We start from the raw sequence: 72,089 nt of genomic DNA, 5'->3' as shown, positions 1-72,089 counted from the left end.
GAAGTTGTTTCCATGTGTCAGGTGATGGAATGTAATTCCAAATTATGTAAACTGAAGGTTAAGTCATGGCAACAGAGGTAGAAGCATTGCTTTTAGAACTAAGCAACTCAATACTCTAAACTCTTCATAGAAAGGAAATAATTACATGACTTGGCTCCTGTCCTATACCAGCAATCCAAAGAGATTTCAATGGCATCTAAATTATGGTTCATCAATACAAGATTAAGACAATTTTTTATCACTACTACAGGTTACTACTTCTAGAGCAGCTATGTGTGATTTTAATTTCCCAATAGTATGGATTTGTTTACTTGGAAAGGGTTAAAATTCCAACAAAATGGAGAGAATTTGAACATCATTTTCTTACGACTTCCTTCATCGTCAAGGATGATTTGCCTTTACTCTTGTTCTGTGGTTTGTGAGGTGAAGAGGCCAAAGTGAGGACAACAGATTCTAGCACAAGTGGGGTAGAATTAGCTTGACTGGGTTGTATATCGTGGAGATGCTCTGTGATTAGTCCACCATTTGTGCTTGGTCTCCCCTTGCTCCCATATTAGAGATTTGAGATGCTCACTGTTTTTTCTGGTGTTCCTTCTGTATTTCAATTATTCAAAGGCCAGGGATTCTCAAAAGTCAGAGAGAGTGTTAACTTTATTTTCTTGAAACATTTTCTCTTTTCCCATTAAAATCTCTTGCCAGAGTGTAACTTGGAGTAAAGTGCCTATATCATCATGGTGGTGTGCAGCATGGAGATGATATGGGCTACCTGTCAGCGGTAGATGAACATTATTACTGCCTGTTGAGTTCCTCCAACATTTTGTGTGTGCTGCTCAAGATTTTCAGCATCTGCAGAATCTCTTGTGTCTATAAATTGAGTGGCAGGTTTGAGATACAACGCTTGGAACAATCTTTTCATGAAAAGTTCAAAGACTCTGCTGACGCAGTAGAAATCACATTGAATCTCATTACTCTGTCTTTGCTGTAGGATGGCTCCCACAATGTATCCCACAATAATCAATGTTTCCCAGGGTCTTGTCATAGATTTTTATCACTGGGGGACAGTGTGATGCATTCGGACAAGTTGGTAAGAGAACATTTTGTTATGTTTTGTAACTCTAAATGATAAAACTAATCAAAAGAAAAACATGGAGCCAGGAAGTACGTGTTTATTTTGTTCTTTGCTTTAGTGAAGCACACACAAGTAATGCTTTGGCATAATACCATATGCCATTCAAGTACTTTGTACATATAACATAATGAATTATATAAACAACAAAGAAAGCTTAATCACACAACATTTTTACAATATTACTCAAATATTACTGAAATATTAAATACACAACACTCCTCCCTACTTAGTTATGAACGCCAATTCATTATAGAATATATTTCAACTATATACACAGTATACTATATAATACAACTACTATATAGACATCCAGAGCATAGTAAATTTTAAATTGTTCCATTCAGGCCTAAAGATTTAATCACTGTATAGTATTTCTTACTTTTGTGGGATAGTGTCTTTCCTGACAAGGAGGATCAGTCTGTTTGGCAGGTGAAACTTGTGGCTGTGAAACAATCTCAGATTCTGGGGCCTTCTCTGTGGTGGTTGTAAGAGTTGACTTGGACTGAAGTAAGTGGTTCCTGTTATTTTATTTCTTAATAAAGACAAACAGCGTGGGTAAAAATGAACACACACTTATTTACAGTCATGGCTTCAGCTTGACCACAGCACATGCGACAATCAGCTCACCAACATCACTGCCAGATCTGGATGAACTGCCCACATTGCACACTGGGAGTGCAGAGGAGATTTACAAGGATGTTGCCTGGATTAGAGTACTAGGTTGGGTGAACTTGGCCTTTTCTCCTTGGAGCGACAGAGGATGAGAAATGACTTGATAAAGGTGTACAAGATGATAAGAGGCATTGATCGTGTGGATAGCCAGAGACTTTTTCCCAGTGCTGAAATGGCTAACACGACGGGACATAGTTTTAGGGTGCTTGGAAGTAGGTACAGAGAGGATGTCAGGGGTAAGTGCTTCAAACAGAGAGTGGTGGATGCAGATACAATAGGGTCTTTTAAGAGACTCTTAGATTAGGTACATGGAGCTCAGAAAAATAGAGAGCTATGCGGTAGGGAAGTTCTAGGTAGTTTCTAGAGTAGGTTACATGGTCGGAACAAAATTGTGGACCAAAGGGCCTGTAATCTGCTATATATTTCTATGTTCTATGTATATTTGATTACTTCTGTAGACTTTTGCCAGGAGTGACCCAACTCGTTTGAGGAGCACTTAATTTGTCTCAGCAGTATGACTTTTATATTCCTTCTGAGATTGGGCTTGGGAAATTTAAGCATGACTGCAAGTAATTACCCAGAAACAGCATAGCTGGTGAATTGTTGGTTGTGAAGTGTGCTGCATTGCGATGTGGAAGGAGGAAATTGGCAAGCTTCTTAATCAGTGTAAGTGTAGTGTGTTCTGCTGACATTGATTGCAGGGTATTCTTTAGACTCAAGACAAAACTTCCCATCAAGCCGTTTGTAACTGGGTGGTATGGTAAAGATGTAATATGCCTTATTCCATTCTTTCCAGGAATGACTGAAACTGTTCCACAACAAACTGTGGTCTATTGTTACTGACGAAGTGTTCTGTAACACCAGTCCTTGAGAAGAGGCTTCTCAACACCTCAGCAGTGTGGGAGGTTGTACTGGAGGCTATTGGGAACAATTCTGTCCACTTTGTAGCTGCATTCACTACTACCAAGAAATTTTTGCCCATGAATAATCTGGCAAAATATATAATCCTCTGCCAGGGCAATGCAGGCCTTTGCCAAGGATGGAGAGGCACTGCTTGGCATCTTTTGGATATGTAGGCATCTTAAACAATGAATGGCAAGATGGACAATCTACTGATCTGTCTCAGGCCACCAGACAAATCTTTGAGCCAACACTTTCATTTTGTCCAATCCAAGATGACTGACATGTAGCTCCTCCAATGTATTAGCTCTCAGCTTGGATAGTACAACAGATCTCAATCCCAACATAAGGCAATCCCCACTAAAGGCAGGTTCAGCCCAGTGCTGGTAAAAATGGGGGAACTGGAATTTCTTCTGCACATTTCAGCCATTTTGGGTGGCCATGTAGACCTGAGACAGTGTGGGTTCTTTTCTAGTTTCCCTTTGGATCATCTCTGCTGTAATAGGAAGACTTTGGATTTGCATTAGGGAAAATACGTCAAGAGGAGTGTCCTCTTCTGTAAATTTTTCAGGTACTTCCTTTTCCAAGGGCAAACAGGACAAACTATCAGCATTTCTATGATTAGTTGTCCACTTTAATTTAATTATGTCCTCCAGGAAACAGCGCCCACCTCTGTGTTTGTGCTGCTGGTGTTAGTGGATCACCCTCCCATGGATTGAAAAATGACTCTAGTGGTCGATGATCAGTAATGAGGGGAAACTCCTCTCATACAAGTACTGGTCGAAATGTTTTACATCCTAAACTAGACATAAGGCTTCTCTGTCAATCTGCAGATTTTTTCTCTACATGGTTAAGGGAATGTGATACAAATGCTATGGGATGTTCACTTCCATCAATCATAATGTGATATGACTGCACCTTTAACATAAGGCAAGACATCACAGACAAGCTTCTCTGGATGGTATGGATCAGAATGTGTGAGTTAAGTGTTGGGCATCACTATCTCCAATGTCTTTTGAAAAATATTTTTATTAATTATTATTGAAAATCAACAACAAAAAATACATTGAAGTAATCAAGTCAACATATCAGTATGTACAATAAGAGTTAAACTATCAACCAAGTTAAACAATATATCAATAATAAGAAGAAAAAATAAAATGTTAAAGCTTTTTTTGTCGTTTGGAGAGATACCTCAAACAGTTTTGTCCATTGCCACTTCTCCCCGATCAATGAATTCAAGGTGTGGACACAGTAGCCAGGTTTGGCAGGAACCTGTATAGTAGTTAACAAATCCTAATAAGGACGGCAACTGTGACGTGTCCTTTAGCCTTGGGGCATCCAACACTACTTGAAATTCTAACCACACTTGTATAATCTTTTGTGTCAATGGTGCGACCACTTTAAGTATTGCTTGGTTTAAAGAATTCACACTTGTTGCACCCTACTCTGAGCCCATAATATTCTGATTTTTTCATAATGTCTTCAAATTTTGAAAATGTTTCTTGTCATACTTACCGGTAATAATGATGTCTTCCAGGTAACACTGAGTGCCTGGGAAGTTCTGCAGCACCTGGTCTGAAGCTTTCTGCCAGAGTGCAGGTACAGATGGTACTCCAAAAATAAGGCTATTATACTGATAAAGGCCTTTCTAAGTGTTTATAGTGAGAAACACTTTGGGCTCTTCTTTCATCTTCATCTGTAGATAACCCTCTGCTAAGTCCATGTTGCTGAAATGTTTTCTTTCAGACAAGTTTGCAAAAATATCTGCTATTCTGGGCAGGGGAATTGCTCTGCCTTCAGTCCTGGGTTGACTTTGACCCTGAAATCACCACTGATTTTGATAGACCCATCCTTCTTGGCCACGAGGACCACATGGGCTCCATTCAACCTTGGAAAGAATTCATTCAGCCTCCATATGATCTAGCTCACTGACTACTTTCATTTCTGGTGTAAGCTATATAGCTTGTTTCTTGTTAGTTTTCACAATTATAAATTTCAATGCTACGCAGTCCCGTGTCACTCTTAACATTATCATATTTTTCATTAACAGCACGCAGATTAGTTGTCTTTCTGAAACTGTAATTTGACTTTTCATTTTTCTCTTCTCTGTGAAGTCCATTTATTTTTGTCTGCCCAGCACGTTCTTTGTATGAGTCCTACTTTGCTCCATTTTCTGTGTTTCACCTTTAAACCTGCATTGGTCTGGTGTATGTGAGCCCCTGCCTCAACAGTAACACAATTTGTTCAGCCAGGCAGGTTTCTATTTAGATGTTGCAATTTTGTTCACACTCACTTCCATTCCTGACTGCAACTCAATTGCGTCTCTGTCTGCTGTTTCCATTGATACAGCAATTTCAACTGCAAGGCTAGCTTTGGCTAGTTAGGCTGGAGCAGTCAAGCTTCAAAGCAAATCGTATGTCTTTCCACCCAATGCACTCAGCAAAACTGGAACACATTTTTCATTGGCTATTCCATTTACTTTAAAATACTGCTCAATTTGTTCAGTATACATCACCCAGTTATGCGTTGTGCAATCCAATGGGTCTGTCTTTCCAATGTTGCCAGCCATTTCTGTCTTTTTAAATTATTGATGATTATTGTCACCCAGTATTCACTGTTTATGAACCTGTGAACTTCATCCATTTTCTGCTTTTTTTTTCAACTTGACCGTTTTTTTCCTTTTCCAAAGAAGCCACGTGCTGTGCTTTTTTTAAACTCAAACAACTCACTGTGCTTCAACAGGTAGCTCATCATTTCAGCTTTATTTTAAAACCTACTTGTCACCACTCTTACGTTTTGTAACTGCAAAAGGTAAAAGTAATCAAATGGAAAATATGGAGCTGGGAATACATGTGTTTTGTGCTTTACTATGAGGTGCACACAAATGATGTGGTAGCATAATGAAATATGCCTCTCACCTACTTCGTACAAATAACCCGTAATGAATATTGTAATGAACAGTAAAGAGTGTTTTACTACTTTACTCAAATATTACTGAAATATTACATACACGGCATCTTTCTTCTGACTATTTAATGTAATATTTAATCCCATTCTCTTATTAAGCAAAGCAACAATAACCTGGATCTCAGCCTCTGAGGGTACACACATGCAAGTGGCTTCTGTATACTGAACTGGAGTGGACAACTTACTTTCCAGAATGGATAAAATGGAAGTTGAACATTTGGGAAATGTGCTGAAGGCAAAGTGCAATATAATGACCAAGACTGAGAAAAGGGTAAGAGAAATGACATTATTTTGCTTGGCCTCATTCTGTATTGGGTTGGGTCTGACCCAAAGTTATTAGTGAGAATCTCAGCTTTCAGGTCATGAAGTAAATTTAGCAGATATAGGAACGGAATGAATTTGAGATCAATTCTCCACAATCTTTTTTTTCCAGAGTTAAAGGCTTCCATGAGGTCAGGAAGGATCATTCACACAAGAATCCCTTGTGTTTATTATTCACACTGATGCTTGTTGAAATTTTTCTTTGCCCCTGTGAACAAATTGAAATCTGCAGTTAAATTGTTCCCAAATCATTAGCCCTAACCACTACAATGAAAAATTGATTTTTTGATTGTGCACCACTTTATTTGTATGTAATGGCCTGCTTGCCTGGGTCATTAACAATCTGTGTAATTGACAAGGATAAATCGCTGTAGAGGATCTCTTATTTGCCTGTATAATTTCAACAGAGAAGTAGCAGAGAGTCTGTAAAGCAATCGACTAAGAATGTCTTAACACTTTTCTAGGCTTTTCATGTCTCTTCCACCAATGGATAGGGCATGGTGGCAGCTAAACTTACTACTGAGCCAAGCATTTTAATTGAGTGAATTCTTCTTCTTTATTTTAAATTCACTTTGAGTATTGTATTGCATTGAGTTGCTGGCCAAATGAATATGATACTTTGCAATCTGATTATTTTTATATCGTACTTGTATTGCTCAATTCTGCTTCTTAATTTAAGAAAAATTAATGAATACCCTTGAATTTTTTGAGATAGTGGACAGATTTCACATGCAGAGTTAAAATTTTATTTAAAAGTCTAAATCTGTCACAAGCTCTTGCATCAAATTTCTTATATGAATGAATGAACCACCAAATGATGCCAACCTGCCAAAGGCACGTTGCATATGAACACCAGACTTCCAACGCAGTTTTAGAATCCCTACTGTAATAATACATATGTGAACCCTGCTTATTTGCATCAGATTTTCTGTGATGTTACAGAGATGACTAGAGCTCAATAAAGAAATGAACACAAAAGCCTAGATATTGCATTGCATTGTGTCATATGTTTGTTCTCTACACAACCTAATTTCAGTGAAAAACTCAATTAATATTAAATAGAATAATTAAAGTTTTATGGTCTATGATTTTCATTCTGTTTTCTCTATTATCTGACAGATTAGCATAGAAGATCCCAGGCATATTGAATGGCAAGATGGCGCTCACACAGAAGCATATACCTGTGAAGCATGGTTTACAATAGACCTGCCTGGAGAGATCCCAGTGCCCACAGTAACCAGGAACAGACCCAGATGAGTGTTCTTTGAAGTGAATACTTACCTGGCTTTCCACCAAGCGTTCCATTTCCCTTCTCCTTTATTTTTCCCCCACTGTCTACCTCAAACTCCCACTAGCCACCTCCTCCAAAATGCCTCCAGTCATCAACCACCTCCCCAAAACCAACAGCAAACCTTAACCAATTATACCTTGACCTCTTTAATCATATCCTGCAGATATCTCTCAATCTACCTATTCATAGTCCTTCAACCTTATTTTTCTAACTGTACTGTATTTATTAAGTAACTGTACACTATATTCTGCACTGTTATTGCTTTTCCATTTGTACTACCTCAATATACTTATGCAACACACACAGAATGCTGGAGGAACTCAAGCAGTACACTTGGAAGGAAATAAACAGTCAATATTTAAGACTGAGACCTTTCCTGAAATGCCAACTGTTTTAATCCCCTCAATAGATGTAGCCTGACTTGTTGAGTTAGACCACAGGATCATAAGACCATAAGACATTGGAGCAGGAGAGCAGAACACTGTTTCTTTTGGCTGTATTCATGGATGTTATTGTATAGTTTAATGACAATTAAACTTGAACTTGACCTTAAATAGTCAGCTCTGCCATTCAGAATTCCTGTTGTCAATCATACAGTAGCTGATTTATTTTCCGTCCCAACTACATTCCTCTGCCTTTCCTCTGTAACCTATGACGCCTTTACTAATCAAGAAATCACTCAAGTTCCTCCAGCATTTTGTCTATGTTGTGCAAGGTTTCCTGAATCACTTGTCTCTCAACATATTTATGTTTGTAATGATCTGTCTGAATGTCATTTGAAACAAAGTGGCTCACTTTTTCTTGGTATATGTGACAATAATAAAGAAATTACCAATTACCGAAACATCCTGTAATTATCAACATCAGTTTCTAACAATCATTTCTAACACCCATCGATCCCTAACTCAGGTACTAACCCCAATCCCTCTCTTTTCGTTCTGGCTCCACACGCCCATCTACTCATAATCACTGAGACTCCTCCGCAGGACTCTAAACCCTGGTTGTTCACTGGCACACAAAATACTGACCATCAAGTATCACTGAATCTTACAGTGTCAGTCCATCACCAAGACGATGCAAAAGTCTCTAGGTGGTTGCCACACACGAATGCTCCGGATGGCTCTTGACGTAAATTGGCAACAGCACATGACGAACGTCGAGCTCTATGACGACCTACCGATGCTCGCCACTAAAATCGAGGCAAGAAGACTGCAACTAGCGGGGCACTGTCTACGCCACCCCGAGCTACCTGCCAGCCTAGTCATCATATGGGAGACCAAGCATGAGAGAATGAACCCTGGGCGCCCTCCCAAGACTATGGTCAACACGCTCCTAGAAGACAGCGAGGCTGCTAATGTAGATGAACTAAACAGACTGATGAGGAAGAGGGAGAAGTGGAGAGTCTGTCATCGTGCCCGACGCCAGCCCCCTAGGCCTGAGTCGGCGTAGTAGTAGTAGTAGTAGCCCATCAGACAAAGTATCCATTGGTCCATCATAAATCACCTCCTTCATATGCCCGTATGGGCATTAACCAATTTCTAGCCAAAGTATTTCAAAATATAATTGCTGTGAAGGCAGGAGAAGCAAGTTTTGTTCCACACTCCAAAATAACTGTAGCCTGGAGTCACTTTGAGCTGTCTTCACTGCTTCACCTCTCCATCATCCTACCAACCCCCATCCCCACCCCATCACCCCATTTCTACTCGTGTTGGAGTCTAATCAGTTTCACCAGGACCCAGCCAGATAGCTGCTTCATGTTGGCTTATTACTGTCTGCAATCACTTATTTCATCAGAATCAGAATCAGGTTTCATATCACCGGCATGTGTTGTGATATAATTCCTGTGAAGGCAGGAGAATCAAGCGTTATATATAATCATATATGTAAGTAGTTTTATATATATTAAATAGTTAAATTAAATAGGTAGTGTTCATGGGTTCAATATCCATTCAGAAATCAGATGGCAGAGGGGAAGAAGCTGTTCCTGAATCGTTTACATGAGATTCAATACATAATTCAGAATTGCAAATAAAACAATCATCTCACTTACTTGCTACCTGTTTTCAGCATAACGTCTTCATTATCACATTGACAAGTTCCAAAAGCGTGCTAAAAGGTTTAAAGAGTGAGAAAAGGCATTGAGCAGGAGGGAATGAGAATAAGAAAAATGGATAAAATGTTTTTTTGGTTGAAAAATCAATGTCAGTTGTGAATTTTTGAGATCAAGCAGTAAGGTAGATTTGAAAGGTCAAGCTTAGTTTAAGTTCCCACAGCAGAAGCCGTGGGTTACAGGGAGAGGGACTGGGGTGAGGGCAAGGGTTGGTAGCCAGCAGTAATGCTAAGATTGCCTTAATGATTCAGGTTAAGATGGCGGTCAATAAGGATAAACTAATTAACAATATTAATAGCCATCAAAAAGGCAAGTAAGACATGGAAGAATAACAAATTCTTGTTATCAACATTGAAAAGATTATAATTATCGGTGATTATAAAAAGACGTCAAACAAGCTGTAAAAACGAGAGATTATTCATTTGGGTGGTAAAAGCAGATGAAATGAATAACTTTAAAACTAATAAATGACAATGGGAAGAATCTGAATGGCCTTAATAACACACCAAATCAACAGCCAATACAAAATGAATGAGATATTGAACTTTATCGCAAGAAACATGGAGTACAAGAATAAGCCATTCTTCAGATCTTTATTCAGGCCTCACCTGAAGCAGTCTGTGTGGTTTTGGCATTCTCATTGAATATTCTCTTTTTATGCAGTGCAGTATCATTTCTAAGAGGAGGCCTAGAGGGGAGAGTTTTCCCATTAGCAGAGGGATTAGGCAAAAATAATAGACATTGTGGATGATCTACTATTGAATATATGGTGGAACAAGCATGAATTTAGTTAGTGAGTTGAGTTACTTGCATCCAGAGGCATGGGCTATTGATATGAGTCTGAATCCCACCATGGTAGCTAAGGAAGCTATTTCAAATAATTAAATCAATCTGGCATAAAATACTATCAATAGTAGTAAGCATAAAACCACTAATATGTTGGAAATGCATTTCTGGTGTACTACCAGGGAAAAGAATCTGCCATCCTTTCTCAGTCTGTTCTACATGTGGTTCCTGACCTTCAGCAATGTGTCTGATACTCAACTTCCCTTTGAATGGCTTAGTAAACCATTCCATTTGAATCCAGTTAGGGATGAACAATAATTAGCCACGAAGCCACATCTCATGGCCAGATAAAAAGATACCACAATTTCTTAATTTCTTATTTTATTTTATTATATTTTGAGGAAATATTTCTGGTCTTTAGAGTTGGAATTGGAGTTGGAGTTGGAATTAGTATCGAGTTATTATTGTCACATGTACTGATACACAGTGAAAAGCTTGTCTTACACACTGTTCATACAGGTCAGATTATTACACAGTGCATTGAGGAAAAACAAAGTAAAGCAATAACAATGCAGGATATTGTGCAAAAGCTACAGAGAAAATGCAGTGCAGGTAAACAATAAGGTGAAAGATCATAATGAGATAGATTATGAGGTCAAAAGTCCAACCTATTGGCTAGGGAACTATTTAATAGGCTTATAACAGAAGCTGTCCTTCAGCCTAGTGTTACATGCCTTCAGTCATTTGTATCTCTGCCCAGTGGGAGAGGGAAGAAGAGAGAATGCCTGGGGTGGGTGGGTCCTTGTTTATGTTGGCTACTTTATTGAGGCAGCATTAAGATACAAAATCTGTGGAGGGAATGCTGGTTTCCATGATGTGCTGAGACAGAAGAAGAGTAGATCGAGTGTGCTTCTGTGACTGCAGATGTCATACCCTGTCAAACCTGAGGCCTGACTGCTGCTGCATTCATGGTAGAACCATTCATAGGTACACCCCCTTCTGTTCCCCCCCCCAATACAAGCCATTCAAGCCAATCACTATTTATTTTTGGAACAATTCAGGTTATCAGAGAAATTCAAAACAATTTAAATAAACCAAAATAAAAATTAATACAATTTTTAAAAGATGAAGAAAAGCATCATCTTTTTAAGGAAGGTTGATGTCAAAATTCAACTAATTGGCAGCCATGCTTAGTGTATAGCTGAAGGATCAGTTTTGAGGTGTGTTCAGCCCTCAGCTTGACATTTTTTTTCATCATTTGACTTCCAGCCCAGTTTTGATGTAAGCGTTTCAATACTCAGATATGGAATTCAGCAAGGGGCTGACCCATGTGGGGGTCTTCATTCGTGCTTCCTGTTTGAACTGTCAGCAAAGATAAGTGTCTTGTAGCTGACCGATGGTCAGTGGTAGAATTACTTATCAGTCTGGATCAATTATAATATCATTCATTTTCCTTCCACTGAACTAATTAATACCAGAAAAGGAATTTAACCTAGTTCTTCTCTTCACGCATTCTATACTTATGAACTATTTTCCAGTCCTACTTTATCAATATGCTTGAATCATTTGCTTCCTTTAGGCTGCTAATGTCCAAGAGAGATAATCATTAAACAGTGGTAGAGTTCCTGTCTCCATTATAGGTAAAATGATAATTTCCATGATGTTATTTCGTATAATGAGGTCAGGCTCATTAGAGTGATAAAGCAGGCTGGCTGGTAGTTCCTTCGCTGTAACTACAAATGTCAGTTAATTCAATGACAAACTCACTTTCTTCTATATTCATGCCAATATCAAAATTATAATTTGCTAATCTTCTTTTATACAGTAGTTCTCTTTTACAAGACAAGCAAAACAACTTATTGATTGATGGGTGGTTTTGTAATATGTACCTACTACCTTGTGTTCCTGTCAAAATTAATTCCAGTTTATGTGTGTAAAGGACACTTTGTACAGAGATACTCAGATAATAACATGATTTTCCTCAGCATTGTTTGGCTTATTGGTTAATGAGGAATTATTATTTTGGCACACTTGACAACTAGACACTTTTAGACATACTCAGCTTCGTGAACCTTAGGCTATCCTTCAGGGGATGCAAGGGAGATAGGTCATCAGATTTCTAGCTACGTACAAGGGTGCTGAACATTGTTAGTTGGAACACAAAGTTAAATAGCAAATGTTGGAAGCACTTGACATTTCAGACTAAACGTGAGGCGGTATAAATTGAATTAATGTTTAAGGTCAATGGTCGTTGGTCATTGGCCTGAAATATTATTTCTTTCCCTACCAAAGATGCTGCTTTACTTGCAGAGTATTTTCAGCACCTTTTGTTCCATTTCAGAGTCTCAGCATTTGTGTTCTTTTCTTTTTTTTTCCAATCACACTGTTAATTTTTTTTATTGATTTGTCTGTATTTCTTGATTTACTAGCATGTTTGTTGTTTTACTGGTTTCTGTGAAAAAAGCAAACTTTTTTTTTAATATCCTACTTTGGGGAATTGAGGATGTCTTTCTAAGGTTATGATCAAAGTTTTGTGAATATGTTCTTATTGAGGGGAAGGGGTGAACCAATATCTGTTTGCTGTCCTAAGGGAGTGAATTAATACAGGTTGTGGTCCTTGGATGTGTGTCAGTGGGCCATGGTGGCACACTAGATAGTGCAGCTGCCTTACAGTTCTAGAGATTTAGCTTTGATCCTGGTCTTGGGTGCAGATTATGTGGAGTTTGCATGTTCTTATCGTGACTCACTAGCTTTCCCCTGTGCACAAGATGCTTCCCATAGCCCACAGCTGTGATGGTTGGTAGGCTCATTGTAAGTTGTCCCTCGTGCATACAATATGGTGGAAAAAGCAGAAGTGATGCTGGAATTTGAATATCTGTGAAGGTCTCCAATGTTCGCTTACATTCATAAGTATTAGACACCAATAATTATTATTTCCTTTAATATATTTAAAAAATAATAATTACATTCAAATGCACCTAGAATAATAACCGAGAATTAATTTGTACAGTCGATGTTTCCGGCCAAGACCCTTCTGAAGGGTCTCAGCCTGAAACGTCGACTGTTTACTCTTTTCCATAGGTGCTGCCTGGCCTATTGAGTTCCTCCAGCACTTTGTGTGTGTTGATTGGATTTCCAGCAGCTGCAGGTTTTCTCTTGTTTGTTTGTGATAGAATTAATTTTTTACATTTTAGTAAACTGCAGGGAAGAGCGACTGGTTGATGTTCCACTATTCGGCCCCAGACAGATTTCGCTGCTGGAGCACAGTCATGCAGCTGCCAGTTGCGAGAAAGATTGAGACCTTTGCATTTACACACACATGCAAGGAGCTCTGGGAGCTTCCTAACTTTTATGGATATAAATCAATTTTAGGGAAATTCTAGTCATTATACTTGCAAATTAAATTGCTTTTTGCCATAGTAATCCTCCTTTTCCTCAGGAAACAAAAAATTTATCTCTAATTTTGTTGTTCACTGTATGTCTCATTTTAAACAACATTTCAACACCTAATTGTCATGTTCCTTCCTTCCATTTTGATATTCGCAGCTACGGTATCTTCAAGCAGGCACCATTACGAGAACCTTTACAAAATTGCATTAGTAGACAAAGAAAAAGGTGTCTGATTTAATTATTAGTGCAAAATGATCCATCTGGAATAATTCTCTAAGGGAAAGTTATGTATGTTGAGGTAAGATATGTGCTATTTTGTGCATATTGGCCCAGATTTTGCAATTGAAATCATTGCAAAGCTGTCAGCATTCACTGTCAACAACTTCTGGAGTCTGCACAGATGTAGTTTTGCAAATTGAGAAGTTACTGTCAGTAATACCCTGCTCCTCCACAGAGTGTGCCCTTGAAGTCTTTGCAGATGCAAATCTTCTTCAAATCACTTAATTAATAAGAGCTTTATTTTTATGTACCACTCTCATCTAAGTACATTTTTAAGAATTCAAAAGCACCAGCTCATATATAACTGAGTACTTAAAAGATCGCCAAGGCATTAGTACTGCTGGACAACTTCAAACTGTCATGTTTTTTAAAATAATTAAAATATATCTTTTATTTTAGCTTTGTGAATACTTGCTTATAAGGTCTCATCCTCTACTTTAATGCAAAGTTTGTGACCCATTCTTTATTTCATCGTCCCTGGCTTTCTGTCTGTGAAAATGTTTCACTGTGATTGCTCAACCTGCCTGATGACATTACTGATGCTGCCTGACAAAACTCCCCCATAAGTGATGCCCAAATGCGATTAACAATGGAGAAGGAAAATCCACATTGCAGGAATCAAGGGACCATTCTTCAAGGTCAGTGAGAACAGAAGCACTTTTCACTGCCAGGCCATTTTACCTTCCACAGCAGGTAACTGAAAGTAAAAATTAATCCACTTTAACATATGTTTAACTGATTTATGAAAGGAGAAAGAGAACACCAGCAAGCAATTGTAAAAGCATTGAGGCAAATATCAGATATACAGAATTATCAAAAAGCAAATATTTCCCTCTGAACACTGAAATATAAGCAGCTCCTTTTGGATCCACGAGCTTCACGAAAAATGCTCTGATTACAGAATCTTAAGTGGCTTTTTATACAGCATGCATAAATACAGTGGATTCTGGTTAATTGGGCCTTCAGTTAATCAGGTCATCTGCTTACTTGGGGCAGTACTTACAGAACAAAGTCAAATCAAGAAAAGAGCCAGGAATCCCTTTATTTATTTGGGACACCATGCTGCTTAATTGGGGCAGGAGACTGTTAGTGAACATTTTCCATCTAGTGTCAATGTGGCCATCAGACACTGCAACATACTTAGAGCAAACCATTTTTAAATAACATCACTTGTGTGCTTATGTCCAAGAAACGGTGATTTTTGTCACTGATAGTTGGCGAGTAATAAACAGTAAGACAGTTCAGAACTGTTTTGCTCACTGTGGCTTCAAGTATTCAGGCTTGGGGATGCCAGAACCAACTGGAAGTGATTTCACTATTTCAACAAGTTAGGAACTACAAAGAAATCAAAGGTATCGACAATCATCTTGAATATTGCAATGAAAATGGAGATTTGGAAAATGCAATCATTAAAAGCACTGTTTGAAGGCAGTCCATTATCTACACTAGGCGTTTGCACTAATTTTGTTCATTTACAATCAATTAAAAGAACATATCAGCATACACTGAATGAATTCCTTCATTGATAACTACTAGGAACTAATACACAGTTTTATAGTACAATAATAGTTTTAGTAGTGTTCTAATTTATTCTGTATTTTGTCTTTTTTATACCTCCTTATCTATTTCCATGAAACTTTGGTGATTTGAGGCAGCCTCTTAATTGGGCCAAAATGTACTGGTCCTGAAGTGTTCCAGTTCACCTGAATCTACTGCATACAGCATACCTTCATTCAAATAAAGGCAGCATACACATGATGCAACAATGCAAAGATATTACTATGTGACAAATGCTATGGTGATTAGTCATAATAATAAATATTGATTCATGTATGATGGACGATTTGAGGGATTTAGATTTGCAGATAATTAAATCAAGCATAGGTTGATAGGATATTAAATCATGCCATTTCAAAGAAAAATAGATGGTATCAAGATAAATTTAATAAAATTGTGAAATGCTACTAATATCTTTAGAAAACATTGAGACCGAAAAAAAAACCTAAATTCCATTTCAGCAACATTAACTTCTCTTTTTCCTTTTCAGGTTCCTGCTTCACATCACAAAAGCATTAATGGCTGAGTTATAAGTGCAGAGAATCCCAGACTATACTTTATCGATACATGCTGCTCACACACAAGGTCCCCATCTCCACAGCACACCTGAAAATGATCTGTCATCTCTAGGAACAGCAGCTAAGTCAACAATTCAAATGCAGACTATTCAATGGAGATTCCTTTCATTTAATCTGCTCCCCCAACCCCCATCACCCACTTTCACTCTCCTCTTGATTTACCTGTTCCTCCTACATACACCAAAACCACCTCACCCCATCCCCAACCCCTAGTCATCCTGTTTCTTTCTCCTCTTTCATCTTCTCCACCCAGAGCTATGATGGAGGATATCAGCCTACTCCAGTTGCTCTGGGCTCCAGGTCCAGGGACTCAGTTTGGTTCAGAATGCTCCTGCTTGCTTTTATTGTTTGCTGCTTTGTGTTTTTTGTCTCTCTTTCTCTGCACATTGGGTGTTGGTCTTTTTTTAATTGGGTTCTTTTGGGTTCCTTGCTTTGTGGCTGCCTGCAAGCAGACGAATCTCAGGGTTGTATAATTTATACGTACTGTGATAGTAAATGCACTTTGAATCCTTTGAATTTCCCTGTCAGTCACATACTTCTCCCATTTGCTCCCCTCTCCTATTGAAGCCATCTGCCAACCTCACCTCCCTTATTTTGTTCCATAGTCTTCCTTCCATAGTCTATCAGATTCCATCATCTTCAGCCTTTTGTTGACTCACCTATCACCTCCCTGCCTCTATTGTTACTTCTAATCTTCCTTTTTCAATTGGCCTATTATCCCTCCTTAACTGAATCTACCTATCATTTCCCAGCTCTTGCTCCACCACTTCCCCACACCTCCTCATAATACATATTTCCAGTCTACTCTATCAGTTTAGGAACTTAAACCGTAGACCTATCCCATGCTTTCCAATCACGTTCTTAAAACTAATACAATAATGGTCACTAGAGCCAAAGTGCACCCTGACTTCCATATCAGTTACTTGCCTTGCTTCATTCTCTACAAGTAGATTTAGTATTGCATCCTCCTGATTAGAGCACTCTATCAATCAACTCAGGAAACTTGCCAGGTCACATTTCACAAATTCTACCCTGCCCATTCCCTTAGCACTCTGGGTAGCCTAGTCAATACCAGGGAAATTAAAATCTCCCACTAATTCAGCACTGTTATTCTTGCAACTATGAATATTTCTCTACACACCACAATTTGGGGTTCTATAATACAGGCTCACTAAAGTTCTTGTTTTAAATTCTACCCATATGGCCTTGCTGGATGATCCTCCAAGAATGTCATCTCTAGGTTCTGCTGTTCCATTCTCTTTTATCAAAAAGGCAACATCCTCTCCTCACATACCTGCACCTCCATTGCACCTGAGGCATCTGTATCCAGGAATATTATTTTGCCAGTACTGTCCTTCTCTTGGCTATATTTCTGTTATGGCTATAACATCCCAGACTTTAGAGTCAATCCACACTCCGAATTTGTTTAGCTTACCTGTGAAACATTATACTTTGAAATAAATGCTGCTTAACTGAGTATTCAATTCCCTTCTTTCACTTTATCCTTGGCTGTCCTGATTATTAAACTTGCTCTAGCTAACTACTGATATATCCCCTGCCTTGCTCCTGCTCGAAGTTCCATCGCCCATCAAGCTAGTTTAACTCCTACCTTGTAGCACCAGGAAATTTCTTTGTAAGGATATTAGCCCTTCTCTGGTTCAAGTGTAATCTGCCCCTCTTTTAAGGTCCTGCTTCTGAACTTCTTACCTAACTCCCTGTGCTCATTCTACAGGATCTCACCCTTGGTCTGTCTATGTTATATAGTACCACACAAAAGACTTAGGCAAATAGCAAGCTGGAATGCCTGAGGCTGTGACACAGTACTGTATCTATTAAATGTTTACCAATATTAACAAAAACTTTAGACTCTACAGATATTGCTGTTTCAAGGGCAAATAAAGAGAGGATGGAGGTAGAGGTCTTTCCACCATGTACGTCAAACCAAATTAAAATTAATCCATGTGCAAAAGTCTTAGGTACTTTAGCTATATACAGTGCATGTCTCCTCACTGCTGCATCTTCTAAGACCAACAGTCTGTCTGACTGCACACTCTCCCTCTGCGCGTCAGAGACAGTGATAAAGCAAGAGACTTGACTACTGCTGCTAGCCTCTGAAAGGACTTCTCCTCCACAGTATTCAAATGGGTTAATGTGTAAGTGAGTGGAATGGCCACAAAAAGAACCTTGCAATGTCTGACTTCACTCTTTACCTTACCTGGAGCCTGGACATTGCTTATGAACATGCCAGTAAAAGTCATATCTATGATGCTTTCGGCAACCCTAATCATCCTGAGTATATCCAAGGCCATCTGCAGTTCCTTGAGCCGAATTACCAGAAGAGGCACTTCCCACCGATGTAGTAATCAGGGACAGCAGTGGTTCCCTGATTTCCCACATCTTACAAGAGGAGTATTCAACTGTCCAAACTGCCATCATGCCTACACTGAATCAAGTAGTAAGGATAAATAGGAAAATAAAGCCTATTTTCCTCACCTGTTCCTCCTCTTGTGCCAAAGCCTCAGCTCCCCACTCTTACACTAGCCCAGGCTGCTACTTTAAGTCTTAGGTTCTTCGCAGAAGGTGATGTCCATCAATAACATTGCAAAACTATAATATTTGTACAAGCATTATAAGAAATGTTGTATTCTGATTTTCCTGCTTAAGCTTCTGATGCTTTCTGCATCAGAAAGGAATTCACTGTTGATTTTAAGCCCATCTACAGTCAAGGTCTTAAGTCACATAGAAATGGTCTGTTTCCCTGGTCAGGTTATATGATTGGAATCAAAAGGAAGGCAAACAGTTGGAAAGTTTTAAAGGCAGCTTTTAAAAGCTCTTAAAGGCTTCTTTGGGAAGATATGGAAGAATTTCAAAATGTTATTGATCCCTTTGAGAATAACACATTTTCCTTTGAGAAGCTCTGGTTCTGCTTCAAAACCCAGTTTCAGCAAGATGAGAAAGGAATAGGCCAACATACAGTGTCTATAGAAATTATCCACCCCCCTTGGAGGTTTTCATGTTTTATTGTTTTACAACATTGAATCACAGTGGATGTAATTTGGCTTTTTTTTGACACTGATCAGCGGAAAAAGACTCTTTCATGTCCAAATGAAAACAGATTTCTACAAAGTGATCTAAGTTGATTACAAATATAAAACACAAAATAATTGATTGCATATGTATTCACCCCCTATAATATGACACACCAAATCATCACTGGTGCAGCCAATTTGTTTTAGAATTCACATAATTAGTTAAAAGAACTCACATAATTGTGTAGTCGAGGTGTTTCAATTGATTGTAGCAAAAATACCCTTTTATCTCAGAGGTCCAACTGTTGGTGAGTCAGTATGCTGGCAAAAACTACACCATGAAGACAAAAGAATACTCCAAGCAACTCCACAAAAAGGTTATTGAAAAGCACAAGTCAGGAGATGGATACAAGAAAATTTCCAAGTCACTTGGAGTACAGTTAAGTCAATAATCAAGAAATGGAAAGAATATGGCACAGAAGTAACTCTGCCTAGAGCAGACCCTCCTCAAAAACTGAGTGACCGTGCAAGAAGGGGACTAGTGAGGGAGTCCACCAAGGGGATTTACAAGCTTCAGTGGCTGAGATGGGAGAGACTGAGCATACAACAACTGTTACCTGGGTACTTCACAAGTTGCAGCTTTGTGGGAGAGTGGCAAAGAGAAAGCCACTGTTTTGAAAAAAAATCACATATGAAATCTCAGCTAGAGTTTGCCAGAAGTCAGCTGGAAGAAGGTTCTATGGTTTTACGGAACCAACGTTGAGCTTTATGGCTGTCAGACTAAACGTTACATTTGATATAAGCCAAAAACCTCTCATCATCAAAACCACACCATCCCTGCTGTGAAGCATGGTGGTGGCTGCATCAGACTGTGAGGATGCTTCATTGCAACACACCCTGAAAGGCTTGTGAAGGTAGTGGGCAAGAGAACAGTGACTTGGGAGAAGATTCGTTTTCTGGTAAGACAATAACTCCAGACATAAAGCCAAAGCTAAACAGGAATGGCTTAAAAACAAGAAAGTTAATGTCTTGGAGTGGCCAAATCAGAGTTGAGACCTCAATCTATTTAGAATTCATGGCTGGACTTGAAAAGGGCTGTTCATTCACAATCCCCATGCAACCTAACTGAGCGTGAGCAGTTCTGTAAAGAAGAATGGGATAAAATTGCAGTGTCCAGACGTGCAAAGCTGATAGAGACGTATCCACACAGACTCAAGGTTGTAATTGTTGCTAAAGGTGCATCTACTAAATACTGACTTGAAGGCAGTGAATCCTTATGTAATCAATTTTTTTTAATATTTTATATTTGTAATTAATTTAGATCACTTTGTAGAGCTTTGTTCTCACCTTAACACAATAGAGTCTTTTTCTGTCGATCAGTGTCCAAAAAAAGCCAAATTAAATCCACTGTGATTCAATGATGTAAAACAATAAAACATGAAGACTTCCATGTGGGTTGGGGGTGAATACTTTTTTATAGGCACTGTAAATGCAATAGAAATCTGGTGCAAAATAGATGACTGCCACAATGTTCATCCACTCTTGATAGAATCCACACAATTCAGGGATTTAACTTTTTTTTAAATTTTCATTGGCTCATCATTTTAATCATGTTTAAATGATGAGGGTTAATACCACCATCAGGGAATTGGCAGAGAGGAATTATTGAGCTAAACAGTATGATAGAGCTGAATTAATTACAGATAATGTGCTAATTAATTTTAGATGTCTTGGTGGTCCAGTGATATTTATTGTAATAGAAGAGTCTCAAGCACTTTCTGCTAATGTTATCAACACAAAATGTAAACTAAGATTTTCATGCAACTTAACAAGATGGTGAGATAAGGCTTTATATTTGTTATATTTTCAACTTTATTAGTTGGCTTGGAATTTTATCCAGCCCAATTGTACAAATCTTTTTTTTGTGTGTGGTTTATCAGTTCTGAATAAAGATAACCGTAGTCTGATAGTTTAACATTTCCCAGTGTTGAGAGGCCCACAACGTTACACTGTCAATTATGAGGATAGCAATGATGAAAACTAAACTGGTTCTAAAAAGGGTAAATGATTCACAGTGAATACCAAACTCAACAAAAATCAAAAGCTGCAGATGTTGAAAATCTGGAACAAAAAGAAAAAAATTTGGAAACTCATGTCTTCGGAAAGAGAGCGACTGACAGGGGGATTTCAACCTGAAGCATTGATTCAGTTCCTCTCTTCACAGCTGCATGTCCTGCTGAATGCTTCCAGCAATTTCTTTTATAGAACAAAAGTCACTCTTCTCTAATCTCTCCCTTCCTTTAACACCCATATAAGAATAGAACAAGCAGAAGCATCAGCAGCTATTTAGCCCTCATGGCTACCTTGAATTCCAATAAGACTGGAGTTGACTTATTTTCCTCCGGGGTTATTTTCCTGCACTGAGTTCATATCCAATCATACCTCTATATCTAATACTGTAATATATAAATTTCCTTTTTGAACATATTCAGCCAAGGAAAATAATCTTGAAAGACATTGCCTCTTTAAAAGGAAAAAAAAGCTCTGGACATATGTGCATTTTTATTGAATTATTTAAACTTCTTTCCACTGGAGCAGTCAGGGGAGAAGACAGTGGATTCAGATGCAAACTAAAAAAGCTTTAGGAGCTCCCCTGTGGTGTAAAAAAAAGTGATTATAGTCAAACTGTTAGCATCTGGATCTAAAGACAACTGAAGGTTTAAGGACAAGATTTTTTTTTCCAGACTATTTATCCACTGCTTCACTTAACAATTGTTTTAGATTTGTTAGGTCGAGTCCTCCATTATAAATTAATTATCTATCGCATACTTTGTGCTAGAAATTTGTCCTTAGACAGACACACTGGCAGCATGGGCACATTATATTTATTATCCAAAATTCACTTCTGTTATCTCAATCAAAATTAACGCAGACAGGCTTATACATAAGAGCTATGGGATTACCACGTAATGAAAAATACCAAAAACCTGAGTTTCTTACTACTGCAAGGAAAGCAAATACAAATTGTTATTCTGAACAGGAACTCCATAAGAAATTCCACCACATTTTCAGCAGGAAAAGCAGTATTATCATTTACTTTAATCCGGCATTTAAACATTTTTGTTTTAAATTGCAGATGCTGAAAATCTGAAACAAAATTAAAAAGTGCTGGAAAACCTCAGCAGGTGAGGAGTATCTGTAGAAAGAAAAAATAAGTTAATATTTCAGATTGAAGATCTTTTAAGAGAACTACTGTCAGTAATTTCTGATGAAGACTCTGATACTTGAATCATTAATTTTGTTTCTCTTTCCACAAATGCTATCTGACCTACTAGGACTTTCCAACATCTTGTGTTTCATTTCAAATCTGCCCAAATGCTTAACTTTGTGAGAAACACATTAGCACAACATCCACTTCCAACATCTGCAACAGTAACATGGCTATTGATTGTTTTTAGTGCAATTTTATTTTAATAATATTACTGATCCTGGTAATGTTCAGTGGAAAAAATGAGTTTTCATTCAACAAGCTTCAAGATTTGAGGGGAGTATATACAGATTAGGAATTTTTTTTCATTTTTTTCTTTGCAGATCTATTGACATTTTTCTTCATAGTTAAATCATTAAAATAATAATTTACAGTTGTAATAACAACTCTAGTCCAGGAATTTGATTAATTTGAATTTTGAGACCACTTTATAGCATTTTCTGTCTCATTTACTATAAGAGATGGTTAACTTTGACCTTCTATATTGCGAAATAAACCTGTGCAGATCAGAGGAAGCAAAGTAATACAGAGCCAATCTAAAATCCCCGTTTGTTCATTAATATAAAAAGTAAGAGACAGGCCTATAAATCAACATGGGATGCTGGGGGAGTTTCACTGAAGGCAGTAATTAAATAGTGACTCATGTTTCCTTCTTTCAGGGGGAATTAAATCCTTTTCACCTTTTCACTGCTGTGGCAGAGACATCCATTACCACAAGTGGCTGAAGTGCTTGTCAAATCCAATCAGCTCCAGTCAGCCTTAAATCACCTGACATCAATTCACTTCTGCCTCTTTTACTCCCTCCCATGTCCCACCACCCTTTCATGTACGTGTAACAGTCAGAACTAATCAAATCACTTGCCAACAATCCAAACTAACATATGGTGTGATGAGTCATTGCAGGTTATGGTTGAATAGCTAAGCCATGCAGCTGAGCAGTTGACCAAGTATATTTTTCAATCTATTATTCTTCTAATGCCATTGCACAGCATCTGTAATATAAAGCAAAAATATGAAAAACTATTCACAATATGTTTCTTAAATGTAAATCATTAAGATGCAACCAATGTCAAACTCAGATGTACAGGAACAATATAAACAAATGCCTTAATTGTAGCTCATACACATTTTCCAACATAAAATCTTCGTCTGATTTCCCACTCCACAGCATACAATTTAATGCATTATACTGCAAATGGTAATTTGCTGATCTTTTTTAATGCTGGTGTTGAATACTGAAAAATATAGAAAGAACAAATGTGGAAGCTGTCATTTCAAATTGGGAGGCTTTGTTGAAAATGAAGACATGGATTTCTAATGTAGGTTTGTCTCTGCTAATGATGATAAGCAGCTGGTATAACGACCATTCTTTGTTTGCCCCTTCAGCTGGATTCAATTAAGCCAAATATTATGCGGGGTTGGCTGGCCCTGAGCAAGTGTATGGTCCTTTACTACTCGGATACTCATTTAATGCTAGCAACAAGAGACAAATTTCTATCCCATGATATAGGGAGAATCTCTTTAGCTAGTTTTCCTCTTAACAGCTATCTGAGTATTCAAAAAAAAACTCTCTTCAAGCTTTTTTTACCAAGATTCAATTTTAGTTTTAAACAGTTCTTCTTACATATTTCAATTAATGGATCTAATAGTAACATGGAGATTTAGAACATCAACATCCTAAGACCAGACCAATGTTAATGGCGAGGGATAATTGGAAAATCCGCACTGTTTTGAGCTTTTACTTTATGGCTTCAGGCTTTCTCCTTAAATGTATGTCATTAAAGGCAGCACCAAAGTGTAGTGGACGATGTAATGCTATTACAACGTGAGCGACCTGGGTTCAATTCCATTGCTATCTCTAAGTAGTTTGTATGTTCTCCCCACGACAGTGTAGGTTTCCTTCAAGCATTCCAGTTTTCCTCCCATATTCCAAAGATGTACGGGTTAGTAGAATAATTGGTCACATGGGTATAGTTGGATTGTGCAGGCTCGTTGGCCTAAAAGGGCCTGTTACTGTGCTGCCTTTCTAAATAAATAAAATAAATAGTTTCACAGCACCTACTTAAGAGCCATAACAGAGCCAGTTGTGCAGGGATTTGAGGAATCTTTTAAAAAAGGGAAAAGCAAAACAGCTTAAAATTACTACAAAAAGATTGAAGAGAGCCTCCAGCTAACATTGCTCCATCCAATCCTCTCCACTTCACTACATCAAATTACTGGTCATTTCTGAAAGTTTTGTGCAAGTCCTGTGAGACGCTGAAGAAACATTATATTTCTCTCATTACGGAAAAAAAATAATGCCACAAAATAAAATATGGGCAGAGTGTAATTAAGAATTCAACAGCAGGAGTCTGATAATGAGTTTGTAGATAATGTGTCGTAAAATCTATTAGATCAGGAAAGGTCAGCAGATACCATTATCTTTCCGATCCTGTTCTAGCCCAAATTCTCCTTAGTTCAGTTTGCTTTTCTTATTTACACGTTCTGTCTTTTGGGCACTAACACCTCAATGGCCATTCCAAAATCTATCTTGTTGATGCACAGAGGCACCTAGCTACTATTGCATCGCTTTCTCGGTTGCTTAGGGTTCATGAAGTAACACTAATGTAATACCAAATGCTTAAAAACAAAAGAGGAAGCAGCTGCTGGAATCTAGAATGAAAAAAAAACAGAACGCAGGGGGGATTCAGCAGGTTAAGCAGCACCTCTGAAGGTGTAGGCCATCATTCCATGTTAGGACTCCTGATGCAGGGTGTCTGTCGGAAATATGCACTCATTTATCTCTGGTCCACGAGACTCGTCTGTGAATGAAGGTATTTGCTGAATTCATAATGAATGTATCATGACAACTCCCTATGAAACATGTGCATATCTAAATAAACCTTAGAGACCACATGACATATGATCAGATTTATGTTATTCGACCCATCAAGTCTGCTCTGCCGTTCCAACATGGCTGATTTATTATCTCTTTCAATCTCAATCTCCTGTCTTCTCCCCATAAACTCTGACACACTGACTAAGGAAGAACCTATCAACTTCCACTTTAAAGATACCCAATGACTTGGCCTCAGCAGCCATCTATGGCAATGAATTCCATAGATTCACCACCAACTGGCTAAAGAACTTCATCTTCATCTCTTTTCTCAATGGCTGTCCTTCAATTCTGTGGCTGTACCCTCTAGTCTTAGACTCACCCACGACAGGAAACATCCCTCCACATCCACTCTATCTAGACCTTTCAGTATTTGATAAGTTTTAATGAGGTTCCCCACCCCCCCAACATTCTTCTAAATTCCAGCAAGTACAGGCCCAGAGCCATCAAATGCTGTTCAAATGTTCACCGTTTCATTCCCAGAATCATTCTCATGAACCTCCTCTGGACTCTCTCCAATGCCAGCATATTGGAAGGGCCCAACACTGCTCACAATACTCCAAGCACGTTCCGACCAATGCTTTATAAAGGCTTAGCATCAAAGCTTTGCTCTTATATTCTAGTCTTCTTGAAAGGAATGCTGACATTGCAGTTGCCTTCCTTAAGACTAACTCATCCTGCAAGTTAACCTTTAAGGAATCCTGCACAACTCTCAGGTCCTTTTGCACCTCTGATTTTTAAAATTTCTCTCCATTTAAAAAATAGTTTATGCCTTTATTCCTTTTACCAAAGTGCATTACCATAAACTTCCCAACACTATAATCCATCAGCCACTTCTTTGCCCATTCTCCCAATTTGTCTGTTCTTGTGCAGACTCCCTGGTTCCTCAACGCTACTTGCCCCCTCCACCTACCTTCATATTGTCTGCAAACATAGCTCAAAGCCATCAATTCCATCATCCAAATTGATATAATGTTAAAAGAAGTGATCCGAAAACCAAACCCTGCAGAACACCACTAGTCACCAGCAACCAACAAGAAAAAGCCCCCACTTATTCCCTCTCTTTGCTTCCTGCCAGTCAATCTTCTATCCTTGCTAGTAGTTTTTCTGTCATACTGTGGACTCTTATCTTGTTAAGCAGCCTCATGTGCCAAAGGCCTACTGAAAATCCAAGTAAGCAACATCCACTGACTCTTCTTTGTCTATCCTGCCTGATATTTCCTCAAAAAAAGTCCTACAGATTTGTCAGTAAGTTTTCCATTTAAGGGAACTGTTTTGACTTTGACCTATTTTATCACATGCCTCAAAGTACCCCAAAAGCTCATTCTTAATAATGAATTTCATCATCTTCCCAAACATTGAGGTCAGGCTAACTGGCCTATAATGTTCTTTCTTCTGCCTCTCTCCCTTCTTAAGGAGTGGAGTGACACTTACAATTCTTCAGTCCTCGAAACATTCAAGAATCTAGTAATTCTTGAGGGGTCATTACTAATGCCTCCACAATGTCTTCAGATACCTCTTTCAGAACACTGGGGTGTAGTCCGTCTGACTCTAGATGACATATATAACTACAGACCTTTCAGCTTCCCAAGCACCATGTCCGTAATAATAGCAATTACACTCACTTCTGCCCGCTGACGCTCTCAAATTTCTGGCATACTGCTAGTGTCTTCCACAGTGAAGACTGACACAAAATACTTATTAAGTTCATCAGCCGTTTTTTTTTTTTGTCCCCCCCACCATTACTGCTTCTCCAGTGTCATTTTCCTGTGGTCCAATATCCACTCTTGCTTCTCTTTTGTTCTTTATATATCTGAAAAAACTTTTGATATCCTCTTTTATTTTTATTTTATTGGCTAACTTTCTTTCATATTTCATCTTTCCTCTCCTTATGGTTTTTTTCAGTTGCCTTCTGTTGGTTTTTAAAAGCTTCCCAGTCCTCCAACTTCCGAGTATTTTTTTCTATATTACGCATCCTCTCTTTTCCTTTTAGACATAGAACATAGAACAGTATAGCACACTATCAGATCACTTAGCCCAGGATCAATTAAACTAGTAACTAAAGGCCCTACTAAACTAATCCTTTCTGCCTACTCAAAGTATTTATCTCTCCATTCTCTGTCCATCATGTGCCCACCTAAGAACTTTTTAACATCTCTGTCATATTTCCTCCACTCCCATCTCTGGAAGTGCATTCCCGGCACCCACCAATCCATGTGTATAAAATTTTCTCTGCATATCTCCTTTGAACTTATCCCATCTCACCTTAAATACATGTCCCCTGGTATCAGATATTTTGACCCTGAGAAATAGATACCAGCCTCTTGTAATTTTATAAACTTCTATCAAGTCTCCCCTCAGCCTCTGCTGTTCCAGAGAAAACAACACAGGCTTGTCCAACCTCTCCGTTTAGCACTTGCCCTCTGATTCAGGCAGCATCCTAGTAAATCTCTTCTGCATGCTCTCCAATGCCTCCATATCCTTCCCATAATGGGGCAATCGGAAATGAATACAGTACTCCTGGTACGGTCATATTGGTCATATTCCACTTGGAGTATTGTGAGAAGTTTTGTGGCTCTTATCCAAGAAAGCATGTGTTGGCATTGGGGAGGAGGACCCTTAAATTCCTAAAATAAGAGTTGAATTATTCCAGGATATCAGAATGCTCTTCAATACTCCAAGGAGAGTAGAGATATAGGCTGTCCCACCCCCAGATAGCTATGAAGACTGGTGTCAATTGAAAACTTCTAAATTGAGTATTGATGGAATCCTATACAAGCATGCCAAGGACTATAGAACCAACACATGAAAAACTGAGTTAAGGTGCAAAGAACTCAAGGTTAAATTATATAGCAAATAGGAAATAACATTAAAGCTAAAAGCTCATGCTATTCAAGGTTGAAGATTTCAGATTGCTTATTGTCATTCTTCAGTGCACAAGTGTAAAGGAGAACAAAATGATTGCTACTGTAGCATAAAGAACACAATAAAAATAAAAGCACAATGAATAAAAATACAAAATCAATCATATTAAACACAATGTACAAGTAACTGTTTGAGTGTGGCAGTATATACCAAGGTTGGCTTTTCTGCATAGGCTGGTTTTATGTGCATAAATGGACACAAGGTTCAGGAGTAATTCTATATAAGATGACTCTGAAAGGAAATGATAAAGTAACAAAGTAACTGGTGGTAGTGAGATTGCTCGAATTGAGTACGATGTTCTCCTAAGGGTTGTCTATTGTTGGGTCCTCAGGTGGCGGTAGGGTCTGATCTGAGGTTCACATATTCTAGTGCAGTGTGAGCAAGAGAAAGTGTTGGCTGTGATTAGTGATTGGGTCTTTGGGTTGTTCAGTCTCTCCTTTCGTAGCTGGAAGTTTGCTCATGTAGCGCAGCTCCCTCTTGAACAGATTTCCTCCAGGTGAATCTATTCAGTGCAATGTCTTCCCAGATTTTAGATGTAATGTGGAATTTCTTCAGACCAATTTTGATGTTACCTTTGAAAAGTTTCCTTTGCCCACCAGGGGCTCACTGACCTTCCTTCAACTGGAAATAAAGGATCTGTTTGGAGAGATGTGGGTTAGGCATCTCAATGACATGACCTATTCATTGGACTTGGAGTTGCTTTATTGTGGTGATACTGTCATGTTGACCTCCTCCAATTCACTAGTGTTACTGTGTCTGTCCTGACTGAATTGACTATACAGGAAGTAATTAATATATTGGCGTGGATTGAAGATTGAGCAACACCCACAAAATGCTGGAGGGAGTCAGCAGATCAAATAGCATCTATGGAAGGAAGTGAACAGTCGATGTTTTAGGCTGAGACCCTTCATCAGAATAGAAGGTTGGTTGGCTAATAGGAATGCGAGAGTACACGTGAGTAGGTCCTTTTGGGTTTGGCAAGATATAATAGGTGATGTGTTACAGCACCAGGGCTTTATGTTTTTACTCTTTATATAAATGACTTAGATGAAGCCACTGCAGGTGTGCTTGCTAAATTTGCTGATAGCACAAAGGTAGGTGGGAAAATGAGTTGCGAACAGTACGAAATGACAATATAACTGGATTTAGACTGGGGAAGTGAGTGAGCCAAGTTCTGGAAAAACTTGGGAAATGTGCACTTTCTCACTTTGGTTGGAAAAATAAAGAAGCAAATTATCTAAATAATAAGAAATTTCTGAGATGCAGAGAATCTGGTGTCCTAGTGCACGATTTACTGAATGCCTAATAGGCAGATACTGCAGGTAATTAAGTAAGCTAACAGAATATTACTGATTACTGCGAGGGTAATTGAAAAGCAGTGAGATCATGCTTCAGTGATGTAGGGCATTGGAATGATTATATCTTTTGTGCGGAATTATTTTGAGGAAGGACATTAATGCACTGAAAGCAATTTAGCTAAGATTTACTTGATTAATAACTTGAAGGGGCATGCCACCTTATCGGCAGAAGTTGGTTAGGCTAATGATTGAAAGTTAAGAGATTGCAAGGGCATTTGATTGAAACGTCTAAGATACTGTGGGGATTTGACAATATAGACATCAAAAATAGTTTCCTCCTTCAGGTGAATTTAAGACTAGGCAATCATTATTTTAAAATAAATGTTACCCATTTGAGGAGGAAATGAAATAAAAGATTTTCAGTCTGACGCTTTTAAGAAAACACAATCTTTGATTATTCTTTAGCAGAGCTAGATACTGTAGGTGCTTGAAAAATAAGAGTTTGGAAGGTTACTGGGAGTACATGGGAATATGATATTGAAGTTACAATCAAATCAGCCATGATTTTATTAACTGTCAGAAAAGATTTCTAATGTCAGGCAGTCTATTCCTGTACTTAATTGATATGTTCATTTGCTCATATTAGATAAGACTCATTAGTCTGATTGACCTCCGTCTGTTGGTTTGTTCATAATCCAGCCAGCAGGTTCCTTGTAACTTATTAAAACACTGGAAACATGCTGCAGAAGTTAAATATGGAGTCCCAACTTCATCAGTGAACAACCACTTAAATATGATCATTGAATTCCTATGGTTTTAGACCAACATGTTGCAAGTTGCTTACAATATTTTAAACACTTAGCACTTCCTACCCCAGGTACTAGGCAGAATGATTTAAAATTGAGACCGGTCTCTCTGGTTAAAAATGTAGTAGCAGGTACCATTTTCCTGGGTAATTCAGAATGCAATGAGACATTCCTCTGAGGCTTGATTCGGGTTGGTAATTTAGTTTTTTAGTTTTATGCTTAAAAACAATGAAGTATTGTGCTGAGATTCTGAGACAGAAATCAGAAAACAATGGTTGATGAATCGAACGAAAAATGACTATTATTTGTAAGACTCCTTTTAACTCAAGTATATCCTCATTTGGACAGTAATGCATTTCCAGCTTCCGAAATAAATTCTGTGAAGGAGTATGAGAAGAACCATCAATTTCATAGACATGGGCATGTTTTCTCCCAGTTGGAAAAGCAGCCTGTACATTGGCTATAAGAATGTTATCCGACATTTTAAAAATTCCCTTTTTAATAAACTACTGACAACATATTGGTCCTCATTTTTGCCACAACAGCCAGGAGCACACAAATGTTCATTTCTATTGCAGGATGACAACCTGTCAGGTGAAGTTGGAGAAGGATATTTTTCAATCATGGTACAGGACAATACTTAACTGCTCTTGAAAAAGCTCCTGTAAGCCACTTAAAAAACTGACCTTTTCTGTGGTGAAGCTTCATCCTCATTATTGATAAGTAGTCGTCTGGATCATGATTCAGCAATGATGAAGGGTGAAATTGTGTTTCTGTCTCAGTCTAGTGTGTTAGCCATGGAGGTCATTGTGAGGACCAGGTGTCGCTCTTGATGGCGGAGGGGAGTTACCACCAATATGAGCGTTCATGAACAATCTCACCCTTTTGGATCCTAGCACAGAGGCAGTGGAAAGTGTACTATCTAGACTCGAGGAGCTAATGGATTGGGGAAGGATGAAGTTCAAGACCAAGAAGTCAAGGAGCCTTGTTCTTAGGAGAAGAAAGCTGGTTGACTTTCACTTCACCCTTTGTGTAGAGGCAATTCCATCCATTCAGGACCAACCAGTTAAGAGCCTCGGGTGATGGTACACAAAGGAGCTGAGAGACAGCAAGAGGGTTGAAGAGACAGGCGAACAGATCAGCAGAGGTCTGATGTCTGTCGACAAGTGTGGCTTGCCTGGCAAGTTGAAGTTGTGGTGCTTGCAGTACACGAATGATGTGGCCACTAGCTGTCTATGAAGTGGCAATGTCCCATGTTGAGGCAATGGAACAGCAGATCAACAAGTATGTGAAGAAGTGGCTTGGAGTACCGAGCAGCCTCACCAATGTTGCAATCCACAGTAGCCAGACAAAGCTTACCATCCCAGTGCAATCCCTTGTTGAAGAGGTTAAGGTAGCCAAGGTAAGATCACTCTTGATGCTTCAAGACTCAGAAGACCCTGTCATCAAGAACACCCAGCCAGATGTGAGATCAGGCAGGAAGTGGTCAGCCCACGTAGCGGTTGATGAGACAGAGTCTAGATTGAAGCACAAGGAGATGGTTGGGGCTACCCAGCTAGGCCGCCAGGGACTTGGATGGACAACCCACAACTGGTGGTCATCTTCTACAGGTAAGGAGTGCCGTGAGCTTGTAACAGAAGAAATACGAGAGGTAAAAAAGGAAAACAGGTTAGCTAAAACAGCTGGCCTGGCCAGACAAGGGGCTTGGACCTGGTGGGAAAGTGTTGAACAACGACATCTATCTTGGAATGTTCTGTGGCAGATGGAACCGCTTCACATTTCTTTTCTATGCAGAGCAGCGTATGACCTGATCCCAACACCTGCCAACCTCAGCACCTGGTATGAAGATAAGACAGACAGGTGTGCTGCTTGTGGCGAGAAGGGAACACTTCAACATATTTTGAGTGCATGCAGAGTCAATCTTTCCAGCGGCATGTACACTTGGAGAGATAACAATGTTCTCAAAGTTGTGACAGAAGCAGTTGAGCAGAGAGTACTGCAGCACAACTTATCTCATGCCCCATGCTGCACAGAACATCACATATCATTTGTGAAAGAAGGCTCCAAGTCAAGGGTGTGCAGCATAGGCTCATGATCAAGCATACTTTCTTCAGCCAATGATTGGTGTGTCAAGGCTGACCTGGACGGGAAAGGCAGTTTCCCGGAGCAAATAGCTTTCACCACATTGCGTCCCGATATAATCGTATGGTCTGACACCAGTAGAGAAGCGGTTATTGGTGAACTCACAGTCCCCTGGGAAGACAACATCGATGAAGCCCATGAGCGTAAGTTAATCAAATATGCAGAGTTAAGATCAGAGTGTAGAGACAGAGGGTGGAAGATCTCATGCTATCCATTCGAAGTAGGTTGCCATGGCTTTATTGCTTTCACTTTCCAGAAGTGGCTGCGTGACCTTGGCTTCACTAGAAGAGAGATCAAGTCAACCAGCTGGCCTGTAGCTGAGGCAGCAGAGACAGGATCATCATGGGTGTGGACCAAGTACATCCAGAGGGGCAGATAGGCGGACAGTGTATACATCTTTTGCAAACCCTTCAGTAGTTGCGTAGACACCTGAAGAGTAGACTATCTGCTGGATGGAAGCGACCAACAACTCTGATAGAGGCAGATGCCAAGTTTTTAAGCTCACCAGTGGGAGGTGGTGCTTTAGCACTGCTGGCCCACCACCTCGAGGGAGTCTTGATCATAAGCGGGCCGAAACTCCTGAAGACAGGTGGCAGGTCAACTAATGATCCTACTGGTGATAGCACAGGACAGTTAACATCTTAGTCCACGTGTATTTTCAATTCAATTCTGTGACTTGGTAGGTAAGTCAAAGGCATTGTTTTCCCATCGACGTGCTTCTTGTCCCTGCACGTGTCATGTCCCATACATTAATAGCTGCAGAATGGAAAACTTGTAGAAGGCTGAAATATATGAAATAATAGCTTTATCATATTCAAACCCTCTGATGCTTATTGATTAGAAATCAAAACAGTACAGCACAGTACAGGCCCTTCAGCGCCCAATGTTGAGCCAAACTTTAGCCTACTCCATGCTCAATTTAACCCTTCCTTCCACTACTACTACTACGTCGATTCAGGCCTAGGGGGCCAGCATCGGGCACGATGATGGACTCTCCACTTCTCCCTCTCCCTCATCAGTGTGTTCAGTTCATCTACATTAGTAGCGCCGCTATCTTCTAGGAACGTGTTGACCATAGTCTTGGGAGGGCGCCCAGGGTTCATTCTCCCATGCTTGGGCTCCTATATGATGACTAGGCTGGCAGGTAGCTCGGGGTGGTGTAGACAGTGCCCCGCTAGTTGCAGTCTTCTCGCCTCGATTTTAGTGGAGAACATCGGTAGGTCGTCATAGAGCTCAACGTTTGTCGTGCTGTTGCCAACTCACGTCAAGAGCCATCTGGAGCATTCGTGTATAGTAACCATCTAGAGACTTTCGCATCGCCTTGGTGAGTGCTTACGTCTCGCATCCGTACGTGAGAATGGTCTCTATGACTGCTATGAAGATCCTCTTTTTAAGCCCTCTGGTCAAGTTTGACTTCCAGATTTCCTTTATGTCATTCATAACACTCCACGCTAGCGCCTTTTGTAGCTTTATGTCCTTCTCCGAACTCATCATTCTTGACCCGAGGTACTTGAAGTCAAAGACTTTCTTAATGGTATCATTCTTTATGGTCTTGAGAGTACCTTTGTCGCAGTTAAACGCCACGTACTCTGTCTTTTTAGCATTTAGGTGAAGTCCAACTTTATTGCGCTTAGTTTCAGCCCGTTTCAATGACGGCCCATTCACCATTGAGGAACTGAAGAAGGTCAAATATGCACTCAAACAGGGCAGGAGTGCTGGACTTGATGGGATACCACCAGATGTTCTGAAGAACTGTGACCTGGACAGCATCTTGCTGGACATATGTAATACAGCACTGATGAATGGTGACAAACCAGAACAGTGGTCTCTCTCAAACATTATCCCAGTCCCCAAGTCTGGATCCCTCACAAAGACAGATAACTACTGCAGTATCAGCTTGAACTGCATCTTAGCAAAGCTATACAATCCGATGATCTTGAACAGGATTCGCACCACCATTGACCCTAAGCTAAGATTCAATCAGAATGGTTTTCGGCAGAAGCGCACAACAGTAATGGAAATACTTGCTCTCTGTAGGATCATCAAGGAAGTCAAGAACAACCTACCAGCCGTGCTTACTTTCATCGATTTTTGCAAAGCTTTTGATTCTATTATTCACCAAGGTAAAATGCTGAAGATCCTGAAAGCTTACGGAGTGCCAGACCATCTACTGAGAGCAATAGAGTCCAGCTATACCAAAACCATGGCCAAAGTTGTATCACCAGACGGAGAAACAGCAGTGTTTGAGCTCCGAGCTGGTGTGCTGCAAGGAGACACTCTGGCACCCTACATCTTTATAATCGTCCTTGATTATGCTCTGTGTCAAGCTACCAAAGATCATGACAAGCTTGCTTTTACTATAAAGCCAGGATGAATCAAAAGGTTCAGACCAGTTACACTCACAGATCTCGATTTTGCAGATAACATAGTCCTGCTCTCTGACCAGATGGAGGAAGCACAGCACCTACTGACAAAAGTGGAAATTGAGTGCAGTAAAGTTGGACTTCCTTCCAACACAGCCAATATCCCTCCATTTTTCTTTCACCTTTGTGCCTAATCGAAGAGTCTCTTAAATGTCCCTAATCTAACAGCTTGTACAAGCACCACTGATTATGTGGAGTACAGTATATTTGAAACAAATTGATTACTGATTGATTATTAGAAGCAAATGGTATGCAAAGGTCATTTGAAAGAAACAATCATTTAGAAGTAATTTAATACATACATTGAAGAAAGCATACTAATAAGAATTAGCCTTCACAACCTGAACAGAATCTTCAGAACATTAAAGCTGCTATTCAACATCAGACAAAGGAATCACAGAGTATAATTAGAAATGTCAGGAGCCAGGGGAATCTCACTTTCATGCATAAAATGATATAGGTTAACACTACAGAATTTGAGAAGGTAATCCTCCACAAACTCTGCTGTTCTCCTGCCTGAAATGCTACTGTTGGCAAGATATAGTTCATTCAGATTGACTGAAAACATTGAACTATTTTGGAATTATAGCACTGATAGTATTTAAATTTTAACTCCTCTACACCAAAAGTAACCACATAAATGCACAGCTGTCTATGTAGATTTGTCAACTATGTTGTCTTATACCGGTGGAATCGTAAAGAACATTTCAGGACTTGTAAGACTTTTCATCTGCCCATGAATTGACATTTCTCCATTGTAAATTCCAGCAGTCTGCAGTAATTGTTTCAATTCGTAACTCAGTCTTGCTGGTCAGAATTCATCTCTTCATCTCTCTCTCTCTCTCTCCTCTCTCTCTCTCTCTCACACTCACTCACTCTCTCTCACTCTCACTCTCTCTCTCATTCTCTCTCTCTCTCTCCCTCTCTCTGTTCTCTCCCCCACCCCCGCCAAAAAATCTCAGGGGGCAAAGCAGCATCTATAAAGCCACGAGATGTTTGAATGTCAGGTTGAGACACTGCATCAGAACTGAAACTGTAGAGTGAAGATAGCCAGTACTGTATATAGAAGAGAAAGGAAGGATTGAGACAGAGGCTGGTAGGAGATAAATGGAACCCGGTGAAGGGAGATGATGATCAAATGGAGCCAGGTAGAGAAGGAAGGGGTAAGGATCGATACAGAGGCTGATATGTGATATCAAGTAAGGAAGGATTGATAGGCAAATGTATACAGATTGGGGGAAGGGATAAAAGGGTGAAGAAATTGTGGGTGATGGACAGATGTAATCAGTGAAGGAGTGTCATGAATCCAGGTAACAAGGAGGGGAAGGATGGAGAACCCAAGATGGTCTGGTGAAGAAAGAAAGGAACAAAGAAGGTGTGAGCTACCTGAAAGTTAAATGTTCATACCATTGATCTGTGGACTATCCAAACTTGGACAAGTTAGGAGAATGGGCAAAGAAGTGACAGATGGAATACAGTGTTGGGAAGTGTATGGTCACGCACTTTGGTAGAATAAATGAAAGGGTTGACTATTTCCTAAATGGAGAAAATACAAAAACATAAGACGCAAAGGAAATTGGGAGTCCTTGTGCAGGATTCCCTAAAGGTTAATTTGCAGTTTGAACCTGTGGCGAAGAAGACAAATGCAATGTTAGCATTCATTTCAAGGGGGCTAGAGTATAAAAGCCAGGATGGAATGTTGAGCTTTATAAAGCACTGGTGAGCCCTTACTTGGAGTATTGTGAGTAGATTTAGGCCCCTTATCTTGGAAAGGATATGCTGAAACTGGAGAAGGTTCAAAGGAGGTTCATGAAAAAGATTCCAGGAATGAGTGGCTTGTCATATGAAGACCGTTTCATGGTTCTGGACCTGTATTTACTAGAATTCAAAAGAATAAGAGGTGACCTCATTGAAAGACCTTGACTGAGTGGATGCGGGGAGGATGCTTCCGATGGTGGGAGAGCCTCAGACCAGAGGACATAGCCTCAGAATAGAGGGGCATCATTTTAGAATGGAGAGAGGAGGAAATTCTTTAGCCAGAGAGTGGTGAATCTGTGGAATTCTTTGCCACATTCCACTGTGGAGGTCAAGTCTACATATACATTTAAGGCAGAAGTTGATAGATATTGATTGGTCAAGGAATGAAGGATATGGGGAGAAGGCAGGAGATTGAGGCTGAGAGGAAAATTGGATCAGCCATGATGAAATGGTGGAGCAGACTCGATGGGCCAAATGGCCTAATTCTGCTCCTATATCTTATGGTCTTATGGAATATGAGGAGGTTCCATCTGCCCATCTACTCTATTTTGACTTTTTACTTTATCCAGCCTGGATATTGTGTTAAAATCCAACTTTTCAAATGTGGACATTGTGTACAATTTGAAGATCTTAAAAATAACTGCAGATGCTGAAAATAAAACAGGAAATGGTGGAAAAACTCAGCAGGTTAGTGAACATCTGTGGAAAGAGAAACAGGCCTAGTACTCATCATCAGATTGTGTATAGTCTGTCGACCAATCACACTTGTCTGAGGACAATATAAAATATGTCAGTGCTCTGACTAGTTACATAACTGGTGGAGAGTAAAACTATAGGTAGAAAGGTTTGCTTTCAGTGTGAAGTTATTATATATATGTAATTTAGTTGCAAATTTATTTTTGTAATCATATATTAATGTTTCAGCCTAAAACCTTTTTTTCAATCAACTGAAAGTAGTCAATTACATCAACAATTGCAATAAAAAAACCAAGCTGCTCTAAAAATAAAAGCTAAGTTTTTACCCTCTTATTATATTGCCTAACTGCAGAAACATTTCCACCTGATACAAATGCGAGTCGTTCCATACCATTTGCAGTGTATATGTTTGTATATCAGCGGTTCGCCCACTGTTTACAATGTCTAGTCAGTTTTATTCAAGTTAATGAATTGTAAATCACAGGGAAATTAGTGAATGCTGCATCAGTTAATAGAGGATATCTTCTAAAGTGTTTCTGAAAACCTTCCAGAGTAAAAGCAAGGTGAAGCTGTTTGTAGCTGACTGATTGATTGTATGGTCAGTTTCATCTTCAGTCAGATTCACCGTGACAGCGGGTAAAGTAATTGCAGTTTAAGATTCAGCAAGCATTGTCACCTGCTAGTCATTCGGGACCACTTGATATGAGTTAATGAGAGGTGATTGCACCTTCATGACAACCAACCTAAAGTTATTTTTCTTTCAATAACAGATTTGAGTATCACTCAAACCAAGTGCTTTCTGTCCTTCCTTAAGTACTCATTTTTACACTTTAAGTGTTGGTGGTAAAGCATCTTTTTGAACTGCTTGTAGTGAAGGACTATCATTGTACAGTTGGATGTTCCAATGATATTGAAGGATGAGCAATATATCTCCGGGTCAGGTCACTGTGTAACTCAAAGAGAAAGCTATAGATGGCAACATTCTGAACTGCGCTTCTACATAATGACAGTCCTGGGTTTGGGGGCTGTTGTGAAAGCCTGCAGAATAACTTGTAGACGTGCAATATTGGTAGAGGAAGTGGGTGTTAATAGCAATGGATAAGCTTATTCTTGATGGTGTTGAATCCCCTGAATTTTTTTGGAAACTCACCTGTCATGGCAAGTGGAACATATTCCAATCAACTTGTAACTTACAGATGGAGAATGTTTTTGGAAGTAAGGAAATAAGTTACTCACATTAAGACACCCAGTTTCTGTACTGCGGCCGTGGCTACTGCATCTCTATGCTTGGTTATGGGGTCAAAGGGTCAACGAGTCATAGAGTCTCACAACATGGAAACAGGTCCTTCAGCTTAACTGGTCCATGCCAAACAAACTTCACATCTAAGCTAGTCCCATTTGCCTGTGTTTGGCTTATATTTCTCTAATACTTTTCTATCCATGTACTTTTTAAATGTTGTAACCTATCTGCTTCAAACACTTCCTCTGGCAGTTCATTCCACAGACAGACTACTGTCTGGGTGAAAAAGTTCAGGTCCCTATAAGCTATAGTTCTTGATTTCCCCAGCCCTGGTAAACAGACTTGTGTATTTGCCCTATCCATGCCCCTCATACGCCTGCTGTTGTTCCTCTCAGTGCCCAGTGGTGCATCAGGCAGCAATCTTGGCAGCTCTTTAGCATTTATCTGTTTTTTACAAGTTGCTAGCTCGATGCTCAACCCAGTATGGAAGGAAAGCATTCAAAGAGCCTTCCAGATTCAAACCCAGCACCACTTGCCTCAAAGTCTGGTGCTGATGCTACTACACCTGCGGCCAGCTTACACCTTCCACTTAAGCAACAATGCCGTCCTGTATATAAGAGAAATAAAGGCCAAAATGTGCACATCATGTGTATCCAAAATAATATAATTTCCTCCAACAATACCAAATAAGGCAGTCAAAGGATTAGGTTTAAAATTTACTTTAAAAAGCACCAAAAAAGTTTGGAACACTTCCTTCCAACATTTTTCAAGACTCGGACAAGTCCAAAACATATGAATTAGTGAAGCTTCTCTGTTGTTACATCTATCACAATAGGGAGATATATCCGAATAAAAACGAGATAGGTGATCTTTAGTCATGTGGGCCCTATAAACCACTTTAAATTGTAGAAGGGAATGACAGGCACATAATGATGAGGTATTAACCAATTTAAAAATTTCATTCCAAGTATCCTCAGAAATTGGAATCTGTAAAGCTTGTTCCCAGAGAATTAAGAGAATTTCTCTTAATTCTGTATGATTTTAGAACAAGGAAAACCAAAAATAATTGACATTAATTAACTTCTAATTAACAGTTCACCTTTCCAAAAGAATGATATATATAGACTGAATTTTTAATGAAGAACTGGAGACTTTTGAATTATTTAAATGACATTTTATGCTTTGATCGGACATCCAAGGCAAAATTATGCAAAAACAACAGACAATAATTTGAACAGTAATAAATGGCTTACTTATTAAATTTTTCCATTGGAGTTCCTTTCACCAACAGAATTTAACTGATGTCCATTTCACTAATAATATAGAATCACAGAGAGACACAACATGGAAACAAACAGCTCAATCCACTGAATCTCCACCACACATTTATAACTATCCTACATTAATCCCATTGCCTCGTTCTCCCCACATTCTCATCAAAAGGAGGAGAAGATGGTGCCGCAATGGCCCCTCTGGTGAATGATATCTGTAATCTGTCAAGTAGGGGACCGTGCACAATTCTGATTTGATGGAGACGGACGTGGGAGTATGGAGGAACATCTGGAGAAACTTCTGAAATGCTCGCTTCGCTGCTGCTGCTACTGTGTGGTAACCGGAATCTCCGGAGCAGAAGGCCCCGAATCCTCGGCTTTGCTTGTTTCAGCGGCCGGGGTTAGGTCAAAGGCACTCGGCAGAGGATGGCACTCAGGAGGCTGTATCGGAGGGGCTGGTCGGAGGCTCGAAGTTTTCGGACGGACGGTCTCAGTGTCGGCTGCTTCTAAGGCATCGGCAAGTTGACGGTGCCTGGAGGTTTATGGCAGGGAGTTTCTCCCTTTTGCTGCCGCTATCGGGGACTCGGGAGTCGATCGACTCGGGGACTTTGAGACTTTTTTTACCATGCCCATGGTTTGTTCTTCATCAAATTATGGTATTGCTTTGCACTGCTGTAATATATTTATGTGGTTCTGTCAGTGTTAGTCTTTGGTCTGTCCTGTTTTCTGTGATATCACTCCAGAGAAACATTGTATCATATCTTAATGCGTGTATGCATTTCTAAATGACAATAAAAGAGGACTGAGTGTTCTCATAATCTAATCTAATCTAATTTCTTTGAGGTTCTACTACTCAAGAACACAATAGAGGCAACTTACAATTGATAATTAACCTACCAACTTGTATATTTTGAAGTGTGGTAAGAAGCTTGGGCACCTATAGGACGCCATTGCAGCCACAGGGGGAACATGCAAACTCCACATAGACAGATTCTGAAGTCTGGTTTGAACCCCGGTCCCCGGTCGCTATGCCATTGTACCACTCACTATGTCACTGTGCTGCTGACAAAAAGAAACAGATAATGCTGGATTAGTTTGTGTATCAGGCAGCAAGTGATGACAAATACAGAATGAATGGTTCTGATTGATGAGCCACCATCAGATCAGATTGAAGAAGAAATGTTCATCCCTCACACCTGTTTCGCTATTTATTAAGATCATTACCGATCTGATTATGACCTGTGCTCTGCCTCTCTCTCTCTGCTCTCTGTAACCTTTCACTCCTGCATATAAGAATCTATCTATTTAGGAATAGGCAAAGGCTTTGCTTACATTGCCCTTCAAGTATGGGAGCGCTAAAACCTTAAAATCCCCTAGAAGCAATCATTTCAAATCACCTGTCCATTAAATAAGCAATTCTACATTGTGAAACAGTGAACTATAACTATAGATTCTCCCATTCTCTTCATCTGCTCTGCAAAGACTTCTCAAGACATTATATATTTCAACCAAATTACCTTCCAAACTTCTAAGTTCTAGTGGATGCAAATCTATCTTTTCCAATCTTTCCTCATTAGACATCTCACCCATTCCAGGTATTGTCTAGCAAACCTTTACTGAACTGCCTCCAAAGCATTTATATACTCCTTTAACTATGGTACAATGATAAAGCCCAATGCTTCAAGGCTGATCTTGCCATTGTGTTATATTACTAAATTATAACCTCCCTGCATATGAAATCAATTCTTCCAGTAATAAAGGAGAGCATTTTGTTGGCTTTCCTACTTGCTAACCCTACACTTGGACTTTGTGGTTCCTTCATTAGAGGTGTACAAGATAATGAGGGGCATTGATCGTGTGGATAGTCAGAGCCTTTTCCCCAGGGCTGAAATGGCTAGCATGAGAGGGCCTAGTTTTAAGGTGCTTGGAAGTAGGTACAGAGGAGATGTCAGCGGTAAGTTTTTTTATGCAGAGTGGTAAATGCGTGGAATGAGCTGCTGGTGGCGGTGGTGGAGGTGGAAACGATAGGGTCTTTTAAGAGATTCCTGGATAGGTACATGGAGCTTAGAAAAATAGAGGACTATGGGTAAGCCTATGTAGTTCTAAGATATGGACATGTTCGGCATTGTGCTGTAGATTTTCTATGTTTCTATGTTTCTCTGGGACACCTAGATCACACTGAACCTCTGAGCTCCTATAATCTAAAGCAATGCTTTTTTTTTCACTTTCTATCTATGTAGGCAATTTCATTATTGCCTATTTAATGTTCCATTTAGCAGATTGTTGACCCCTTAATATATGCAACTTCTTCATGTCGTCTTCACAGGTTACTTACCTCTCTGTGTATCTGCAGCAAATTTAGCAAACTTGTCCAGTCATTTATATAAACAGTAAAAAGTTCTTGCACCAGCACCGATCCTTTTCACATACTGTTTCCTGTTAGTCAGACAATGCCCAAATTCCCACTGCAACATGAATTCTATTTTCGATAATGCCTTTGAGATGGCACTATTTCAAGTGTCTTCCATTTGTTCCCTTATTTCTTGAGTTCATCTGATAATTTTTTTACTGGTCCTTCTGTAAGTCTTTAATAACAGATTCTAATATTTTTCTCAGATACTAAGCTAACTGACCTTTAGTATACTGTTTTAGTCTTTCTCTCTTTTTAAGTATGTTGTTAAATTTGCCATTTTTTTCAATCCACTGAAAGCTTCTTCCAGTCTCATCGAGTAAAATTAAAAGCAGCACATCTAGCCACTTATTTTAAAACCTGGAAACAAAATCCATCTGAACCTGAAGACTCATCAACCTTCAGCTCTATATCCCAAACTACGGCACCCTGATGGTGCAATCCAATGCATTCTCAACAGCTGTAACACTTTTATCTTTTGTAAGCCAGTTAGTAGACTGCTGATCAGCAGTCTATGTGGAGAGGAGTGAGTGTGTGGCCACTCCAGAACCAAGGGAAATCTCACGGAAGGAGTACTGGGGCTTATGGGTCTTTTGTGCAAATGGGCCCACTGTTGTGGCGGAAGCTAACTACAGTACTGTAAAAGAGTCTTAGGCACATATGTACTTCTAGGGTGCTTAGGGTGCACAGTACTGTATTTGTCAAGGTGGAGTGGAGAGCAAGTTTGTAAATCTGTCAGGAGCAAAGAGTGTTCGGAATGGCAAGGGTTGAGCGCCACGGGAAGGGTGTGGGCCAAGTGCAAAGAGGAGTGTCAGGGGCAGGGATTGGCATGGGTGCAGATAAATCCAGCCCTGAGACACTAGGCAAGGTCATTTGGTTTTTAAAAAAAACTGGTTTATTGATTATTACAGAATGTCTTTCTGGTGCTTCCTACTCCCTCTCCTCTTCCTGCACCCTTCCCACTCTCAGTTCACAAGAGAGACCCATATTGGAATCGGGTTTATCATCCCTCACATATGTCTAGAAATTTGTTACAATATATAAAATTACTAAGATACTGTGCAAAAATATTAGGCGCCCTAGCTATATGTGTGCCAAAGACTTTTGTACAGTACTGTATATCTAACTCAGATCAATATTCTACAACTTCAGCTCACCATTACATACAAGTTTACATGCTGGGATTGCACAAATGAAGATGACGCCTCAAAACTAATCCATAAACTCCAAGACCTAGGCCTTGATACTTCCTTGTGTAACCTGATCCTTGATTTACTCACTTGTAGATCCCAGTCAGTATGGACTGGTAACAACATCCCTTCCACAATCACCATCAGTACAGGTACACCACAAGGCTATGAGCTTAGCCCCGCTCTACTTGCTCTATAATTATGACTGTGAGGCTAAAGTACAGCTCCAATGCCATACTTCAGTTTGCCAACAGCACCAGTTTTGTTGACGGAACCAAAGGTGGTGATGAGTCGGCATGTAGGAGGAGACTGAGAATCTAAATTGAGTGTGATGCAACCTCTCACTCAATGTCAGCAGAACCAAAGAACTGATTATTGACTACAGGAGGAAGAATTTGGGGGTCCACGAGCCAGTGCTCATTAGGGGATCGAAGGTGGAAATTCTTGAGCATTATCATATCAGAGGATCTGTCCCGGAACCAGCATATAGATGTCATTTCATTGAAAGCACAGAGCACCTCCACTTTCTCAGAAGTTTGCAAAGATTCGACATGTCATCTAAAGTTTCTGACAAACTGCTGAAACCTCTTTTTACTGGGCACCTCTAGATATGCGGCTTATTAGCCCCTCACTATCAGCCATGGAACAGGAGAGAAAATCACCATTGTTCTCAGACTTTGTACATCTAGAGTAGATATGACTTGGGTCCCGCTAAACCCATGAGGTTGGGATGTCTCACCCACTCGAACCCCGATCGACGTGAATACTGTTAACATACTGCTCCCATGCAATTGCCTATTGGCAAGAAATAACAAACTGTACGCCACATATAATTATAAAGAAAGTATATTTATGAATGTTAGCTTAAACAAACGGTAATTAAAGAAAAAAAAGGGTCCATCATAATTAAACAGTCAAATGTACACAGGTTGGAGCTCAAATCTTCCAAAAGCTGTTGTGTCTGATGTACTCACGGCGCCAACTCCTATTCACCAATCCCCTGTAGAATTCCTCCCCTTGGGCTCCATCGAATCATGTATTTCTGCCGGATCGAATCCTACAGCCAGTTCTCTTGAACTTTTCCTCTCTCCATCTCCTGCCTAAAAGGACCTCAACCCACCTCAGTGTCCATCACAAAACCTCTCCCCCAGCATTCTCTAGAAGCTTCTCCCAGTTCCACCATCCTGATTGCATGACACAACGTCCCTAAGCATCCCTTATCTTTACAGGTAGCCCAAACACTACCAGCAGAACACACTGCTTCCACAGAAAACCATTAGATGAAATACCCTGTGACATTGGCAGTAAAATCTTTACTAGAGCATTATACTTCTAAAGATACAAAATGGAGAGTATCCTGACTGGTTACATTATGATCTGCTATGGAAACAATAGTGCCCAAGAACAGAGAAGATACAAAAAGAGGTGGGAACAGCCTAATTCATCGCAGGAAATGCCCTTCCCACCATTGAACGTATCTACAAAGACCACTGCCACAAGAAGTAACCATCCATCATCAAGAACCCCACCATCCAGGCCATGCTCTCTTCTCAATGTTACCATCAAGAAGGAGGTACAGGAGACTTAGGTCCCAAGTTACCAGGTTCGAGAACAGTTATTACCTTTCAACCATCAGGCTCCTGAACCAGCATGGACATCTTCACTCACCTCAGAACTGAACTGATCACAACCTAAGGAGTTACTTTCAAGGACTCTACAACTCAAGTTCTCAGTATTATTTATATATATTGTTTCATTTTTTTTTTCTTTTTGCATTAGCACTATTTTTTAGCCTTTGTTTATGTGTAGCTTTTCATTGATTCTGTTGTACTTCTCTGTTCTACTATGAATGTCTTCAAGAAAATGAATCTTAGAGTAGTATTAGGTGGCATGCATACTTCCATAATAAATTTACTTTGAACTTTGAACTTTAACCTTGAATGTATTTAGTAGCCACTGCTGTGTTTCCCTGGACAGAGAATTCTACAGATTCACTACTCTCTGGGAAGAAGTTTCTCTTTATCTCTGTTTTAAATCTATTCCCCCAAATCTTGAGGCCATGTCCCTTAGTTCTAGTCTCACTTACCAGTGAAATCAACTTTCCTGCCTCCATCTTTTCCCTTTCATAATTTTATGTTTCTATAATATCCACTCTTAGTCTTCTCAATTTTCATGCATTGAAGAATTTTTAGTGTCCAAATCTCTTACCCTTTATAAAAGGTAACTAAAGTTTGTGTGTCGGAACAAGAACTTTGTGTACAACAGTAGAAATACAGAACAGAAAAAAGTTGGCTTGAATGCACATGGAAACTAATGATTAATAATGTGATGATTAAGAACTAAAAGTGGAATCTAAAAAAAGATGTATATGGTAATAAAGGTTGAGAGTGTTCATGTATTAGCAGTGGGCAGGATTTTAAAGAGCAAATAGGTTTACTAATGAGCTACATGGATGTCTACCCACTAGATTAGGGGATGAAATGGCTTTTCTCCCATTTATATTCACCAGGGAAACAAATGGCATTTTTCCAGTAACCAAATTTGTACAGACATCAACAGAATATCTAACTAAAAGGAGAGATTAGGAAGGTGTCCATTATCAGAGTAGGAACTTCTGAAAGATGATAAAATAAATGCACTGATAACATTTATCCCAGGATATTAATGAAGGAAATCAGAGGAGCCTTGGCAGAAAGTCACAATTCATTTCAAAAAGGAGTGCTGGTTCTTGAATGAAGCAAAAACAATAAATGTTGCAGCAAATTGAAAACAGACAAACTAGTGTTCTATATACATAACGAACAATAAGTTCAAATTGTTTAATGCATTATCATTTCATTAAGGACTAAAGTCACCTGAAAGCAAATTAGCTCAAATCTTTTTTTAACTGTCACAATTTGAATTGTTTTGGCAAGTATTGGTCTGTACAATTAGACAATACCATGTATCAAACATTATTTCACTGAATTATTTTTGAGACTACTATACATTCTGTATCATTATGGAAAAAATAGAGCATTCAGCAATGGAAAAATTTTGGGGATTTTCCTATTCTTCAGTAGATCATTCTTTGTAAGGCACTGCCTCTTGATAAAATTATAGAATCATAGAATTTTACAACAAAAGGCCATTCAGCCCATCAGGTCTCAGAATGGACTATCATTTTATTCTTACTTTCAAACTTTCAGTTCCTAGCACTATGCATTGCTGATTTTCAATTGCTCGTCCAAGTACCGTTTAGCTGTAAAAAGGGTCAATATGTTCAACATTTCTACTATTGTTTGAATGAAAAGCATTTTACTTAGTTTCCCTATGTCCTTCTACCAATTACACTAGAGTAAGAACTCTATCAACCCTCTCGTAATTTTATACTCTTCAGTCGTGTCACTCCTCAGCCTCTGACGCTCCAGAAAAGAAACAATCCAGACTTATCCTACCACATTATAGCCAAAATGCCTAATTTTATATACATTGAAAATCTACGTCCTCTGGATATCATGCTCTTTTCCAAAGGGAATAAGTCCATCTCATTCAGCTTGTCTTAGTCTCCAATACAGCTAATTAATTCTCCTCTTAGTCCTTGTTGCCAATGAATCCAGCCTAGTCAGTTTCTCCTCATAATCTTTGCTGCACCTGTCCAATGCTTTCACATCTGCCTGGTAAGGTATTGTCTGGAACAAGACACAATACTTTAGCAGTAGCTGTAAAAATTAATCTGCTATACTACCCCCTCACATTAATCTTCTTTTGATTCTTACTCCAGTTAGCTAAGAAAAGAAATCATTGACCTTTTTAAGATTAAAAATACCCACTTCCTTTCCCACTGTATAACATTGCTTTTAAAAGATCACTGTAAGGTATCTTCATTATTGCCTGCCATCTCCCAATAGCACCAGGTATCAGTATCTTGTTGGTCAGTTTTGGTTACTTTTCTGGGTTAGTACATATGATTTCTTTATATCTGATCAAGTTTCCATATTTTAGGGAAAGTGAAAGTTGTAGCTTTTTAATACCTGTACAATCACGTGAGAACACGTTGTACAGCATGTATCGTCCAGTGTTGGAAACTATATACATATTATTTGAAAACTTTAAAAAACTGCAGATGCTGGAAATCTAAATTAAAGACAATAGAATGCTGGAAATACTCCTGCAAGTCAGACTGCATCTGTGGGAAGAGAAATAGATATAACGTTTCACATTGAAGACCCTTTGTGAGAATGGACAGCTGAATCCAACCCAAATCTGGTTGACCTTTGTGAAATTTCTTTACCGAGGCGCGAGTTAAAATTAAGAGTTAAGTTCAATCATTCCCTGGCCAGTAAATAAAAGAAAGATACAACTTTCATCATGGGGTATTGATTTAAACAAAGATCTCCTTTGGGAGACATAAATGTCTATTATTTGCTTATTTTTGTGTGCCTCACCAAGCTTCACACTTGAGTAATATGACATCAAAAAGAAGCAGATCTGTTAGGATTATTAGTTAATACTAAAATACATACCAAATTAATGCTATATAAAAATCCGTTGCATTAAAGAAATGAGTCAAAGAGTTGGTAATCACTGACATATTTGACACAATACAATATTAATATTCGGATTTAATGATATAAGGATAATGTTGCGGTTTGAAGAAATTACGTCAACAAGTGCCAACATTTCAAACCATAGCCAATTATATTACCCAAATTTACTGATGAAAAGCAATGAGAAATAAAAGTGTCAGTATCACTTGATAGAACATCTTCAGCTTGTCTTGTTTTTTATCTTGAAAGAACAATATTTTCACAGAGATCACATGAAATGTTTACTCACTGCATTACTGATCTGAAACATTAAGGCTCAGGGGCTTTTTTGGAACCGACATCAAGCAGAAAATTCTAATACAAAGGCCATGATTATATTTATAAAAAAACATCTCTAAGGCTAGCCAACACTGTTTTTTTTCAATCAGGTGGGTATGGTTTTGCTAATGACATAGTTGCTTGTTGATCTGAGCTGTGTGCTGGAATTGGTTGAACTTCATCAGCTCTGACCAGATCTGAACTGTTAGGCATCCTCCATCTTGGCTGCAGAGATATTAACAATAACGTATATTACCATAAAAATAAAATACTTTCAAGTCAAAGTATGAACTTGTTTTCCACAGGAGCTTTCTTAATTTCATGACAGGAGATATCAATGGGAGAACAATCTTGGAGATCTTACTAAAATGTGCATATGAGCAAGTGAGTGTTTTTCACAAATATGCTTAAAGCATCTCACAGAAATCATTTGAAGTACAGAATTTATCTCAATAAGATTGTTACTTATTGAAGAAACAGATGATGGGGCAAATACTTTTCTAAACAGATAGCATATAAATAATTTCACCTCCTTTTATGTTTTCACAGAACTACACATACGTCTTGCATCCATTATAACTTTAAAAAAGTATTTAAATTATGTCCTTTTTTATGCTGATTCAACTCCAAACTGAAAATGAGAGACATGGCATGAATATGTATTTATAAACTGTTAAAGAACAAGATGCCAACATTTCTTAGCTTTTCTTGCACTCTGCTGTGTTAACTGTGGAATGAAATGATGTAACAGAAATAAAATAGTTTGCCTTCCAGACCATTACCAAATCAGATCATGGCTGAGCTTTACATTTGGACACTAACTCTAATCTTCTTGCTTCATATTCTGGATATGTGATTTGTTTGATTGTGACTGGCACGCCCGGGTTTATTCTGTACTTTTCAAGATGTCCTTTACCATTGAAGAGCCAATTAAGTGTTTCTGATATAGAGTCACTGTTGCATTGTGAGAGTTAAACTGTGCACCAGCTCCTTCAGAGGACAATGTGATGAGCAGAAAATCTGCATCTAATAATATCGAATGAGAAATCTTAATGAAGGTACTACCCCAAAAATAGTGTGTAGTTATTTATATACTGTATATACATATTATACACACATATACATAATTACAGCTATATACATATACAGTACATATATTTTAATTATATATAAATATGTAGTGCATTTTCACATATGGGCATCCTCTTAACTGAACAAGGAAATTATGTAATATATGTACCTACCTTATGTATAGTATCAGTAAGATCAGTAAGTAGTCTGGAGTAAGAGCTTCTTGGATAAATATATATCTATTCAGGTGTCATTTCTATCTTTTAAAAAAGCCCTTATCATTCATTAAATCTATTCTCTTCATGCATATATGTTAGCACTAGTAGGAAAGACAATGAAGCAGATCTTCCATTGCCCAGAAATCTCTGTCTATCTCTCCTTGTGGCATGCTGTTTGCTTCAGGGTTGCCCTCCCACTAGGACCCCACCTCCTAACTCTTCAGTATGGTTGACTGTAATATAGGGCTTCACAATGCAGATGGTTATCTAGGCTTTCAAAAACATTTTGACAACCAGGGAGACCACATCCTTGGGTTGTAAAAGCAAGGATGTAATGTTGAAACTTTAAAACGCACTGGTGAAGCCTCAGTTAGAATATCCTGAGCAGTTTTGGGCCTCTTATCTTAGGAAGGATGTGCTGAAACTGGAGAGGGTTCAAAAAAGTTCACAAAAATGATTCCAGGTTTCAACAGCTTGTCATATGAAGAGCGTTTGATGGCTCTGGGCTCGTATTCACTAGAATTCAGAAGAATGAGGGATGACCTCATAGGAACCTATCAAATGTTGAAAGGCCTTGATAGAGTGGATAAGGAGAGGATGTTCCCTTGGTGGAAGAGTCTAGGACCAGAGGACAGGGCCTCAGAACAGAGGGGCATCTTTTGAGAACAGAGATGAGGAGCACCTTCTTTAGCCAGAGAGTGGTAAGTCTGTGAAATTCTTTTGCCACAAGCAGCTGTGGAGGCCAAGTCTTTAAGTATGCTTAAGGCAGAGGTTGTTAGATTCTTGATGGGTCAGGGCTTGACGGGATATGAGGAGAAGGCAGGAGATTAGAGCTGAGAGGAAAATTGGATCAGCTATGATGAAATAGCAGAGCATGGGCCAAATGGCCCCATTCCGCTCCTATATCTTATGGTCTTATCGTCTTGTGGCTGAATGACAATCACAATTGTCAATGTGGTTGGGAACTCTGATAGGTTCTGAATATTCTTGATGTGTGGCAGGACTGAAGATGTAACTGATGATCAATTCTGGAACTATAAGCATTACGAATTGGTATTGGTGACAGAGCAGAAGCTTTGCCCCATTACAAACTTTAACAAGGATGGGATAAAACTAGACAGGAAAGAGAAACAGTTTCTTTAAAATTCTTCTTTGTGGATTAAATTGAGGTCCAGCATTAATTCCAGTGAATTGGCTGTAGTGCAGTAGCCTAAAGATTACTGATTGGTTCCCTAGTATGACAAGATGGACTCATGAACTCACAATCTGCCGTGCTATGAACATGCATATAATTGTTTAGCTGCACTGCATTATTTCTTGTTCTGCATTCCTCCATGCACTGTGTAATGACCTAATCTGTAAGAACAGCTTTTCAAAAGCAAAACAAGGTTTTTTCTGTACTTGGGTATATGTGACAATAATAAACCAATTCCAATCCTGATAATCTATAAGGGCAGCAGGACAGTTCTCATTCATTTTAGAACATCACAGGATCACATGAATGGTGTAGGCATAAATAGATGATGCTAAATAGACTACAATTGTGACATGGGAAAGAATCAAAATTGAGATAGTTTGACCATAGAGGCTTTAATGCTAGAATCTGAAGCTGGGGCAACTCAGCAGGTCAAGCTGCATCTATGAGGCCAAAGGGATGGTTGACATTTAAGCATGCTCTCAGTTACATCACATATCAGAACTGAGAGCATAGATGGGAGACAGAGAGTATTAAGAGGTGCAGGAGTGGGTGAAGCAGAATATGACAAGCTTTAGGATGTTGTCAAAGAGCAGGCAAGCAGAAAAAAAAAACACATAGAGGGAGCCATGAAAGAGGGTCTCACAGAAGTCACATCCAAGAGAGTGGAGGAAAACTTGGACATATCTTGAAGAGACTTCACAGTGAAATCACAAAAAGGAGACACAAGAGAGACTGCTGGTGCTAGAATCTGGAGCAAAAGTCTAACTGCTGGGTGAAACTTATTATTGATAACAAAACTCTCAGTGGTTTCAACAATAGATAATGTCATGAGGTCAGTGGATTAAAGGATGCAGCTCCTGAAGTAAGATTCATTGAAAGACAGTAAACCTTCACCTACTTTCATATACCTTCATCACTTTTAGAACAATGAGATTTATATAAGAAACCATTGTCTAATTTCATTTTATATAATGAAAAGATAGTGTATTTTAATTAGGATTTAGACTTTTATTTCATATATTGAATGCATAGATATTTTATGGTACTTACTGTAGATAAAATTGCAGAAAATGTTAAGATACTCACTTTGGCTTCTTCTCACCTGCCTATCACCTCCCTCTGGTGCCCATTCACCCCTTTTTCCAATATCCACTCTGCTCTCCTATCAGATTCCTTCTTCTTCAGCCCATTACCTTTTCTCCCTAACACCTCCCAGCTTCTTACTTCATGCACCCCTCTCCCACTCACCTAGCCTCATCTGTCACCTTCTAAATTGTCCTCCTTCCTCTTCCCCCAACCTTCTGATTCTGGCATCTTCCCTCTTCCTTTCTAGTCCTGAAGAAGGACCTTACCCAAAATGCTGACCATTTTTTCCCATTGATGCCTGACCTGATGGGTTCCTCCAGCATTGTATGTGCATGTTGCTGAAGATGCTCAAAATGGCAGTTCAATTTTTACAAAATTATTATTTGAAATTAAACTAAAGATACTTCAGAACTGAAAATCAAGAAAACTGTTTGTCTATTATGATTATAATTTGCTATTGAAGAACCTTTTGTTACATTGCATCTTTGGTTTACATACCACTGACTGTTAGACTAGTTCATGGATTAACTTATTCAGATTCATTTGTCACATGTACATCAAAACATACAGTGAAATATATCACCTACATTAACAACCAAACAACCTAAAGATATGCTAAGGGCAGCCACAAGAGTCACCACACATTCCAGCACCAACATAGTATGGCCACAATGCTCGAAACAACAAGCAATGAAACAACAGCAAAACAAGCCCCTTTTCCTTCTTCCCTCCCACCCATACAAATTGACTATCCTCCAACCCCAGGACGGGTCTCAGACTGAAGGCAGCATTCAGCCGAAGGTTCGCAATTTACTTGAGCTTATTTTTGAAGCAGCCTGTCATACCCCAGCTTTGCTGTAGGGGGCAACATTAATTACAAAGACCTTTGTTCATCCAGAATACCTCAAAGTCATAATACTAGAGAGCAGATTACAACGACTGACCAGAACCTGTAGTCAGAATTGAGAGAGAACCGCAGATGCCTATATTATCTTGTAGGGGATGCAAAAGCTTTTTCCCAGAACCATTTCGAATTCATGATAGTTCTCTACAGAAGAAATCAACATGATAGTATATTACAGCAACTTACAGGAGATTGGGGTTGAGCGGGAAAATGGATCAGCCATGATGAAATGGCGAGCAGATTCGATGGGGCAAATGCCTAATTCTGCTGCTATATCTTGTGGTTTTATGATCTTAATGTGAGGGTAATCTTAGGTGATCAGGAAACTGCAAAATGATGACAGATTGATGAAGCTACTGGCTAATATTATGTGAATTTGTTTGTGGATCATCCAGGATATCAAATAAAATTGTTCATCTACAAAATGAAAATTGACGCTATTATGAACCAGAATATGAATTCAGAGAAGTTCAATAGTTTATGTTTAATTAAAAGAACCCACCAGTTGAAGTCATATGCTGGAGAAATTTTTAAACATTAGGACATATATTACAACAGATCAATCTTAATGGCAATTGAAGATAAATTGTGGGAAATATTCACTTTGGTGATCACAAATTTGTCCCTAAACACCTTACTGAGTAAATGCACAACATGAAAGCACACTTGAGTATAATGTGAAGTTCTGCTTATCTAACTATAGGAAGGATTTCATTAAGCTAGAGTGGGTGCAGAAAAGATTCACCAAGATGCTGCCAGGACTGGAAAACTTGAGTTATGAGGAGATACTGGATGGGCTAGGTGTGTTTTCCCCAGGGCATAGGAAGCTGAGCAGTGACTAGATAGAGGGTAAGGATATAAAATCACTTGTAGCATACATAAGGTAGATGGTCATAGTCTTTTTCCCAGGTCAGGGGAGTCTAAAACTAGATTGCATAGATTCGAGGTGCAAGGGAAAGGATTTAAAGAGAACCTGAGAGGCAAGTTTTTCACACAGAGAGTGATGGGTACATTGATCGAGCTGCCAGACAAAGTAGTTGAGGCAAAGACAATTACAACATTTAAATGACATTTAGACAGATAGCGGGATAGGACAGCTTTATATAGATAAATGGGTATAGCTCTGACAGGCACTTAAAGTTAGAGTGGATCATTTGGGCCAAAAGATCTGTTTCGATGCCATATGAATATATGACTCTATATCTAAAATCTACTGTACTAGCTCTTTCAGAGACCTTGTTCAGGTATCATGGCCTCCTCTGTGATAGCTGGATTATTTGGTAACTTTATGCTTCATTCATTTAGAAAACTGAATGATTAAAACATTTCTGCTTGACTTTATGTTAGGATCAGGAGTTTTGATAAAATTATACTCTTAATATATAATTTGGGACATCATATAAATGAAATTTGTTCTTATTTTTGACTCCGATCCTGAATCTGGTGAGGCGGTGATACCTCACTAGCAAGCAGGTCTCAGGTGTAGTATTAATAAGGCTGCACTCTTGGAATGCCTTGATAGCCTTTGACAGGAGGTGAAGCTCAGAACAGATTCTTACATCCTATCAAAACCTATGAAGCTCTTTTGCACAATTTTTAGATTTTTTTGATATACTAAAAAATCATTAAAAATCTTACTACTTTTCTGGAGTTTAGAAGAGAAAGAGAGAACTCGATTGAATCATAAGATGCTGATAATGTGTTAGGATAGAGGTAGAGAGGAAGCTTCAGGCTGTGGGTGAATATTGTGGAATAACAGCTGTCAATTTAAGACATAGGTGAGGTTTTTATTTCTCTCAGAAGGTGATGCAACTTTGGAAAATCCTTCCTTAAAGCATGATGGAAGCAACTTTATTGATTATCTTTTCAAACAGATGTACATGGATTTATTTTTCTTGACACAGAGGTGAAAATTTAACATGGGCTAACAAGAATGCAGAGTTGGTGGTGCTGGCATCCGTTAGTCTCGCGAGACCGTGGATCTGCGCCGGGAAAGTCTTGCTTCAGTCTGCGTTAGAGAAGCGTCTGCTGTGGCTGTAGAGTCCCACACAGGAGTGATAGTCTCGGCTGCAGCGACTCAACTTGAAGGCACTGTCCTCCAGTGTTGCCTTGGTGCTGTTTTTCCGACGAATATGCTCGTCGGAAAAACCGCATGATGGAAGCAACTTTATTGATTATTTTTTCAAACAGATGTATATAGATTTATTTTTCTTGACACAGAGGTGAAAATTTAACATGGGTTAACAAGAATGCAGAGTTGAGATTACAATTTAATCAGTCAATGTAATCAGAATCAAGTTTATTATCACTGACATACTCGTCATGAAATTGGTTATTTTGTGGCAGTTGTACAATGCAAAACATTATAATAGAAAGAAAAACTGTGAAATAATGTAGGTAAATATATATTTTTTTAATAGTTAAATGAGTAGTGCAAAAAATAGAAAGTTTAAAAAAGGTAGTGAGGTGGTGTTCATGTTTTCAATGACCATTCAGAAATTGGATGGCAGAAGGGAAGAGGTCATTCCTGAATCGCTCAGTGTGCGTCTTTACACTTCTACACCTACTTCCTGATGGTAGCAATGAAAAGAGGACATGTCCTGGGTGATGAGGCCATCTTTTTGAGGCATCACTCCTTGAAGATGACCTGGATACTACGGAGGCTAGTTCCCATGGTGGAGCTGACTGTTTACAACTTTCTGCAGCTTACTTCAATCCAGTGCAGTAGCATCCCCTCCTCCCCATACCAGACAGTGATGCAGCCAGTTAGAATGCTCTCCATGTACATCTGTAGAAATTTGCAACTGTTTTAGCTGACATAGCAAATCTCCTCAAACTCCCTATGAAATATAGCCACTGTTGTTTCTTCTTTGCAGCTGCATTGATCTGTTGGGTCCAGGTTAGATCCTCAGAGATATTGACACACAGGATCTTGAAATTGTTCACTCTCTCCACTTCTGATCTCTATGATGACTGTCAGGTGTTCCATCAGCTCACTCTTTTTGAAGTCCACAACCTGTTCTTTGGACTTACTGACTCTGAGTGCAAGATTATTGCTATCACACCACTCAAACAGCTGGTATATCTCACTCCTGTATGTCCTCTTGTCACCATCTGAGATTCTGCCCACAATGGTTGTATTGTTAGCAAATTTATAGATGGCGACTGAGCTGTGCCTTGCCGACAGTAAGGGGTGTAGAGAGAGTAGAGTCATGGGCTAAGTGCACATCCCTGAGGTGCGCTAGTATTGATTGTCACAGATCATGGTCTTCTGGTTAGGAAGGTGAGGATCCAGTTACAGAGGGAGGTACAGAGGGCAAAGTTCTGGAGCTTTTCAATCAGAACTGTAAGGTGTTAAATGCTGAGGTATAAACAGCATCCTGAGATAGATGATCCCAGGCTACCAATGAATCACGTCCAACGTAGACCTATTGTAGCAAAAGGCAAATTGCAGTGGGTCCAGGTTCTTGCTGAGACAGGAGTTGATTCTAGCCATAAACAACTTCTCAAAGCACTTCATCACTTTCGATATGAGTGCTCCTGGACAATAATCATTAAGACAGCTCATACTGATCTTCTTGGGCACTGGTATAATTGTTGCCTTTTTTGAAGCAGGTGAGAACTTCCATCCGTAGCAATGAGAGATTGAAAATGTCTTTGAACAACCCCGCCAGTTGGTTGGCACAGGTTTTCAGAGCCCTACCAGGTACTCCATTGGGGCCTGTTGCCTTGAGAGTGTTTACCCTCTTGAAAGACAGCCTAATGTCCGCCTCCGAGACAGAGATCACAGGCTTGCCGGATGCTGCAGGGATGCTCATAGCTGTAGTCATATTCTCCTTTTCAAAGTGAGTATAAAAGGCATGAAGCTTGTCTGGAAGTGAAACATCACTGGCATTCATGATGTTGGGTTTCACTTTGTAGGGAGTAATGGCCTGCAGATCCTGCCAGAGTTGACGTGGATCACATGTTACCTCCAATCTCACTCAGAATTACTCCTTAGCTTTTGAAATAGCCCTCCAGAAGACATATCTAGTTTTCTTGTACTGGACTAGATCGCCAGATTTACATGTCACAGATCTAGCCCTCAGCAAACTATGAACCTCCTGGTTCATTCATGGCTTTTGATCTAGGTATGTGCAGTAAGTTCAGAAGAAGCCATTTCTAAAACATTTAGTGTGTGTCTTCGCGTTCCTGTACTCTGATGGTAGTAATGAGAAGAGGGCATGTCTTGGTGGGTTGGGGTCATTAATTATGGAGGCTGCTTTTTTTGAGGCATCGCACTTTGAAGATGTCCTCGATGGTGGGGAGGGTAGTGCCCATGATGAAGCTGGATGAGTTTACAACCCTCTGCAACCTTTTCCAATTCTGTACAGTGAGTAAGCTCGGAAGGTGAGGTAGCCTACTCCTGCACCTAGTTTTTATGTCAAGTTGTTTGCATGTCATAATTTCCAGGCCAAAAACTACACTAAAATAAAATGCACACCTAGTCCTACATTAAATTTAGCTGATGCAATATTTCTGCCGCCAGGTCACTTCTATTGGATGCCAGGTTTCTGGAATTTACAAATGGGAAACAGTTGAATGCCAGTGATTTTTGTTGGCTACAGACAGCATGAGAGTCATCAACCATTAATTTTTTATTATTATTAATTTTTTATTGCAACACCAACAAATTACATTCAATACAACCAATTGCCAATTACATTTTGATTGTTTAACCCAGCCACCCCCCAACCTTCATCACCATCCCCCCTCCACCCCTCTCTCCCCCATCCCTCTCCCCTCCACCAACTAACTGAATAGTAGTACATACACAGACAAAGCATTCCTATTTTAACAAAAGATCTTTTAAGTTAGATATCAAATTTGTCCACATTAAGATTGTGTTTGGTCGTGCATCATTTTCTCTTGCTGATGAAAGTTCCAGGTAAGAAATATCCAAAAAGCTACGAAGCCAGTGAGTATATCAACCATTATAATTAAATTGTAGCATCATTATTATGAAAGATTGTTGTAAAAATATGATGTTTTAGGAGAGTAATCTATCTGGGGATGATTTGGACTTACAGTCATTTTATTAATGGTTTAACTGTCAAGAATATAATTGGTGGATGATAATATCTATTTATTACAATATTATTGAGAATGCTCTGACACAACAGTGCATTAAAACATGCAGAAGACCCAGTATACATAATTTTGCTGTTAAATTGAAACATTTTTAGTAGTAAAGATGTTTTCCATACAAATCTTAACTAACAATTTAAACATAAGCAAAACAATGGAGCCAACTGTAATTTGTACAGTTCTCCAGACAAAAATGAATTTAAAACTCAGAATTGACGATGGAGAAACAATATCATACAATATTTTTAACAAACTGTTCTGCTTTAAGAAGAACAGTGGTTATTTGATATTAAAATTGAATGCAACCAAATGAGTGTTTAAGATTCAATTGGGAATTAATGTGTAGTTTGATTATATAGTAATTAGTGATGTTGCAAAGCAGCATCTAGAAGTGCTTTTTGTTGATGAGAATGCTTAAGAGGGATTTATTCTAATCAGAATTAAATACTCTCCAAAAAAAAAACAGGGGCTGAGGTCAATCCAAAATGGTTGTTGTAAATTTGAAAGGTTCATTGGTTTCTAATCTGACTACCGAGCAAGGAATACACATCTGATTGCTTTTCAGCTCCAACTTGTTCATCTATCTAGTCAGCTGTTTTCAGCAGTACCACAGCCAGACTCTGGTGAGACATTATTTGCCATGTTCATCTGTTTAAGGAAAACATACAAATATCCCATTTAAATTGAGCTATTTGCATCACTTTGCAAAGTACACTTCATTTAAGCACTAGATGAATTAAAAATCCATTGTTGCAGATGAGAAAAAGGAATCCTGATATGATATTAACAGATAGTGTGCTATTTAATACTTTTCATTAGTTTTTATGATATTTCTATTTTGCAGTTAATAACTATTTTTCAATTGTATTGCCATTATCATGTTGAATTCTGTTCCAAATGTTATAGTTATTGATGAAAATGAATGATGCAACATTGAGCCAACACGTCAATTATCCATTATATATTTTTGCTTGCGCATATGTTAATTTATAATTTATCTAAAATGTGGAGTTGAAAAGACTATGCCGAGTATTATCAGTCAAAAAAAGATCTCTAATAGTGAAATACTATTCAAAAATTGTTACAGAATGATTCTACCTGACAGTTCCACTCACTATGTTTCACACTTGATTAGAAACGATGGTCATTAACATGAATGTTGAAGCCAGTGTTTCCATGGAAATTTCAGACCACTATCGTGCACACTGGAACAATTTGCGCCATTTGTCCATTTGATTAATTATGCTTTTGTATTCAACATAGCTTGGCCTGATTGTCCCATTGAGTTTAAGGGAAGCCGGCAGTGTGACAAATGGAACCATTGTTTAGAGCCTATTCATCTCCATGCATCCCTGAGAACTGACAGATGCTAAATGAAATTACTGTCCATTAACAAAATGCTGGCTGTCAGTCAGTCATGTTTATGCTTTCCTGCTGAGCAAATATTCATGCAATGCTTCAGCTATTAGTGCAATATTTATTGAAAAGTATTTTACATTTAATATTACTGATGTACAATTTTAATCATAATTTAATTTATAAATAAGTAGCAAGTACATACTTTTGGAAGAATAGTAATGAACATAAACTTGTCAAATCTGGAAAATGATTTTGTGGATATAAACATATTGTCACCACAAAATTTTATTTCATCTGCTGGTTTTAGCATTATGCATAAAGACATAAGCTTTCTACTTGATTCACAGTTTGCAGAGCTTGTGTAATTGTATATTAGACCTTTAGTGGTGTGATAAACCCAACGAAATTTTATTTGGTAGCCATTAGTGTTTGATAAACCCAACGATGGGTCGAGTCTGAAGGGTTTAGTTCACTAGTTCTTTAGATAATAATGATTTTCTAACAGTATAAACTTAATACTTACACACTGAAGGCGTAAAATATTTGGTACAATTACTCCCAGCAATGTATTTTTTTTAATTATATATTTGCCCATCAGCCTTTTACTTTTGTTTGTCAATAATAGTGAATAGAATGTATTGTCTAATATTTTTGGATCTGGGTTCTGTGCTTTCAGCACAGCTCATATCTAATTAAGTAAGAAAAAAAGACAAAATAAAGGTGTAAATCCCCAAAGGTTTCCCTTTTGTGCTCATGATACATCTATTAGGTGTGTGGTGTACTGTGTTAACCTTTGTCCTGCCTAGTAAAACCAATTTCCATTTGGATGATGCACTGATTGCTGGAAAAAATCCCTTGAGAAATAATTTTTATTGTAATGTCAGCATTCTTCATTTTAAGCAGGGAATGAGAGCTGAGAGATAGGGTTAAAAACATAGAATTGTTGATCCAAAGATCAGTGCATCTCATTTCAGTTTTAACCGCAGACATTTTGTGGTCAAGTGACAAGTGACAAACCAGCTTTCCAGAGGTGGATCTATAATTTAAGTTCCTGATGAAAGGTCTCAGCCCAAAACATTGTAACTTTGTTCCTTTCCTTTGATGCTGCCTGACCTTCGAGTTCCTCCAGCATTTTGTGTGGATGTTCAGCATCTGCAGCATCTCTTGAGTCTATAATTTAAATATTTTACTGAGATACTCTGCACACATACCTTCTCTATGTCAGATTTAACGCTGGCTGCCTAAACCTCAGGAAACATGGCCAGTTAGAGGAGAAGAGAATGACTGGATGGAGCAAATAAATGCAGTTCCTTCATTACACTCCACCACCACAACAACTGGCTCAGGAAAAAAAAAACAAATCAGTTCCTCTTCTGTGACCCCAGCAACCGCAGGTTTCTCCCACGACCAAATCACCTATCATCACCCCACCATGAGAATGTTCTTCCAAAACAATGGACTCCCTGATGTCCAAACCATCACTTTCTCATAACTGTCTTGTCAGTTATATTTATAAAATAAATATGCGATATCAATGTAGATGTAAAACATGAAAAGTGCAAACAATTCTTATGCTTACACAGTAAGCTAAGTAATGGGTTTGTTGTACATGAACATATTTTTTCATTGTGCTACAGTCCCATTATTCCTTTTAAAATTTCAGTCTGCTGCTTTCTTCTGTGTGCATCAGCACATTCAAGAATAGTTGGATATTCAGATGATTTAATGCCTGTGAAATTGAATGATTTTTAACAAAATGATGCTTGAGGGTGTGCAACTGCACAGAACATGATTCCCTTGTAAACAACAGCAGGCTATGTCTGAATAGTTCTGGTATGTGTAGATCCAACCAGACATGACATCATTATGGTTTGACAAGACCACATGTAGCCGGTATTAGATCGTGGCTTTTCTATTTCCAATCAATGAAAGGCTTATTTGATTTTGATCAATATATTTATTAAACTTACATTACCTACCTTACTCAGTAATAAATCCATCTATTCTGAATCAATCAATAGAGATTCTGATAAATACTCAGAAAAACTAATAATGGAAACTATGATAATCCTTGCTTATCATTCCACCATCACAGCCAGTCTCAGTTCCAATACCAGTCCTAGCTATGGCCAATTTCTCAGCTTCACACAGCCTTTCAGTTAAAAGTTGATGAGAACGTAAGGGAAGAGGGTGTGTTGTGTACGGTTCATGGGAAAAGGTGAGTGAGAAGAGGGAAAAATGAAGAGTGGGTAAAGGAAAGACAATGGAGTGAAGTAAAGAGGTGACAAAGGAAGGGAAGGGAGTTAGACTTGAGGGCAGAATGGCAGGGCAAGGCAAAAGAGAGGGGATGTGGCAGTGAAGGGACAATAGGAATGGTGCAAAGGGATGCGGGTAGGTGGAGGGCAATTTTTGATAGAATATCCTGGCAGGATTGGTTGAGGTGTTTTTGCTGATGTCAGTAAGAGCTACTTGTGCTGCTTATTATGCTATTGAATCAAATTGTTACAAACTCAAGTCAGATTCTGACGCACCCTTAGTCAGAAGTGAGTTTCAATATAATGAATTTTGCATGTGAAAGCTTGCAAAATGGGGCAAAAGTATATGTACCTTAAAAACATATTCAAATAAACCAGAGTGAGGGCAGCGAGAGGAGTGATTGAGGGGAAAGTAAATGTTAAGCCTACATATAAAGACAGGAACTGAAAGGTTGAGTGTGGTGGGACTAACGTTCTGAGATGTGTCACAAGGGCAGGAATGACTACTGGATATTACAGGGTTTAGATGTTGTAAAAGGGCAAGGAAGCAGGTGAGAGAGGTGGGGTGCCATGGCTAATCTGAGATAGTTTCACAGCTGCAGAAAGGGAGGACGTCATGATGGAATCATCTACAGAGTCAGAAAAAGGGAGCAATCACTCTGTTGGGAGTATTCTCTAGATTCCCGCCCCCCCCCCAGTAGCACAGAAACACCGAAGAACAAATCAAGACTCAGGTTTCGGAAAGGTGCTAAAATAACAGGGTTGTTTGTCACTGGTGACTTTAACTTCCTAATACTTATTGGCATTTCTTTCGTGCAAGAAGGTTAGTTGGGGCAGAATTTGTTAGGTGTGTATAGTGCTGAAAATATATGTTGACCAGTTGACCAAAGAAGGGGGGTACGGGATCCAGTATTAGGCAAAAAACCTGGTCAAGTGAAAGGTCTCTCTGTGAGTAAACATTTCAGAGACAGTAACCACAAACTCCCTGAACACTACCATACCCTTGGACGGAAATAGGCACAAACCGTATAGAAAAGTATTTAATTAGGGGAGAGTGAATTATGATGCTATTGGACAGGAATGTGAAAGTGTAAAATGGGAACAGTAGAAAGGAGGAGGTTGTTTAAGAAGCATTTGCATACGTTTCTGGATAGCTCTGTCTCATTGAAGCAGGGTGAAGAAAATATGGTTGACAAGATATGGAACATATAGTCAAGAGTAAGAAAGAAGCTTACTTAGGGTTTAGAAAGCAAGAATCAGACAGAAGTATTACTAGAAGATTGGAGAGTGGCAAGTGTTATTCCTCTGTCGTGAAAGGTAATAGGAAAACCTTGAGAATTATAGACCAGTGAGTCTTACATCAGTCATGGACAAACGATTGGAGATGATTCTTAGATTCAGGATTTATGAACATTTGGAGAAGCAGTGTCTCATTAGTGTTAGTCAGCATGGCTTTCTGAGGAGCAGGTATGCCTCATGAGCCTGATTGAATTCATCAAGGAAATGTCAAAACAAATTGATAAAGGTAGAGCAGTAGATGTGATGTATATGGATTTTAGTAAGGCACTTGACAAAGTTCTAGAAAGTCACAAGATATGGGATCCATTGAAACTTGGCCGAGTGGATTCAGATTAATTTATTTCTAACATACATCGAAACATGAAGTGATTTGTGCAACACAACTTAAGGATATTCTAGGGCAATCTGCAAGAGTTGTAACACATCGCAGTGCTATAATACTGTAGCATGCCCATTATATTCACAGAGAAACAGAAGCAACAACAATAACAGAACAACAGTGGAAGAAACCCCATTCCTCCCTCCGACCCACTCATGCACACTCACAGACAGTCCTCCAACCTCAGGGCAGGCAGTCTCCAGCCTCCAGCAGACTCAGATTTTCTGACTTTGGGTCTTCAACTTCCCCAGCAGAATCTCAGACCTAGGGCTTCAGACATCGATCCTTGACTTCCAGACTTCCAATCAACTTTCAGGCTTTGGGATTCAGAATTGGTCTGCCCAATGAAGGCAGAAAGTTGTAGATGGAGTATATTCAACCTGGAGGTCAGTGGTGTTCTGGGATCCCTGCTCTTAGTGACTTTTATAAATGACTTGGATGAGAAAATGGAAGTGTGGGTTAGTATGTTTGCAGACAACATGAAGGTTGGTGGTGTTGTGGAGAGTGCAGCAGGTCATTGTATGTTACAACAGGACATTAATGGGATGCACAGCTGGGATGAGAAGTGGCAGGTGAATTTCAGTCCAGAAAAGTGTGAAGCGATTCACTTTGGAAGGACAAACTTGAAGGCAGAATACAGGGTTAATGGAAAAAATTCTCAACAGTGTGGAGAAACAGGAATCTTGGGGCACACATCCATAAATCCCTGAAAGTTGTTGCATAGGTTGTTAGGATGTTTAAGAAGGCATATAGTATGTTGGCCTTCATTAATTGGGGGATTAAGTTCAAGAGCCGTGAGGTGATATTGCTGCTCTTTAAAACGCTGGTATTGTGTTCAGTTCACCTTATTATAGGAAGGATATGAAACTTTTGAAGAGTGTGCAGGAAGTGATTTACCAGGATGATGTCTGGATTAGAGAGCTTGTCCTGTGAGGATTGGTTGAGCAAGTGAAGGAGGATGAGAGGTGACTTGATCAAGGTGTATAAAATGATAAGAGGCATTAATAGAGTGGACAGCCAGCACCTTTTTCCCAGGGCAGGAATAGTTCATACAAAAGCACATAATTTTAAGCTGTTTGGAGGAAAATACAGGGGTGAGGTTAGAGATAGTTTTTAAGGAAAGAATGGTGGGTGCATGGAACACAGCACCAGGGTGGTGATAGAGGCAGATACATTAGAGCCTCTTAGAAAGGCACATAGATGAAAGAAAAATGGAGGGCTAGAGTATGTAGCAGGGAAGCATTAGATTGCTCTTGGAGTTGGAGTAGGTTAAGGGGTTGGCACAACATTGTGGATGGGAGGGTCTGTAATGCGTGCACTGCTCTACATTCCATGATTTTCATTGTAACTGCTGATTAGACTTTGATTCTTGGATGACAAATTTGATTGCAGGAACAAAATGTAAAATTAATATAGTGTACCACTTTTACATTTTAAGAAAGTTCAGTAAAGGTTCTGCATCTATAACAGTTATATGTGAGAGTCCACTCTTTATAATTTATCGCTTACAAGTATATTTGTCTTTTTTCTTCAAATTTCAAAATAGCAAAAATATGTTACTATTGAAAACGTCTACAAAAGCAGTTGATGCTCATGATTAACAGTAACCAAGCCACTGATAATGAAGACTGATGGAACTCTAAGATAGCCAGCTTTTTACAGGAGGATTTAATCTACAACTGCAGAGGATTATAATTTACATTAATCTTGTTGATTTAAATTTTGTCTGGATTAATTTCACATTAATTTGCATGTCTAGACATGAGATCACATTTGTTCATTGTTCATTAAAACAATGTAATTAAAATGAGGTGGGTTTTCACTATAGCCATTTTCACTGTATAGAAATAATAGTATTGCTTCATTTCACTGGCCCCACTGCGTTTAATTACAGCAGTAAACTCTGACTTTGTGGGATTCAGAATTTTGATTTTGCTCTGTTTGTATTGTCAAAATGTATATTAATTTGCACCAGTATGCATCCTTCACATTCAATTTATGTCAATCTCTTTATGGTTGTTATCATTCACAAGCATGTTTTTTTTATATCCTTACCTTGTGCCCTCATATCCCATCTACTAACACCAGTCAGGACAAAGCCATCCGTCAAATAATATTTCCCATATTTCCAAAGTGTCTTTGTGTTTCTATGAATTAGGCAGTTATAAGCAAACCCAAAGAATAGAAATAGTTGATTTGATGTTGATGTATGTAGACATGTACTGTGAGGGTCTATGAGTTCCAAGTAGTGGAAATATTGAATAGTTTTGTCATTTTCTTTACGATGAAATGATAAGATAAAGAATTAACGTTAATTTCAGAAAATAACTTAATATTTTTATTTATAAGTCTTCAAAACAGCTCAAATATAAATAAAAGTCTTATGCAGTTTGTTTACCCTGCTGAATATCCAGGAATTACTGACTAGGAACTCGATCTCAGACATAAAGCTGAAAATAGTCGAATGCTGCTGAAGGGGTCACTCTGCTTACGGACATTACATGGATGTAGTGATGTGAAAAGATAACGCAGGTACCTGAATTAATTCATGACCAACTTAAATTGATTGAAAATTGAAAATCTAACAACAATGCTTTCTTCAAATGATGAGGAAATGTTTTTGTCATAAAAATAATTCAAGAAACATTCACCGCCTTGCTATTGATTAACGATGTCAGCTTGAATCACAGGCTGCTGATGGTTGAGCAATACTGAATAACAATACAGTGTAGAAAGGTACCACATCCAGAGCTGCCACTGGCCAATAAAATAATAATTCACCAAACAGGAAGTACATCATTCTCAGGTAGCAGTTGTGAGTGATGTTAGTGATCATGAGCCAAGCAGAATGATTCCATATTGGGGGAAATGCAGCTACTCTTGAAAAGTTTTCAAAAGAATATGGATTAGTTTCTTTTGATCATTTGCAGACAAAATTACATGTTGACAGATACAAAGCTAATTTAAATTCAGCATCATGATAAAGCAATGGTGTTATAGTTTTACAAGGGATATTGAATTTAACGCATAAAATATTGCTAGATAAGGATGGAATGTCCCTACTGCTTAGTTTGCCATATATACAAACATGCAGAGAATGGACAATGAAGTACATCCCTGTCTGTAATGGTTATTATAATCCTCTTAATCACAAGAACGCCTTTGGTATCAACACCACAATATTCTGATGAAGGGGCTTAGATTGGAAAAGAGCCCCACCATCCACATCATGCTTTTTTCTCACTGCTGCCATCTGGAAGGAGGTACAGGAGCCTTAGGTCCCACACAAGCAAGTTCGGGAACAGTTATTACCCTTCAACCATCAGGCTCCTGAACCAGCATGGGTAACTTCGCTCACTTCAACTTGAGCTGATTCCATAATCTATGGACACATTTTCAAGGATTCTACAACGCATGTTCTCAGTCTCATTTATTTATTATTATTATTTTGTCTTTGCACTGTATATCTTCTTTTGCACATTGGTTGTTTGTCAGACTTCCCTTGCTTGTGTAATTTTTCATTGATTCTATTATTCTCCTTGTGCTACTGTGAACGTCTGCAAGAAAATGAATATCAAGGTAGTATATGATAATATATACATACCTTGATAACATATTTATTTTGAACTTTGAACTTTGAAATGTTAAATCTACTTTTTTCCTTTGCACAGATACTGCCTGACCTGCTGGGAGTTTCCAGCATTTTTGTTGTTTTCTTATTTCTGATATCAAGCATCCACAATATCTTTATACTTCAATCAGGATCAGCACCTTGTTTGAATTTCTTACACAAATTAAATGATTTCCGGCTATGTATCATGTCCTTCGCTAGAAAAACAAGGTCAAACGAAAGGAATATCTGATTAATGATCACATAAAGCTTTTGGTGTTTCGATGAAGGATAAGTGCTGACAGAAAGAATTCTCCAAAGCTTCTTCAAAGAAATCCAAAGAGGCACCGAGTCATTAGTTCATGTCTCATTTGAAACATGATGTCTCTAAAAATACATTGGTGTGTTAGCTTCTATTGTAGGAACCTAGACCCAATGTTGAAGTACTGGAGGGCCACTGAACCTATATTATCTATCACCCTCTAAGTTAGACAGCCTTAACAAAGCTGACAACCTAAAGTCATTGTACTCATTTTGTTGATCCATAAACTGATGTTATTGAAGAAATAGGGGCTTGTTTATTACCTCCTTGCAATATGTGGCATGATATTAAAGTGGACAGAGTGATTTTTGTGCAAGGGGAACATTGAGTGTATAATGGTAGATTGGTTGCACCACTGTCAATAAGTAGTTTGCACAGTATTCTATTTGCCAATGTGGAACAGGGAACAAGTTTGTAAATCCGGCAGGAGCAAAGGATGTTGGGATCACTGAGGGTGGAGCACTGCAGGAGGGGTGTGGGACAAGTGACAGAGAAGGAGTGCCAGGGGCAGGAGGGTTAACACAGGTGCAGACACACCCAGTCGCGAGACACAGGCAAGGACATTTAATTCCAAAAAATTGGTTTATTGATCATTACAGAATGTCTCTCTGGTGCTTTTCCCTCCCTCACCTCTCCTTTCCCAACCACGATTCCCCTCTCCCCTTTCTTTGTTCACATTAGAGACCCATATCAGAATCAGGTTTATCATCACTCACATATGTCATATGCTTATTTGTGTGGCAACAGTACAGTGCAATACATAAAATTACAACAGTACTGTGCGGAAGCCTTAGGCACCCTAGCTATCCCTATGTGCCTAAGACCTTTGCACAGTACTGTGTATTAGAGAAAACAGAGTAACAAAATGCAGTTTCCTTGAAGATAAAGAGACGAAGCAAGAGGGATTTTGGCTTTTTATTTTGCTGTACAGTCCTTAGCATAAGCATGATTTATATTTGTTTCAATAGCTCCTAACCTGAAGTGATCCATTCCCCTTGTCCAAAGTAACAACCTTAAATGGCATACTGGGTAATAGAACTTATTATCTGATTGCTGATTTGGCTGTATATCTAAGACTGAGGTGTCTGTGATTTATTATTGCTAGTGCTCATTAGGCCAGACATATACCATAGCTTCCATCTGTTGTGTCTGTCTCTTAAACGTAAAATTGACATTACTTCAGCCGACCTTTCCATAATATGCTGTGAGGCTGTCTTTGGGCACCACAGTGACGTGGCGGTGAGCAGCACTATTACAGCTCAGGCTGTCTGAGTGTGGCATTCAATTCCAGCGTAAGGAGTCTGTACCTACTTCCACGGAATGTGGGAGTTTTCTCAGGGTCCCCCACTCACCTCCAACAGTCCAACAGTGCACCAGTTAGTAAGCTAATTGGTCATTGTAAATTGTCTCGTGAATAGATTAGGGTTAAAACAGGAGCTGCGGGGCAGTGTAGCTTGACGAGCCGGAGGAGCCTATTCTGCACTCTATCTCTAAGTAAAATTATCTCTCAGTCCACTGTCTCATAATCCTGTCAATGTATATTAATCTGTTTTGAACTGACCAGAGGCTCTAATGCATTGTCAAAAATGTGAACTCTCCTTTTCACTCCAAGCCCATTTTACACCAATGAGAAAAGAAGATATCATCTGTTATACTAAGGTTATTTCTGATGATACAGCAACTGAAACACCTCCAATTAGTTGATATTGGTTTAAATTTGGGGAGGCCCATTCTCCTTTTAAGCCACCAATAAAAAGAAAATCAGGGTTTCTATTTTCCTTCCCAGTAAAATTTCTTATGTTTCTGTAAAATGGCTTGAGTCTATGTGATAAGGCATAGCTCAAATACCGTCTATAGATTTGCTGACGACACAACCATTGTTGGTAGAATCTCAGGTGGTGACGAGAGGGCATACAGGAGTGAGATATGCCAACTAGTGGAGTGGTGTCACAGCAACAACCTGGCACTCAATGTCAGTAAGACGAAAGAGCTGATGTGGGCTTCAGCAAGAGTAAGACCAAGGAACAGATACCAATCCTCATTGAGGGATCAGAAGTAGAGCGAGTGAGCGGCTTCAAGTTCCTCGGTGTCAAGATATCTGAGGATCTAACTTGGTCCCAACATATTGATGCAGTTATAAAGAAGGCAAGACAGTGGCTATACTTCATTAGGAGTTTGAAGAGATTTGGTTTGTCAACAAATACACTCAAAAACTTCTATAGATGTACCATGGAGAGCATTCTGACAGGCTGCATCACTGTCTGGTATGGGGGTGAGGGGGCTACTGCACAGGATCAAAAGAAGCTGCAGAGGGTTGTAAATTTAGTTGGCTCTATCTTGGGTACTAGCCTACAAAGCATCCAGGACATCTTCAAGGAACGGTGTCTCAGAAAAGCAGTGTCCATTATTAAGGACCTCCAATACCCAGGGGCATGCCCTTTTCTCACTGTTACCATCAGATAGGAGGTACAGAAGCCTGATGGCACATATTCAGTGATTCAGTAACAGCTTCTTCCCCTCTGCCATCTGATTCCTAAATGGACATTGAACCCTTGGACACTACCTCACTTTTTTAATATATAATATTTCTGTTTTTGCACAATTTTAATCTATTCAATATACACATACTGTAATTGATTTTGTTTATTTATTATAATTATTATTTTATTTGGTGTTTTTGTTTCCCTTCTATCTTATGTATTGCATTGTACTGCTGCTACTAAGTTAACAAATTTCACATCATATGCCAGTGATAATAAACCTGATTCTGTCTAGCTTACCTTGCAGTTTGAATGGAATTTTGTCACTAGCGTATATTGTAATACAATATATTTAATATTGTTATTTGTATCACCTTATTAGTAAAAATGCCCTTTATTCCTTGGCAATCTTAATCAACCCTTTCAAGTTAGACGTTAAATACAAATATCTGGCATTTTAAACCCACAAAATTCAATTCAGTTTTGCATATAACTTGAACTTCCTGTGCACATAAACCTTCCTATTTCACAACCTTTGCTGTTTTGGTTCAAGGTGGTGATAAAGCGGAAGTATGGAAATAGAATCCATGCAAGGAAAATGGCATATTAAACCCTGCTGGATGCAAAATCAAGTACACAGGACAGCTGAGAATAATAAGTGACTGACCAGACATGAGAATACGCCACCTAAATATTTTGCCCTTCATTTCCACAAATAACAACTATTCAAATGCCCAATTTAAAAGAAATGCAAATGTTATTCAGTATATTTCTTATTTCACATAATTAAATTTACCTCCTATTTTTCTTAATTGATACCTATCTTAAAGATTTTTTCAGTGTTAAAGAATGAAAACACTGAAGAAAACCGTTTCAGCAATGTGGAGTAACATGTAATAAACTAAGGGTGAATTTTGGCTATCTGCATTTGGCTGTGCATAATTGTATATACTTAATACTGACTGCCTTGTTGCCAGTTTCAATGTTTGATGATGGCAAACATTATCAGTTTTAAAATCCAGGCTGGTGCCATCCATCGTTGAAATTCTGTGCTGGAGTCCAGAATTGCCTTTCAAGCATCTGGTACTAAATTATGGAGAATAACTAAAGATGACGTGTTCCCATTAGAAAACAGATTTCAAAATTACCTCAGTAAACAATCTGGAAGTGTCCTGCAACCGAAAGATGAATTGGATGGTTCTGCTGCCCTGCCACTATCTAGTGTTGTTGGATGAGGATAGAACTGCATATGACTGTGTAGGACCTTGCTTCACAGCCTGGTCTAACATATTCACTAGATATAAGTTAGCTGGTAACTTTTGGTATCTGCAAAATATTCTCTCCAAAAATACCTTACAAAGTTGTGCTTTGTTGCAAGAGGTTTTAAACTTTGAAATAATGGTGACACTCGTGTTACAACTGTTTGGGTTACAGAAATTCACAGATCACTATCGAAAAATTTGAAGTACAGAATGAAGTTTGTTCATTATTTTAAAAAGGTAAATAAATCTGTATAAATATTTTTTTCAAATTTTATTTCAGGATGCACACACAGCTGATTCAGTTTCATGTTATGGGGAATTGTGATATGGACTGTTTCCAAAGAATGCAACATGAGTGGTCACCTGAATAAAGAAAATTACTATTTAATGGGTCTTGCCCAGGATTTTATATTTGTATGTTGTAATTGAGCAAATATTTCAAAACCATACCCAGTCTCATAAACAGATTAGTAATCCCTGAAACTATATTGGATGTGAATGCAATCGTGTCTGAGTTATTACAAATGGAGTTTGTCTCCTAATTTAAGGTCAGTTGTACTTGCATTTGCAGCAGTTCAAAGAAAGTTCACTAGGCTGAATCCTGGAATGAAAGATTGAGCAAGTTATTAGAAATTAGAAGAATGAGCGGTGTACTTCTTGGAACATGTAGGATGCTGAGGGGTAAACGTTGAGAGACTTTTGTGAGGAATCAAGAGCTAGGGAGTATTGCATAAAAAAAAAGTTCAACCATTTAAGATAGAGAAGATGAAATTTCTTTCTTTTATAAGGTCTTGAGGTTGTGAATCTTTTAGATTCCTATACTAGGAAGCTACCACTGAATACATTTAAGGCTTAAAGGATGGGTCTTTAGTCAGGAAGGTTGTTTCAGGCAATGGGAATTAAGCAGGAAAATAATGGTGTATTTAAGATCAGATCATAATCAATAATCGAGCATGTCCTCTTCTTAGATCTCATTCTAATGTCCTTATGAAAACCCATCATGCAGGAAAGGTTGCGAAGAAATAATTAAAATAGATACTTAAAAGTTGATTACTAAATACATCAAATGGTTATTTTTATCTGAAGCTAATTAAGATGTTATGAGTCCACAAATCTGTATGCAGAACCTCTTATGAATCCCTCTCCTCACCACTATTATTAGATATGAAGGATTAAAATAATGAAGCAGCTCAGATGATTATAGAATTTGATCAAATTGATACAAAGAAGTGAAGCAATTACTAATGCATGGATGCAATTTGGAAATATGGAACTCTTCCCTACAGTATCAAGACCAATTTGTATTAGATGAAGCAGGCGCAGTGATCATATTTGTGTAGACTTTTGAGCTATATATC

This window comes from Mobula birostris, chromosome 17 (assembly GCF_030028105.1).
Source record: "Mobula birostris isolate sMobBir1 chromosome 17, sMobBir1.hap1, whole genome shotgun sequence".
NCBI lineage: Eukaryota > Metazoa > Chordata > Chondrichthyes > Myliobatiformes > Myliobatidae > Mobula > Mobula birostris.
Note: the sequence above shows the minus strand (reverse complement) of the source record.